This window comes from Diachasma alloeum, unplaced genomic scaffold, assembly GCF_001412515.2.
Source record: "Diachasma alloeum isolate Michigan unplaced genomic scaffold, Dall2.0 Dall_scaffold_00602, whole genome shotgun sequence".
Lineage (NCBI taxonomy): Eukaryota > Metazoa > Arthropoda > Insecta > Hymenoptera > Braconidae > Diachasma > Diachasma alloeum.
This window is the reverse complement of record NW_021680734.1, coordinates 249,557-321,645: the sequence shown is the minus strand read 5'-3', so window position 1 is coordinate 321,645 and position 72,089 is coordinate 249,557. Positions and strand designations below refer to the sequence as shown.

The window sequence follows — 72,089 nt, the reverse complement described above, 5'->3', positions numbered from 1 at the left end:
CGATGACTTCATGTAGAGGGAAGAATAGTTTTTGATATACATATTTATGTAGTTATTTTCAAACTTGGAGACAGCAATAAAGATGAATGTACCAGTTAACTACCATATATGTGTTAATCGATGCAGACCTAAATATTCCCGTGAAAATAGAGGATATAAATGGACAGACGTACATATCTCTACATGATAAATGAGGAATATTCTTATTTTTTTCCCTCAGTGAGCAGAGGTTTCGACCAATACAATTGGTCGAAGGAAATTCTCAAAAGTCATCATAAAAATTAAATCAACCGAGATAGCTATCGTATTCGTCATTTAACTGTGACGTAGTGGCATTACAACAAACATGGAAGCTATGATATCCTCGGAATTCGCATTTTCGAAAAAAGTAAATTTTTTGTAAATTTTCCGATAAATTAAAATAACGATTATTACTATTACCTGCATCATCGCCGAACTCGGTCAGGGGGACATCCAAACTAATTCTTTAAGCCACGATTCAATTATATCAGAACATTTTTTTTAGTTATCGTGGGATAACCAATTTTTGAAAGAAAATCGAAAACGAAAAAAATTAATTCATGAGTTGAATTTTAATTAATGGCGCTAGATAGGGGTCTCAATAATACGTTCATTTGAGAAGGAAAATAATTCAATTCCATGAATCTATTAAGGCACAATTGACGAAAAACTTAGTCACATACATACATATACATACACATATATATGCAGACACGGCCAAAAATTGCATTTTCGAAATTTTTGGATCATAATGGGTCGAAATAACATAAAAAAATCCAAACCTTAAATTTAAATACTACAATACTGCCACTCGAAAGCAAAAATGAATATAGAACTGTGCAGGACTATGCCAAGAATGATTCCCCGCGAAGGGGGTCGAGCGGTATGGCAACGCTGCCGCTTGGAAAGCATTGCGGCGAATCCCTGCGGAGGTGATCAAAGTCGTTAGTTCACATATGGTGACCAAACTAGGGTTAAATTTAAAAAGGATGCACGGTAGGTTGCTTTGGGTGCGTCTTAAAATGCCTTGAAAAGGGAACGTGGTGTTGTCATGCAAATATGGAGTTCGAAAAAATTGTGAATTTATGGAAGAAGACAAATTTTTCAGTACGAAAAATGAGATTGTCCTGGAATCCACTGACCTCAACCAGTGATTCGAGGGGTGTATAAAGAATAAACTTTTAGCCAAGGTGGATGAATTCCGAGAGAAGGATTCAAGATGGTCACTCCGGGAGGTTATAAACATGGATGTAAATATCAATAAATATAACCCATTACGAGGAGGTTCGAGTTTTGTTGAGCTTCCACGGTGGATTCAGCTGAAACACGCCGTGGTCAATGTTCAAAATAATGACGACTCTTTCTGCTTCTTATGGTCCATCATGGCAGCTCGTTGTAATGTTGAACATAAAAAACGACCAAATTCCTATCCACGATTCAGTACAGTCATTAAAAATTTCGGTATGTTCAATTATCCCATGGCTATAAAGCATATACCAAAATTTGAAAAACTGAATGAGCTATCAATAAATGTTTATATGATTGAATGTGATGAGGAAACCGGGAAAGAATGGATCGTTGCTTCATATGTGAGCTCGCGACCCCCAATAACACTGCAAGAAGCTGAAAGCACCATATATCTGTTAATGATCGGAAAAACTGATGATCAACAACCGACTGAAAAAATTTATCATTACACATGGATCTCTAACCCCTCCAGACTACTCAGTAGCCAATTATCAAAGACTCAACATCGTACATTTATATGTGACAGATGCTTGTGTTATTTCAAAGTAGAGGAATCCTATGCAAAACACAGATTAGACTGTATATCCATAAATAAGTGTCGCATGATATTCCCTTAAAATAATGATAAATATCTAACGTTAAAAAATTTTAAGCATCAGCTCCGAGTACCGTTTGTTGTATATACTCATAAGAACAGACGGAGGTCTGCTTCTATCCGCTAATTATTTTGGAAATGCGACTATTAAGACTTACAGATTCCTGCGTAAGAGCGAATTTCCTCATGGATCCTTACCTTTAAATGCTTAGCATATTCCCTGCGCCGTGTCATCTCTATCGATTCAAATTCTGATGATTTTGATTAAATGAAATGTCTTGTTTTTGTAAAATTAAAGGGATGGATGAGTCGTAATGATAAAGCAAATCCCCGTTAATGTATTTATTCAATAATTGATGAATTTAACTAACTGAACATTCGTTGACAGCGTACAAATTAAATTAAACGTCGTTATCGCCCCTGAGGGTTTTGTCTCAAAGAATTAAATGACCCGATTATTGTTTTAGGAGAGAGAGAGGGAGTTAGTATCGGAGCGAACGGACACGTATTTAACTATGAGAACTTTTACCGGATTAACTCCGCAAGAGGAGCGCGATTCGAATTAGAATGTAAGTTTTGACTATTTATCTTTTTGCTCACCCCTTCTTGTTTCCTTGATAAATATATCCTATATCATAATCCGATAAAAATTTTCATCTTCGATTCACCCTCTTTGGTATTTTTTCAATAAATTTTATCGAGCTGCAATAATAAAAAACGATTCTGTAGAAATTTTCATAGAATTGAAAAAAAAATCCCAATTTTAGCATTTTCCGGGGACATCGAAAAATCCATTTTTCTATTTTTTTGTTGATGATCTCTCTTTGCATTTTTTCTATTATATCTGATCAAAATTACATCATAGAAATGAAAAATATTAATATTCCTTTGTTATTTGAAAAAAAAAAGTTGAATTTTCCGAAAATATCAACAAATCGATTTTTTTAGTTTTTTGCTGATCATCTCTCTCTGTATTTTAATCATTCCCTTCCATTGCAATGAGATTACATAACCGAAAAGTATTGATGTCCCATGATTGTTTCGAAAAAAAAAACAATTTAAAATTTTCAGGAAAGCATTAAAAAATTCGATTTTTTATTTTCTTATTGATCCTTCATTTTCTTGATTCCGTGCTGTTAAAATCAGATCATAGGAACTAAAAATATTGGTTTCCCTTGATTATTTTTTAATGGAATGAAGGAATCTTCAAAATTTCCAAGAGATATATAAACGGTTCACTGTTTATATTGTCAATATATTGTCAATATGCTGAACGAAACTTTAACATGTTCCTTACGGAACAAATCGAATATGTGGAAAGTAATAAAGTGTTCGGTTTTCCACCGAATTGTTTTTCGCACACGCACACTCACGCACACTCGCTCCTCTCACATGCTTCCATGGCTTCTCAGGACTGACCTGCGCAACCGACTGAACTGACCAGTGGCCTCTCACCTCTGACACCTGAGGCGCCACTTCATGGACAGGTGTCCAGCGAACGCCCTCATTTAAATTGGGGCACGTTTGGACCCACGATTATCGACACCTGCCACCTTTCGACACCTGCGGTCTTTCAATCGGCCTCATTTGCATATCGGCCATCCGTACTGTGTACATTTCATTCTGCGAATTTTTCTATTGTTGCGCGAATTAGTTGCTCTGCGCCATTTAGTTCTTTGAACTGTGTTAATCATTTTGTGACCCGCGCTAATATTCTTGACCTTCTCAATTAATTAAATCTAACAAGTGTAAATATTTGACTTCGATAATTAAATTGACTTTTGTGACCAACGCCACGTGTAGTGATTTCTGGACCTTCTCACGCTCCCGGAAAATCCGTTTTTATCTCGCCCATCGCTTCCTAATTCCACTTANTGACTTCAAATTAAATTGACTTTTGTGACTAACGCCACGTGTAGTGATTTCTGGACCTTCTCACGCTCCCGGAAAATCCGTTTTTATCTCGCCCATCGCTTACTAATTCCACTTAAATCAGATTCGGCATCGAACATAAAGCAAAGTGAATTGTTCATCTGGGATGAAGTAACAATGGCTACGAAATACGCTTTCCAAGCAGTGAATTTGTTATTGAAAGACATGATGGGAAATGATAAAATTTTTGGCGGGAAAGTAATATTATTATCAGGTGATTTTAAACAAATATTACCCATTGTCAAACATGGGAATCGAATTGCGATTGTGGAAGAATGTATTAAAAAAAGTTTCTTATGGAAATATTTCAAAAAAATGACATTAAAAGTAAAGTTTCGATTGAAAATGTCAGATAGAAATTCTCAAAAATGGCTGTTAACAGTAGGTGAAGGGAAATTTGAGAATTATTTTGAAAAAGAAAATCATGTAGTTAGAGTCCCTGAAAAAAATTTATGTGAAAGTGATATAATCACAGAAATATATGGAGATCAAATCGAAAAAGGAGATTATAATGTAGAAAATTCTGCGTTCTTAACAACATTGAATCAAGATGTATTAGATTTGAATAATGAAATTGTACAAAAATTAGAGGGAAGAGAAACCATATTTTACAGTATAGATACAGATATGAGTGATAATGACAAAAACAAAAATGCTATTCTTGTAGAATATTGGAATTCAATTACCCCAAACGGCTTCCCACCGCATGAATTAATATTAAAAGAAGGTTGTCTTGTGATGCTATTGAGAAATTTACATGTTGATGATGGATTGTGTAACGGAACAAAAATGATTGTGACTGAAATTAGGCCCCATGTACTCATAGTCGAAACAATTTTAGAAGAACCAAAAAGGAGAAAAATGATATTACTGCCAAAAATAAAATTTATCACATTAGAGAATGACTTTCCATTCATAATGTATAGGAAACAATTTGCAATAAGACTAGCATATGCCATGACAATAAACAAATTACAGGGTTAAACTTTGGAAAGGGTAGGTATTTATCTTAAAAGTAATGTTTTCAATCATGGGCAATTATATGTAGCATTATCAAGGGTAAAAGGAAGCGAAAATTTGAAAATATACATGACTGAAGGAGGTCGAATAAAAAATGAAAATGATCAAGATTGTTATATGAAAAATGTAGTATACAAAGCAATTCTAGAATAATGATCATGTAAAATAAACTGATTGTAAAATATTTAAATATTCGAACGTATATTTATTTATCCAATAGCTTAACCGTTAAGAGAAGTATTGAAAAGTAAAAATGAGATTGAATAGAAACAAATCAATCTAATTTAAAGAAAAACAAAGAGAATAATAAAGAAAATAATAAATTAAAGTAATATAAAATAATTTAATCTAGAGAGGGGCCCGAAGCGCCCCCTCGCTAGTTATTAATTAATAATAATATAGTGAATGTGTAGCGTTCCGAGGTGGTTCAAGTACTCGTGTCCTTCGCGTGAGGATGTGAACTGTAATCCACGGTTCGTCCCAAACAACAATATATTAAGCCACTGTCTATTGCGTAATTAAAGATCTGTATCACCACCTTCACCATTCAACTAATGTTAAGAACAAGTTTGGAGTTGTTTCAATGAATCCAATTATTGACTGCTAGGGTATAGTATGCTCGAGCACCCGACTACGATGATGAGCGTAATTGTCGTGATTTTATAACAAGATTTTTTACTGTAAGAATCCCGTGCACAATATCCTCGGTTTACCGCACGGTTAAGCCCAAGATCAGGGGAAACGTACACGGCTTCGGTAATTGAAGGAAGTTATCAGAGGAGCCAGCTGTGATATATTTGACGGTTCAGCCGTGACTACAGGACAACGGGTGTATCCCGCTGGTCTGAACGTCGTCACCGGGGTGCTTAGATCAGCACCTAGAGCACACGTGCAAATCGGTGAGCAAAGTTAACGAGTGTGAGTATAAGAATTTGTTTATGCTTCAACTCTTCAACTTCACTCATCCGACCCCCAACGGCCAGCGTTAAAATATAACGAAGAGAATTTATTTCAAGTATTAGAATGAAAAATTGTTGGAATGATTTTATACGTAACATCCCCCCGTGAAGGCCTGAAATTACTAATTCTACGTTTTCACGCGTCGATGAGCTGGTTGTTGGCCTCAATACCGGCTCTCTCTCTCTCTCTCGAACTACACTTACAATAACTAAATGACCCCATGAATTCTCCGGAGAGTAGGATTTCTCCGAGGATTTTCATCACAAATATGGATGATATAGATTGACAAGGTGGATATTCATGTATTACATGATGATATTACATGATGAGCGTGACTGGTCGTGCGAGTCTGGTTGTTGGCTGTGGTACCTCTTCATGATGGCCTCTTCCTGGGAGATCTTCAGTGGTGGCCGCATGTCTCATCCCTTCTCGAATGACCCCGTCCTGGTACACAAGGTAAGCTTCTGGCAGTCAATTGCTTCTAGCTACTCTTTTCATGGTAACCATTTCAACTCCGTTGGCTTCCTTGGTTTTCTTCTTTGTCGCCTTGCAGATGCATTGCAGGATATTCCATAGATCCTTTCACCTCAGGAGGAAGTAGGCTATACCTCCCAAGCTCAACAGGCCTAGCCCTCCGAGGGATCCAAAGTTCAGGAGGCGATGGTGGTGTGCCTCCTGATGCATTCGTCCGATCTCTACCAATCGTCGTTGGGCTTCGTCTAATTGCAATTCGCCCCATCCATGGTCCTTCAAGTTCGGCAATGGATCTACGTGTATGCCTAGAAGCGAATTCTGGGATTGGGAATCCCTTTCCAATTCAGGTGCTAGGTCCAACAGCGTGAGATTCACGGGTGGTAGGTGAATTTCAACCTCCGACGTCTGAAAGATGCCTACGTGGGTTATGAGATCAGTAATTGTCTGCAGTTTGCAACCTGGTCCTAAGGAAACGACACCCGTTCCGGTGATGTTTACGGTACCCGCAAGGCGGTGTGAGCAGATGACCTCCCCTCGTTCCGGCTCATTGGTTGAAAATAGCCACTGAGCCCCGTTCTCTAGTAAGATCCATTCGGTGCCACGCGAGTTGGTGATTTGAACGTCGCACGTGCGTAATACTTCTGGGGATGGTTTCAGCAACAGCATTATTTAGCACATAGGTTTCAACAATGAGTTGCTGATTGGAAATCTGAGTATACAGACCAATCTGTTCCCGAGTGGGATACATCCCTCCATGTCCGTCTGGTCCAATAAGGCGAAGTGGTGACGATCTTCAGCGACGAGAAGGTATGGCTTTTCTGGTACTACGTGCGCTGAGACCGTTCTATTACCGATAACTTGGGATCTCTTGTAAGGACGTAGGTGATAAAGACCATACTCCTCGAGTCCCAACAGTGGTAGGGGAATAATCGCCAGTAGTTTTCCTCTAGCATGGGCCACTCGGATGGTGCTAACCTTAGATAATACTGCGTAATGAGTAGCTCCCGTTGGTATGGGGAACTCTAATTCTGGATGAACCGATTTGATGTTTTCGGATACATCGTGCAGTTGCTCGGGTATTATGAGCGCATGAGAGATTATCCCGTGTTTGGCTGCGTCTATAGCCTCGACTGCTCTTTTCGTGATCTCAAACATCTTTCTGATAGTCGACTCGGCTTCGAACCCTGCTAGGGACAGTTGCATGATGTACTCGATGATCTTGATATGATAATCTTCCCGGTTGAGTCTGCCCTGTAGTTCATTGGCGGCCAATTTTAGGGCCAGGATATTCACATTGGCCTGGTTCAGATAATTATTGATGTCTTCGATTTTCGACCGGATGATATGGGTCGAATTGTTGACGATGGATGTCACTTTCTTCTGGGATTGGTAAAGCCTGTCGATTTCCTTCCTAATATGTTGGTAGTCGTTATAGTCCATTAACGCAAATAGACTATGATGAAGGCTACCGATAATGGCCATTGGTGGTACTCTTCGGCCTCTCAAGGTGATTGGCTTCGTTGCCGATGCCGAAAAGAGGTCACTGAGATGTTGATTCAAGGAGATGACCTGTTGCTTCATCGTGTGGATCGAATTCACTCGAAATAACTTTTCACACTCACCTTTGGGTAGCGTAGCAGAGCACCGTGTCAGCATAGTTTCGTGTTGAGGGCTTGTGACTCTATCGATTTGCCGATGGATGGTTGTCAAATCAATACTTGTTACCAATTGCCATTTCTTTCTTACCAGACGTAGATCTTGCAGTTGTTCATAGTAAATACCCGGATTATTGGCGAAGTACTGGATACCATATGGAGTTTGATGTTCAGATCATAGACTTGGAGATGCCATGTCCTATGCCGTCGATGACCACAACCAGACCACGCTCAGCAGTCTAGCGACTCGTTGACAATGATTCGCCATATTTTTCCCTCCCCCTTTTTGGGAATACAACATAGGTCAATTTATGTGGGGTGAGCCTAGAAAGTCATCCTGGGTTTGATTGATAAGATCAGATTACTACGGTGAAGATGGTAAATTCAGTTTATAAGTATCTTAAATTTTATTAATATGCCAAGAATAAATCTCTTAGTCTGGCGCCAACCTTGCCTTCTTAGGGTGCCGCATAGAACGTTCACCCTCTGCATTCTCAAGTATAACCCTCAAGTATGGTGTAAATTACCATTCTCGGTTATCTCAACTATTTCATAGGAGGTTTTGTAATGGCTGTCAAATTTGTTCTTTCATGGTTCGACCTAGATATCCACGAACTGATCAACCTGGAAATCAACTGGATCTGCGTCTCGATCGTACAAAGCTTTCGACTTTTGCTTGGCTAAGTTTAGATTTTCCGCCGCTACGAGTTGAATCTTATCCAGACGCGTAACCAGATCCACGATATAGTCGTGATAAGTTTGTAGATTACGTTCGTCTGAGAAAGACGTCGGTACGCAGGCCTTCCGAACGAAGACTAGCTCGTACGGTGTGAAACCCGTTGCAGAATGGACGGAGGTATTATAAGAGATCATTGCAAATGGAAGCAATAGATCTCAATCCTCTATGTCTTCCATTATTGTGCGTACGTATTCGAGGAGAGTATGATGACTCCGTTCTAAAGACCCGTTCGTTTGCGACCTGTAACCCGAGGTCGTTATTTGACGCACTCGGAAGATCTCGTTTAACTGTGCGAACAGTTTGCTGGTGAAACTTGTTCCTCGGTCGGACAATAGAATTTTCGGGGCGCCGTAAACTGCGTATAAATTTTTGGCTATCGCTGTCGAAATAGTCTCCGTTCGTATGTCGGGTAGAGCTGCCGCTATACAGTATTTTGTCAGCGAGTCGCATCGTTAGCACCTGTACGTTACCGCACGGTGTCGGTTTCATCGGGCCTACGGTGTCGATTGCTACTCTCTTGAACGGTTCGAGTGGGGTCTTGGTGATTACCATCGGTTGTAGAGTTTTAATTTGCGTTAGCTTCTGATGTCGGCAGATCGGACAAAGTCGAATATATTCGGTGACTTCCTGGACTATTCCAGGCCAATAGAATCGCTCGCAGATTCGACTACAGGTTTTGACTACTCCATTATGCCCGCCTACTATACTGTCATGAGCTTCGCATATTATTTCCGGTCGTAATTCTTCCCTCGGATGTTCTATCTTTTCCTGACAAAGGGTGATTCGGATCGGAAATTCTTCAAATACTTCCTCGAGCATTGGTCGAATGTCGAACTTACCTATCTCGTCCCCAACGGTAGCTACTCGGAAAGATGATACACGATAGTGACGACACGCCTCTCGTAAACGAGTCAGGCCCAATAGGATATCCTTTAGGTACGGTTTTTGCGTGTGGTGTGACTTGACGATAATGGTGAATGTTCTATATTTCCAGGCGGGTATAACTAAAACGTCTCCAAACCTTGGGTTATACCGTTTAAGCTCACGTACGTCAATATCGTCTACGGCCTGCAGCAGTTTTGGTACAGCGCTGTTGATTTCGAAATCAGCAGGCAGACAATGTACCAAATTGTCTGGCTGGAAAGTGATTCCGTCATTGGTTTCTGTCAATGTCAATTCTTTCTCTGGGGACTCGTATGGTGGATCATATCGCCTTTCGTCTTTCATTTCCTCTTCGTAAAATTCTTCAGTATCTGGTGTTGGCTGTAGGCAAACTCCCCCCCTGTAGGAACAGTCGGTATATCCGATACCGGTGAGCGCGGGATGCCTCCCCCCGCCGGTGGTGGTTCTCCTCCTAATTCAGCCTCGTCAGTCACTGCAGATAACGAAAATCGTAACTTTTTGATTCTTGGGTTTTGTTTTTCTTGAGATGTTTCAGCTCTTATCCAAGGGCTCCACTTGGCTATTGGGTCCGTTCCTTGCTTTGGGGTTGGCATCAATGACACCCTGTTGCGTCGGACGGGGATAACAGAGTCGGGGGGTGGAAGTAACTGAGGTTGTCGACTTGGTGTAATAAATTCTTGTGTTTTCTCGGATATACTTTGCATTTGTGGGCATTGAGGTATATCGTGAACTGATTTTTCGCCCAATGTTTCAGATTCCCTTTGGGTCACATTGGGTGGGATTGTAGTGCCTAGTTTCCATTGTCCCATGAGATTCTCTTGGAGGCTCTGTTGCATTTTCAATACATCTAAAAGTTCTTCGATTCGTCGCCCCCTGGATCTGAAACTAGTTCGAATGGTAGGCTGATCGCCGGGTACCTCTTCTTCCTCTCCACCCGATGATGCTTCATCACTCTCATTACTTTCTTCTTCCTCTGTTTCGTCCCCGCGCCTTCCCACTAGTTGCTTTGATCGATTTTTATCGTCAAGTGTCTTAAAAGCCCTCTGCATTGTTTCGAAGAAGCAAGGCGAAGGTCTGAACGAACTCGATCTTGCCTCTGCCATTGGCTCCTCTGTAAATGTCGAGGGAATCGCTGGTGTTATCTCGTGAGTCAGTTTCAGGGGTGGTTCTTCAATTTCGGGGTCCTCCGAATCTCCGTCCTTCCTCGGGTTCTTACTAACCTCAATGATGGCTTCGTCTTGAGGTGTGCGTAAGACTTCAAATACGTCATCATCTGATTCATCATCTCCATCTACATTCTCTGGTGGAGGTGGTGTTGCAGGTCGGAAAGGTGGTGGTGAGGTAAGTCGTGGCCTTTCCTCGGGTTTCGACACTTCTTCGGTGTCTTACTCCTCCGACTTTTCGGGGGCTCCCTGGGGTGGTAAGTTTGGTATGGTTGGCTTTGTCTGCGCTAGTCGACGTTTTGTTAGTAGACCCGCGATGGAGCTGGTGTCTGCGAACTTATCCTCCTTCTGAGATGACGTAGTAGGTTTCAGTGCTCTAGTCTTTGTCGCCTGAGTCTTCGATGTTGCGGGCTGGGCTGCAGCTTCCTTTCTAGGCCTCCCCCTTCCGCGGGCTGATGATTCTATCGCCGTTGGATCAGAGACAGTCTGTGCTCGCGGGCGTAATCGCGTCGGTAGTGGGACTTCTTTGTACATCAAGGCGCAAAGTTTTGCTTCCGTGTCCGTAGGAGGCGGATCTGCGGAACTGTAAGCTAGGGCTTTGACAACCTGTTTAGATTTTCCAGTTCTGTGATGAACGACGAAGTTGTACTCTGTGAATTTCGTCCTCAGGTGTGCTCGCCGGATAGTGTAGTCCGTGCATTCTTGTAACCACATAGCAGCTGAACTCTCAGTGAAAAGCTCGAATTAGATACCATATAGATACCGCCTGAAATCATTCAGAGGGTGTGGCATTCTCATTCTTCAACTGTGTATCTGGTTTCAGCGCCGGTCAAAGTCCTTGACGCATAAGCTACACGGCCTTCTACGCCTGAATCGTCCAACTGTGTCAAGACAGCGCCGACTCCATAGGGCGATGAGTTCACCGTCCATCCAGCGTGCTGAATACTCTTGACCTCTTGAACTTGTCGAGGATCAAACGTATTCTAGGCAATGGATACTTGTCAGCTATTGTCTTCTTGTTCAGGGGTCTGTAGTCCACTACCATTCTCCAGCATTTTTCTCCCTCGGAGTCGGCCTTCTTTGGGACCATAAACGCGGGAAAGTTGAAGGGTGATTTCGATTCTCCGAGTTTTCTTGCCCCAATAATTTAGTCACGTGTGATTCCATTTCTCCTTTTAATTTCTTCCGAATGCGATACTGTTTTATGTAGATAGACTTCTCGCCTATTGTCCTTAGAGTGCACGTGATGCCTTTTATCTCTCCAGGTCGTTCGCTGGGCACAGTGATGATGTCATAGTACCTGACTAAACGCTCTCAAATATACTGCGTGCATACTTCCAAGCCCTTGGGAATCAGAGTGTCGAGTATCAACTGCTCTCTCGCCGATCCAATCAATTGTGGGAGTTCCTTCATCTCAATTTCGAAATCTGTTTCGCCAAATGGGTCCTTAAACAAATCGAGACCTTCTAATTCGGACATGGCCATACCCTCAGCCAGTGGTTGTAATTCTTGAGCTGGTATGATGATCGTAACGGAAACGTCATTTTCGTTACAGATGGTGGCCCAAAAGATTCTTTCTTCTCTAGGCTCAACTGCCAACTCTCTGAGGGTTACGCCCTTAGTCACCGCGGTAGTAGGCAGATACATTTTCCTAGTTATCGGTCTGTTGCCTGTACGGGTATTTGGAGTTCGGAATTTGGTGGTAATTCCATGGGTTCATTAGCGATCATTCTTCGATGGAATAGGATCGGCTCTGTAGCATTGGATAGAAGGAGTAAGGATTGCCGGTGTAGGTCAATCTCGGCTCTTGGTAGGACGTAAAAGTCATTCCCATTAACACCTGCACATGCCTCGTGACTTCCTTCGATGACGTTGAATTCAGTGGAATTCCCGTTGATATTTAATATCGCAGTTCCGATAACGGGCGTACTATCCATGGAAGCGCCCACTAACATACGTGGCGGGCAGGCGATGCACTCTACGTTTAGGTGAACCTTATAAACCATTGTCACGGATGCTCCAGAGTCTAATAAGAATAACCCAGAACCCCCCTGAAGTGCCGGGGATTCTAGACGGACTATGGGTGCCTCTCCTCCGGAACAAGCTACGGCTGATTGCATTCGTGATAGGAACCGTGGATGTTGCATTGTAAGTGGGATGGGGCGGCAAGGTGCTGCGTATAACGAGAGTGTGCACAGGTCATAAGAGACTGTACAGCCGTATTTGCATAAGAAATCTCTCCCTATAATGCCGCAGTGTCCACCGGTAGTGCGGGAGTTACGTGGAACGTGATGATAATTCCTCTCAGCTTACAGGTGAACGTCCCCAACGTCTCCGTTACTTTGTTCCCAACCCGCACAAAATAAATCTTTTCATTCGGGTTTAGTCTAGCTTCGGGGTGTAAAACATCCATGAAAATTAAGCCAGATTCTCCCCCGGTATCAATTAATAAGTAAGTTTGGTTATTGTGAAAGCCACGGTGTTGTAGGGTGATAACCGGACACATACCACTCGTATGCGGTGACACTACAGTGTCTACAAGCGGCGCAACATCTCCATTACCGATATAATCTGTTGTTCCGGGGCCCCGCTCGCTCCCATTGATGGTGAACTGCCTTCCCCGTTTAAAGATCTCCGACGATTGTTCTGATGCTCTGGAGTTCTGTCTCGCCGAGACCTTTGGCGATCTCTCAAATTCTCTCTCGAATCGGGCATTCTGTCTGAGTTTCGTGACTGTCTATCGTCGCATCGGGAACGTCTGTCGTAGCATTCGGTAGGTCGTGCTTGTCGTTTGTCAGAATTAGTAAATTCCCCCGTCTGTATCGCGGTTTGTCCTCTACCATTCGGGCAGTGAGGGCACTTAAACCGAGAATGTACGCAACCCTTATCGTTTCGCGATGACGTCACAGCGGAGTATCGGTCTACGTCACGATCGCCCTCGCGAGTGTATCTACCCCTCGCGTCTGAGCCTAATGGGCGTTGCGCTGGACCGTCGAAGAAATACCGTTCTCGGTCGCGGGAGTTATCTCTATTGTTAAACCGTACCGACTTATCTCTCGAAGGTCACCTGTATCGTTCGTCGTACGACCGTTCCCGACGGTCCGAGTCGCGATAGTCTCGAATTTCGTGAAGTACGTCGCGGTTGTACTCTCGTCAAGTGTCGTTCAATTCGATTCAAATTCTGATTATTTTGATTAAATGAAAAATCTTATTTTTGTAAAATTAAAAGGATGGATGAGTTGTAATGATAAATCAAATCCCCGTTAATGCATTAATTCAATAATTGATGAATTTAATTCAATAACTGATTGAACATTCGTTGACAGCGTACAAATTGAATTAAACATAAAATTAAAAGAGAGAGAGAGAGAGAGAGAGAGAGAGAGAGAGAGAGAGAGAGCGAGAGAGAGAGAGAGAGAGACAGAGAGAGAGAGAGAGAGAGAGAGAGAGAGCGAGAGAGAGAGAGAGAGAGACAGAGAGAGAGAGAGAGAGAGAGAGAGAGAGCGAGAGAGAGAGAGAGAGAGACAGAGAGAGAGAGAGAGAGAGAGAGAGAGAGCGAGAGAGAGAGAGAGAGAGACAGAGAGAGAGAGAGAGAGAGAGAGAGAGAGCGAGAGAGAGAGAGAGAGAGACAGAGAGAGAGAGAGAGAGAGAGAGAGAGAGCGAGAGAGAGAGAGAGAGAGACAGAGAGAGAGAGAGAGAGAGAGAGAGAGAGCGAGAGAGAGAGAGAGAGAGACAGAGAGAGAGAGAGAGAGAGAGAGAGAGAGCGAGAGAGAGAGAGAGAGAGACAGAGAGAGAGAGAGAGAGAGAGAGAGAGAGCGAGAGAGAGAGAGAGAGAGACAGAGAGAGAGAGAGAGAGAGAGAGAGAGAGCGAGAGAGAGAGAGAGAGAGACAGAGAGAGAGAGAGAGAGAGAGAGAGAGAGCGAGAGAGAGAGAGAGAGAGACAGAGAGAGAGAGAGAGAGAGAGAGAGAGAGCGAGAGAGAGAGAGAGAGAGACAGAGAGAGAGAGAGAGAGAGAGAGAGAGAGCGAGAGAGAGAGAGAGAGAGACAGAGAGAGAGAGAGAGAGAGAGAGAGAGAGCGAGAGAGAGAGAGAGAGAGACAGAGAGAGAGAGAGAGAGAGAGAGAGAGAGCGAGAGAGAGAGAGAGAGAGACAGAGAGAGAGAGAGAGAGAGAGAGAGAGAGCGAGAGAGAGAGAGAGAGAGACAGAGAGAGAGAGAGAGAGAGAGAGAGAGAGCGAGAGAGAGAGAGAGAGAGACAGAGAGAGAGAGAGAGAGAGAGAGAGAGAGCGAGAGAGAGAGAGAGAGAGACAGAGAGAGAGAGAGAGAGAGAGAGAGAGAGCGAGAGAGAGAGAGAGAGAGACAGAGAGAGAGAGAGAGAGAGAGAGAGAGAGCGAGAGAGAGAGAGAGAGAGACAGAGAGAGAGAGAGAGAGAGAGAGAGAGAGCGAGAGAGAGAGAGAGAGAGACAGAGAGAGAGAGAGAGAGAGAGAGAGAGAGCGAGAGAGAGAGAGAGAGAGACAGAGAGAGAGAGAGAGAGAGAGAGAGAGAGCGAGAGAGAGAGAGAGAGAGACAGAGAGAGAGAGAGAGAGAGAGAGAGAGAGCGAGAGAGAGAGAGAGAGAGACAGAGAGAGAGAGAGAGAGAGAGAGAGAGAGCGAGAGAGAGAGAGAGAGAGACAGAGAGAGAGAGAGAGAGAGAGAGAGAGAGCGAGAGAGAGAGAGAGAGAGACAGAGAGAGAGAGAGAGAGAGAGAGAGAGAGCGAGAGAGAGAGAGAGAGAGACAGAGAGAGAGAGAGAGAGAGAGAGAGAGAGCGAGAGAGAGAGAGAGAGAGACAGAGAGAGAGAGAGAGAGAGAGAGAGAGAGCGAGAGAGAGAGAGAGAGAGACAGAGAGAGAGAGAGAGAGAGAGAGAGAGAGCGAGAGAGAGAGAGAGAGAGACAGAGAGAGAGAGAGAGAGAGAGAGAGAGAGCGAGAGAGAGAGAGAGAGAGACAGAGAGAGAGAGAGAGAGAGAGAGAGAGAGCGAGAGAGAGAGAGAGAGAGACAGAGAGAGAGAGAGAGAGAGAGAGAGAGAGCGAGAGAGAGAGAGAGAGAGACAGAGAGAGAGAGAGAGAGAGAGAGAGAGAGCGAGAGAGAGAGAGAGAGAGACAGAGAGAGAGAGAGAGAGAGAGAGAGAGAGCGAGAGAGAGAGAGAGAGAGACAGAGAGAGAGAGAGAGAGAGAGAGAGAGAGCGAGAGAGAGAGAGAGAGAGACAGAGAGAGAGAGAGAGAGAGAGAGAGAGAGCGAGAGAGAGAGAGAGAGAGACAGAGAGAGAGAGAGAGAGAGAGAGAGAGAGCGAGAGAGAGAGAGAGAGAGACAGAGAGAGAGAGAGAGAGAGAGAGAGAGAGCGAGAGAGAGAGAGAGAGAGACAGAGAGAGAGAGAGAGAGAGAGAGAGAGAGCGAGAGAGAGAGAGAGAGAGACAGAGAGAGAGAGAGAGAGAGAGAGAGAGAGCGAGAGAGAGAGAGAGAGAGACAGAGAGAGAGAGAGAGAGAGAGAGAGAGAGCGAGAGAGAGAGAGAGAGAGACAGAGAGAGAGAGAGAGAGAGAGAGAGAGAGCGAGAGAGAGAGAGAGAGAGACAGAGAGAGAGAGAGAGAGAGAGAGAGAGAGCGAGAGAGAGAGAGAGAGAGACAGAGAGAGAGAGAGAGAGAGAGAGAGAGAGCGAGAGAGAGAGAGAGAGAGACAGAGAGAGAGAGAGAGAGAGAGAGAGAGAGCGAGAGAGAGAGAGAGAGAGACAGAGAGAGAGAGAGAGAGAGAGAGAGAGAGCGAGAGAGAGAGAGAGAGAGACAGAGAGAGAGAGAGAGAGAGAGAGAGAGAGCGAGAGAGAGAGAGAGAGAGACAGAGAGAGAGAGAGAGAGAGAGAGAGAGAGCGAGAGAGAGAGAGAGAGAGACAGAGAGAGAGAGAGAGAGAGAGAGAGAGAGCGAGAGAGAGAGAGAGAGAGACAGAGAGAGAGAGAGAGAGAGAGAGAGAGAGCGAGAGAGAGAGAGAGAGAGACAGAGAGAGAGAGAGAGAGAGAGAGAGAGAGCGCACTTATTTAACTGTGTTTATCGTGGGAGGGATTGTGTTCAGTGGTTTATCGAACAATTACGTAATTTAGCTGTAAATGTTGATACAGAACTGCGACGAAACGAACCAATGTATTTAACGGCTGATATGTGGAAAAACTATAAAGGACCAAAAATTGTCATATTTGCGGAGGCATTTTCACACAGAAATCAGTGAAACGCCGAGATCACTGCCATTTCACGGGGAAATATCGAGGCTCTGCGCATCCAGGCTGCCTTCTTTATTTCAATGCGTCGTGCACAATTCCAGTGGTTTTTCACAATTTATCAGGTTAGGACTCACACTTGTTTATCAAAGCTTTAACCAAACAATTTGAAGGCTCAGTAAAATTACTCCCCATCAACAAAGAAATATATATTTCATTCACAAAATCAGTACATTCGACAAAAGTCCATTTGCGATTTATTGACTCACTTCGGTTCATGGCGAGTAGTATCGATAAATTGGTATCATATTTATTTGATGATGAAGGAAAATACTGCTAATTATTACACCAACATAAACCAGTTCAAACTCGTCATATGTAAAGGAGTATTCCCATATGAATATATGGATTCCCGGGAAAAACTCGATGATGAAAAATTACCCGGAAAATAACATTTTTATTCTCAATTGAATGATGCTGATATATGTGATGAGGATTATGGATACGCTTGCAATATATAGAGGAATTTTGACATCAACACACTGGGCGAATATTCCGATTTATACCGGAAAACCGACGTATTATTATTTAGTGATATTTTTGCGAATTTTAGGGAGAGTTGTTTTCATGCATATAAATTGGACCCTCTTCATTATTACACCGCCCCTGGACTTCCTTTTGATGCCATGTTGAGAATGACGAAAATGGAACACGAATTATCGCAAGATCCAGAGATGCTGCTTTTTACCGGAAAGGGTATCCGGGGAGGATTGTATCAATCCTCAAATCAGCACGGCAAAGCGAATAATGAGTACATGGGGAATGAATATAGATCTGGAGAAGCTGTGTCATACCTCATGTACTTTGACGTAACTAATTTATATGAGGCTGCCATGAGCCATTATCTACCGCACGGGGGCTTCACCTGGATGCATGATTTGAGTTCACTCAACATTCAAAACATTCCTGAAAATTCAAGTGATGGCTACATCTCTGAAATACCCTAAAGAGTTGCACATGAGTCATCGGGACTTACCGTTATATCCAGAGCAAAACGAACATTGCACATTGTGCCCCCCGATGGCCAATCTAACCTACCAAAACTTCTTACAACTCTGAATTCAAAGAAAAATTATGCAATTCATCATGAAAATTTAAAACAATACTTGAGTCTCGGCTTGAGGTTGACACGCATGCATCGTGTTTTGAAGTTTAATCAAAGTTCTTGGTAAAAAAAATATATCGATCTCAACACAGAATACAGGAAAGATTCCCATAATGAGTTTGAGAAAAATTTCTACAAGCTCATGAATAATGCTGTGTTTGGGAAAACCATGTAGCATGTCCGGAAGCAAATGGATGTCAAGCTGGTTACCAAGTGAGAGGGCAGGTGGGGGGCTGAAGCTTGGATTTCAAAGCCCAATTTTCACAGTAGTGTTATCTTTGATAAGGATCTAGTCATCATTCAAATGAATCGAACAAGAGTCAAATTCAACAAACCCATCTACGTAGGTTTTAGTATTTTAGATATTTCAAAAACTTATATTTATGACTTCCATTATAATTATGTTAAAAATACTTTTAAAGAAGACGCAAAATTGTTATATACAGACACTGATAGTCTTATCTATCATTTCCAAAAACAAGAATATTTGTGATTTTATGAGAGAAGACTAGCACAGATTCGATACGTCAGATTATCCTGTAAATAATAAATATAATATACTCCCTAGGAATAAGAAGAAATTGGGTGTCATGATTGGGTGTTTGAGGTAAAAAATGTACTCGTTGAAAGTGTTTGGGGAAGAGGGGAAAACATCTCGAGCGAAGGAGGTAAAAAAATCAGCCCTCTAAACCATCACTTTCAATGATTACAAGAAATGTTTAGATGAACATACAAATGTTGTAAAACCTCAAACCACGATAAGATCCATGCAACACAATGTATATACAATTAATCAAATGAAATTAGCATTAAGCTGGCATGATGACAAACGTGTCCTCATGGCAGGTACAAGTGATACTTTACCCTATGGATTCAAAAAAATGTAAATATTGGGTTAAATAAATAAAACACATTTTTTTTTGTAAAAAAAAAGCCTTTTTATTCAAAAAATTCATACATCAGTTTGTCTCCATCTTATAATATTTATAGTAGAATCGGGCGTGGTCCAGGGAACAAGTGCTAATAATCCGAAGAATACCATCCCTATTCCTATTGACATTAAAGCAAATAGCAGAGTATAAGACTTATGCTCTTGTGCATGACTATCACATTCACGCAAAATGTCATCAAATTGAAGATAATTTTTGGAGAGAAAATGTAAATATTTTTGTTTATATACTACTGTTGTTACGTTAAGATTTCAACCGATGATTTCCTCCCCGGGTTGATTAACATTTTCTTCGAATCCCAGTATTGTCATAGTCAGTGTAGACGCTTGACATCTTTTTTTTAACTGAAGTATTTCAGCTCCTGAGATATCTATGGCATTGGTCCATTGACCATCACACCATCACTTCCTCCCTTTTCGGTAGCAAATATAACCAACCCTTTTGTATTTCTTTCCAATGAGAGTTGAAGGTTGAACTAACTTTAATGGGACAATTAACGAGGAGTGATGCTAATGAGTTGTCTTTTCCGAAAATCGGCGCATCACAAATTGGCTGAGTATTACTATCATAAAATGGGTACTTAGGTTCATAAATAAAATGGTAATTATCGATGATTTGGCTATACGCTGACCCTCGTTTATGACCGAATAATTGAAGCGCTGGGAGGGGTTACATTTTGAATAAGTGATAGACAGTTGCGGTGACCATTGAGACACTTAGAGTATCAAACAATTGACCCTTAAATCAGCCGATTTTCGTTTTTGTAATTTTGAATAATTTATTTGAATGTAATTCATCAGTGGAGATGGATAGAACCAGTGATGGGTCCCGATTCGTTGTCGAAAAATGATTTACAGCACTTTCAAGTTCTTCAAGAGTGAATAATTGAGGGTGAACGCCCTCCGCCTTCGCTAAATACACTACGTCGATGATGGTTTCCAGGGTATACAAATAATTGGCCAACTCCTGTTCCAAATTTTGAGTCCAAACTCTTATTTTATTCAGCATTCGTTGATAAGCAGTAGTATCAAAAGTTTCATTTTTCACCAGTTCCTCAATGAATCGAACCTCCCCCTCAACATCTCTAAGGCATGCGCTACTCTGATTCTCCAATTCCTTAATTGTATCATCGAAATGATGCAATCCTGATTGAATTATGTGTGTCAGTGACTTTTTACTAGTCTTATTTAATATTTCCTCATTGTCGACTTGAGTTTCATTCAATGTCTCCTTGATCATTCCCAAAGTCACACCCTTGCCTTGCTCTTCAGCATTGGAGTCATTCATGAAAAACAGGAATTGGTTCATATATTTTTCCACATTTTCATTTTTTCTCAGTAAATTTTCACTTTGAAGAACCGCTGCACATTGTTCAGCTTCAGCATAATATTTACACTTTTGATTCATATTTTTCAGTATTTTTCGATGAATCAGTTTTCGTTAATCGATGATTTTCTCAAGTCAATATGAGCGGCAAGCTGCCACTCACCTGTGGTGAAGCGTACATCACCTATGGATTCGTAGTGCAGCCCACTTCGGCTGGAAATCTCAGTATTGAGGTAATCTCCAGCTTGACACAGGGATGTCGCGAGGACTTGTAGCACGTCGATTTTCACAATCATGTTGTTGAGTTGATTGCGTCAACTAAACTGATAAGATTGAGGATAGGATAATTGTTTGAATAGTTTTTCCTCCTCCCCCTCTCCATTTTTTCTCTCATTCGTCTGCATTTATCCGGCTATTGTTGGTATTATCAATACCCAACCATTTAATGAATAGTCATTTCCAGATTTTTTCAATACTTTTTCCACAAGATACACGTCAGAGTGTTTTGTTTTCAGTAATTCCCCCTCTTAAAAACTTCCATTGATCAATTCATTTTCATAATCATTCAATTTATATGTAACTGGATTAGTATTATTAACTTCTCGAATAGTGAAGATTTCTGTGGTCCAATTGGATGCATAGCCTTTTTCAAAAACATGTTTCGCCATACCTATGCATACTTTATCACCCATTTGAAACTTCGGTTTCCTACTTTGACGCGAAAGTCAGCGTAAAGAAGACGTAATTTCTTGGCATTTTTTGTTGTCACATCGACAGGTTTCATACGAATAGTTCGATATTTTCTTTGATTATATTCACGTATGAGTTCAGGCAACATGTCAATCCACTTGTAATTTTCACGCACACTGTACTGTAGTCACATTTTACTCTTTAATGTTCGGTTGAATCGCTCACATATAGACGCCTTCAAGTTACTGAATGTAGAATATAAATTGATATTATATTTCTTCATTAATTCTTGAAATTCAGAATTGTAAAATTCCTTTCCACCATCAACGTGTAAATGTTTGGGCACACATCCCCGTTGAACAATGGAACTCATAGCTCTCGTGACATCCTGAGCATTTTTTCTCTTTATCGGCTCAGCCCACGCAAACTTCGAAAAATTGTCGATTATAGTGAGCAAAAATCTGTTTCCATTATTATTCTTTGCGTAAGCTGTCATATCCACCAAATCGGCTGGCCATGTTTCATCCAGATCACGAATGTTCACTCGTCGCCGAGGATAATTTCTCCGCGCTGGACGATCCAATTCTGTCACAATATCCAATTTATTCCGTGACATTTTTGGGGTCGCTCGGTATTTTTTCCACTATTTTCATTAACCTACCAATTCGTCTATTAATATCCGCAAACTTCCGTTTTATTTCAATTTGCAAGTCACTAATTTTCGTATTCAGGGCCTCCAATGTGACAGCATCATGTGGGTCTACTGGTGTCGCAACATTCTTCAACCTTTTATCAAGAAGAACATAATCGCCCTCAGCATTGAGTTTATATCCAATGCCTGGTGGACGTCGCTTGTAAGAGCCACTCTCAAGTTAAGTGACGACCGAACACATCAACACTCATTTCGCAAATGATAATAATTGGGAATATGTGCACTCCAATATATAGTTCCAGCCTCACGAAGATCCTCGATAATTGAAATAATTTCGTTATCGTGACTTGGATTTCCAGCCCCCTGCGAAGCCACGAGTAATCGAAGACGGTCCACCAGTTCATTCGGATCATCCCAATAGATATAATCCACTGTGATGAGAAGCCGGACCCTCATAAAGGCAGGTAGAAGCCTCTTGCCAGCGTAACTCGACCCGGCAAAGCGTGAAATGTATTTCTCATATTTTTCACTCTTCACGTCTGGAATACCTCCGCGTGGTTTATAATTTTTTTGATATCCATCAGTTGCAGGTATGATATCGTTATATGTCAACATCACTCGCACTAATCAAAGTATCATCTGGATTGTTCATGAAGAGGAGCTCTAGTAATCCTTCAGTGCAGGCGTATTTCATGGTTTTCACTTTAATAAAATCATCCTCGAATAATATCGGGGAGTCTCCAATCATAAAATTATGTGTAAGTTTGCGAACACCATAAGCCTTGTCCCATTTTGCTGTATTAACTTGCGCTAAATATTTCCCTGTAAGAGTGTATGCATCGAAAAATTTGCATCTTCCTCTGTGTCTGTTTCTTCATTCCATGAACTTTCATTGAGATTGCATGAATTATTAGTGCCTGGAACTATAGTATCATCATGGGAATTTCCTGAGAATGGGATCATTGTCTCATTCAAGGTGTGATTGAATAAAGAATCGTCAACAGTAGTTGCATAGCTATCTTCAGAGGTATCCCCACTCCACCAAAGATGTTTGGATGTTTTCGGGGTACTCTTGTGTCCGAGTCTTCGTCGATTTTTGTAGCCAATCCATCTCAATTGCTTTTTATTGTCGATTAACTCTAGCATTTCTCCACTCTCATTGGATTATTTCATATTCCGAGTATTCAATTCCTGAAGCGGTTTCACAATGGCCTTGAAAACTTCATTGATTGCTTCATCGACATTCCCTCTACCCAATTTCAATAGTTTATGTTTTCGTTGAATTGCTTTCCTTGCAACGGAAATTTGACGTAAAACCTCTTATTGTTTGGACATTTCATCGCTGCAAGGAAGCATGTTGACTCGTTGAGATCTAGCCCGCAACTGTTTATGATTTCCCCCTACAACCATTATTTATTTGAATGAAACAATCGCAATTTCTTCTATATCGACGCCCATCTATATCACTGTCTTTATCAATAACTAAAAACGAATAATTATCTTTCCAACATGCTGAACATAATTCTTTGAATTTCTCAAAGGACATATCTGCATTCACATGATCATTATAAATATGCCTCAAATTCATTTCATTCTGTTTGAATAATAGCAGGAAATTGACATTGTCATGCACTAAATGTTTTGGAATCCGAGCATACGATTGACACAAATAAAAACTGTCAATATTTTTATGTCTCCCCATACAAAAATATGCCTTAATATTATTTTGCTCCTCGCATTCCACATCATCGAATACGAATAGTGAATTCTTTCCGCGTTATCCACTGAAACAACCTCCCCATTATCTGAGAATGAATAATAGTTTAAATCACTCAGAGGTTTCAATAAATTTTGTAAAGATGGATATTTTGTTTGATCGAGTGATTTTGAATAAACATAAATATTTAAAAATCGTAAACCGTTAGGATGAATTATGAGACTTAGTAGGGCATTAGTTTTTCCACAATTTGATGGACCACAGAAAACCACGCGAATAGTATTTCGCAACAATGAGCCAAGGCGTTTCGGTTTATTGGCATCTTTTGCAGTAACTGAATCGAAATAAATGACGTGCAAGCCGCTGAGAGGTGTACTGAACTCCATCTCCACAATAACTGACAGGAAAATCTATAAATTGGGGGTTTTATAGCCAAATTGGTCATGTCCGTTTTGGACATGATTGTAAACAGATTACGCGCTAGCAAAAAGGGGAGAGGGTTATTGAACAAAATCATCAACCTCCCCGTTGAATTGCATCTACCAGGCTATCAGTATTGTGGGCCAGGCACAAAGTTGGCGAAACGATTAGCTCGAGGAGATCCTGGGATCAATCCTCTTGATTCTGCTTGCAAGGCACATGACATTGCATACTCGAAAAATCGTGAAAATATTGTAGCACGAAACGAAGCAGAAAAAGTGCTTGCACAACAAGCTTGGCGACGTGTCTCAGCCCCAGACGCTACTTTGGGAGAAAAAGCTGCCGCTTTATTCGTAACCAATGCTATGAAGGCTAAAACAAAATTAGGTATGGGTGTGACAATATCAGGTAGAGGTGTGAAAAAATCAGACAGGGCTGTAAAAAAATCAGGCAGAGGAGTCAAAAAATCAGCCAGGGGTATGAAAAAATCAGGTTTGAGGCTGAAAAAACGAATGATCAAGAAGAAGATGAGGGGGAAAAGAGTGACCATTACAACAATCATTAAAGGGGCTACAAAGTCAATCAAATGAAATAATGGCTCATCTGATGCTATTAAAATGACTTTCAACGGTGCTAGAGTAGCCGTGAAACAGGATGGAGGGAGAGGTAGAGTCAGTGATCCACGAGTGATTCCTGTCCCATCGAGAGTTGGAGGAATTTGACCTTTTCTCGTACCACTATTTCCCGGTTTAAATGCTACAGGGGCATTGGCTGGAGGAGCTGCTGGAATTGCTAAAGTTATCAATAGTGCCAAAGCAGCAAAACAATAACTTATGGAAAATAAGAGGCATAATGAAACTATGGAGGCTATTGCACTCGGCCGAGGCTTACATCTTAAACCTTATAAAAAGGGGGTGGGCTTGTACTTGAAGCCAAAAAACTTTTGACGATGCTACCACGCATGGCTCTAACTGATGGAAATCTCAAACAATCTGCAAAACTCATGAAAATTCCCCATTTTCCGGGTGTTTTCATGCGCAATGGATTACCAAAAAATAGAAAAAATGAATGGATGGATGGCTGATTTAAGAACGAATCAGCCATTATCAATTTGGATGATAAAGAGGGTCCTGGTACTCATTGGGTTGCAGATAAAAAAATAGGGAACGATGTCACCTATTTCGATAGTTTTGGGAACCTACAACCTCTCACAGAACTCTTCAATTACCTTGGAGTTGGTAGCATTAAATATAATCATGAGCGTTTTCAGAACTGGAATACATTCAACTGCGGACATTTATGTTTGGCGTTTCTCATTGGACGTTTATACAGGGTGTCCCCTCTGAAAAGATGCGGCTAAATATCGCTCAAGGGGGGCGGGTAACGAAAAAATGTTTAATAGAAAAATTGTAGAGTTTTGAGGGGGACATCCGATGTAGTCATTATTTTGAGCTTTCAAGCTCACGCTTGCAAGCTGCAAGCACAAAGCCCTTTTTTTCAAATGGCAACTGCATTTTTTAACCCAACGAAACTTGTTCATCTCAATGAATTTTTTTCAGAAACCTCGTCATTTATTTAATTTCGTCTCATTTTACTCGAAAAATGCCATAAAAAGAGTTTCCAGGTAATTTTTTCCATTGACAGTATCATTGAAGAAATATGGGCCTATCACTTGTCCATCAACCACATCGCACCACACGATTACTTTCCAGCGATATTGATGATCAATGTGTTGCGTCCAGTGAGGATTTTCCCTTGACCAATAATGACAATTATGTCGATTTAACGATCCACTACTCTGGAACGTTGCCTCGTCACTGAAGAGAACGTACTGAAAAAAATGTGGATCTTCATTCAGTCTCTGCAAGGCCCCGTCACAAAAATCAACACGGTTTTGCCTGTCTTGCGCAGATAATGCTTGAGTCAAAGTGATGTGATGCGGGTGGTAGCGGCCAGATCGCAAAATTCTTTGTGCTGTGCTCGGTGGTACTCCTAAATCCCGTTCAATTTCTCTCAAACTAACGTGAGGATTCATGTGAATCATAGCTAATATTGCAACAGCTCAGGGATCATCAGGATTAATACCTTGTTGTACTTGTTGTATTCGTCCTCGAAGGATTCTCCCTCTTCTACAACTCTTTTCGATCCTTCGGATAACTAAATCTGTAGGATAATGTAGTCGATTGCGGTACCGTTCTCGATATGTTCGAGCAGCGGCTCGATACACTACCCTACACTCTCCGAAAACAAGTAAAATATGGATGATTTCACTGGCTGAATACATCGTGATGTGTTCAATGAAATAACAAGTGATACTAACTTGATTTGGATTGAATTAACACCGATTAGAATAAAAGAATCCTCGAAGGAGTAGAGAAATTTTGTTTATTGTTTACATTTGATAATTCCGGTGTGTAAACAGATCAATGGAACAATTACACCAAGATGAGCCAAGGATGTTTGAATCTTGAATTCGACCACAGAACTCGTTTTTGTGGCATTTTTCGAGTAAAATGAGATGAAATTAAATGACTGATGAGGTTTCTGAAAACAACTCATCAAGATGACCAAGTTTCATTGGAGTAAAAACTGCGATTGCCATTTGAAAAAAAAGACTTTGTGTTTGCAATTTGCAAATGTGAGCTTGAAAGCTCAAAATAATGACAACATCGGATGTCCCCTTCGAAACCCTACAATTTTTATATCAAACATTTTTCTGTTACCCGCCTCCCGTGAGAGATATTTAGCCGCATTTTTTCAGATGGGACACCCTGTATAAGAATGAGCATTGATGGTTTTTCAGCAGTTGATGTTGAGAAATCATGAGCGATTCATTGACTTAGACAGTCTCAGGAGCATCATCAGTGTTGGAAGTGCAATTTTGTCCCCCAATTGAACTTTCCCCCGAGAAATATTATGTTCTCGGTCTAGTGGAATTTTTGGCCTTCAGTTCCATCCCGAACATTGATCCGAGCAATAATAAATTGTACATGGGAGATACAATTATCACTATTCCAACGGGGAGTTATGAAATCGATGAAATTGCAAAATTTATTGTAAAAAGTGTGGATAAAAGCGATATTACTATACATATCAAAAGTAATAATAATACTCTATGAAGTGAATTGATTTGTAATAAGAATTTGGACTTGAGGCCTGGAAATTCGATAGGTTGACTTCTCGGTTTCACCCCTAGAGTTTTGGAAGCCAATAAAACTCATGCATTTGATCAGCCTGTAACCATTCTTAAAGTGAATGCCTTGCGAGTCGAATGTAATATCACCATGGGAGCATACAACAATAGTGATAAAGTCCATACAATTGATGAATTTTTCCCAGTGGTACCTCCTGGATATAAAATCATAGAAGTGCCATCACAAGTTATTTATTTACCAGTGTCTGTGAAAACAATAAACGATTTGCAGCTCCGAATTATTGATGAAGACGGTGACTCAATGAATTTCAGGGGTGAAATAATCACCATCAGGCTGCATATTAAGAACATTTCATAATCGTGGGCATTGTATATAATCGCAAAATTGGATATTCCTATAATAACAACCAACCATGCCTCTCTTCAATCAGTTCACGTGCTGACTTCAAGGTGTTAACACCTCAGAACGTGAAGTTCCTCAAGGGTCTTGGCTTGATCGCGAAAAAAAGTGGAAAAACCTTTTGCCAGATAAAAATATTATTCATTTGTTGGATACCATAGAGGAAAGTCTGAATATTAAAATCCCTTCGGTGTTTGAAGAATCCATCACCCACTATGAGGCGCATGCGCATCAGCCAAATGTCTCAATAGGACTGGATAACAGCGACGAAATTCGCATCACCGTACAAAATTAAGACCTCTGTAATTTACCAAGCAAAAGTCATTAGCATATTACTGGTAAACTGCTGAAATCGGATAACACGAAAGCGACACTTACGAAATTTGTGAACAACGATATTTGTCATCTATTTCAGGAGATTCGCTATGAAATTAATGCTATTGAGATTGATAAAATCAAGAATGTGGATATCACTATTCTTATGAAAAATCTCGTTTCATTAACACCGCATCAAAGCGTCTGGATGGAAAATGCGAAGTGAAGACAAAAAAGTGTGGCTGAAACAAATTGCGGATCCTGTATTAGCGCCTCTAGTAGTCAATATTGAAGAATGTTATGACGATTGTCCCTCACTCACTCATTTTAAATTATTACCAACTCGCACTTGTCCTTTCCATAGTTATCCTGACGAGAATAAGGCGTGTGTTCAAAAAAATGTGCAACTACGCAAAAACTGGATAATGACAAAAAGAATAGTACATTCAGTTGAGCGATCCATCGATATTTATTATGAATTGAAGAAGTTGGCTTTAATAGATTATGAGGATATTGCGTATCTGCCACATTCATTCATAAGTTTCAACGCCGCATCCAGTGTCGATAAGGTTTGGGCCAAGTTCACTGATGCTATGAGAGCTGATTGCAAGATTGCAAGATTGAGACGTTGTTGGAAGTATTATGCAACGAACGGAGGAGATACTCTTGATGGACTACCCCCTATGATAAGAGATCGTGTGTAATGTAATAATTCTTAAGAAAAAAATTTAAAAAACATTTTTTTTTGTAATTAAGGTTTATTCGTATATTTTTTTTAAAACTACTACATTGTAATATTTTTTCAGTGAGAAATTTGTCATTAATAAAAAAAAATGCAAATGAAAATCTTGTTTATTCATTTGTTTCTTTATCCATCCTCAAAATAGTTTAGGCTTCCACTTTTTCCTCTGGAGCTGTTGGCCTCAAGAATTCACCGAGGATGAAGTCATTGTATGGACCACCCAAGTATTTCAGCTCCATTTTACGCTTTAACACGAGTGACTGCAAATTCTCCCACTCCTCCGGGCGGTTGTTGAAATAATTTGATGCTCTATCGGTTGCAAAGACAGCATGTTTCTCATCCAAATGAAAAAGTATGCTCTCCCCGAATTTTGCTCTCGGTTTTTAAACTGCAGTGATGCTGTATAACTTATTTGACTCCAATTCTGATATCTTCAGCAGAGGAAGACTCTCCCTCTTCGAGACACTGTTCAATTTATCGAAGTTCATGACGTTGGTTCTGTAATGTTGGTCTGTTGAAGATTCGAGCACAACACCGACGTCACTTTTCAACTGGATTATTTTTTTCAATTTTTCAATGTCTTTCAGTAGACGTTCCAATCTATTTTTAAACTCTTATTGCTGGCGTATGGACTCTCTCTTGAATACTTGTTGTTGACGTCGCATGGAGTAACTCTTCATGAGCAGAGGAAAAAGTTAACTGATACTATGCTCTCGAATTTGAGAGGTTATATAGTGAATTACCCCACTCTTCTAAAGCATTTTTTGAGGGTTTATGTGTATATGTTTCCTTGAAATTTTTTTTATTAGGAAGGGCGGGAGGGAGGGGGGGCATATCCGATTGTCTGTTTGCAACCATCTATTGTGGTCGGGATTTTTCTCAGAATTTTAAATTTAAAATTATATTCGTGAGTTTTTTTTCTGAACCCTCCACTGTAAACGCACATTTTTTTCAATGGAATTCCGGGAAAAATCACGTTAGAGCCTGTAGATTGCTTTTTGAATCTTTCTGCAATGAGTCAAAAGTGAAAGTTTTCATGTTCTCAATTTCTTTCTATGATGACTCATGTTTTCCCGAATGGAATTCCAGGAATCTCAAGAACAACCTTGAAAAATGATTAGTAGATCAGTTGAGAGATTTTTCATCTTGTCTTGGAATGGCATTAAAATTGGCATTTGCTGATTTATGACTTTAAGCCTCTGCTGCGATGATGCATGTTACTCCCGACTGGAATTCCAGGAATGTTGATAACAATCAATTGATTAGCCACCCCCTACCCACTCACAGGAGACCCTTGTGATCCTTTGCCTAGAGCGTTGAGCTGGAAAAACCGCGAATTAATTCTGCGAATTATTAATAAATTAATTAGTATACTACCTACCCGCGTAAGACTCATCGGACACCTCACCAACCGACCCTTTTCAGAGCGTTGAGCTCGAAAAATCACGAATCAAATTCACCAATTAAATTATTAATGAATTAACCACCCACCATCCATTCGTGGCACATACCTCAACAACAGACTCTTATGACCCTTGTCGAAAGGTTGCGTCCGAAAATCCGCGAATTTATGCCACTCTATTAATTGATCAACTGATTAATTACTTAATTAATTAGCCACCCACTTACGATAGATCCCTCACCAAGAGACTCTGACGAACCTTGCCAAAAAGGATGAGCGCGGAAATCCGCGAATTGACGTCGCGAATAAACTAATTAATGAACAAATTAATCGATTAATTAATTAGGAGACTCTCGCCAACTGACCCTCATGACCCTTCCCATAACGTTTGTCTGAGGAACCCGCGAATGAACCCCGCGAATTAGTTCCGCGAATTAATTAATTAATTGATCTCACGGGAGACCCTCGGACACCTCGCCAACTGACCCTCGTGACCCTTCCCAAATCGTTTGCCCAGAACTGGCCTTATACATCTACTTATTAGAGTAAAAGGAAAAATCAAATCTGTGTTCTATTTTTTTTTTCTCTCGCCGAAAATTCAAATGTCTTCTCGTCATATCTCTATCCGTACCTTGCAGATGAATATAGTTTGTGAGGTTATAGTTTATGTTTGGAATCTGACAGGAGTGCTATTTTTCGAAAGTTCTTCGAAAGTTCTTTCGAAAGTTCGGAATATCCCATCTGGGACTGGAAAACCACGTTAACTCGCCCATTTCCCCTAGACTGAGAAAACTAAACAAAAACTTATCGATGGGCGCCAGCCGTCCTTTTACTTCGGAAACGACAAACCGAATAAACGAACCTCAAACGAAAAACAAAACGAAGGAACCAGAAAATAACCATTAATCTAACACAACTTAAAACTAAGGAGTCCAGGGGAAGGTGATAGGTTGTCCTCGCTGCTCAGGGGGTTGGTTGTGGAGAGAGGGGTAAGTTCGGATGGAGCATGGGCCAACAGGTATTGCTAAAAAAATAACAAATAACGTAACTCGAAACACCGCAGTTAATGTTGTGTAATATACCGAGGTTATATTCCTGAAAAAAATAGGAAAACGATACACAATTGTCTCAAAAAATATATTCAAAATATATCCAAATAATTTAGCAAAGAAAAGGAAACACTAAATTAACTCAAAACCACTAATCTAAAAAAAATCATACCTACCCGTCAATATATTCGAAACGTGAAACGATCACCGAAAGATATCTAACACGAAATTCTGCTTGTCAAAAATTATATACAATAAACGCTCTGGGTCTTTGTCTGACTCACGCTTAATCCGACGTTCTACATGGTCTCTGGGTTGCATAAGGAATTCCCAGAATTTCTTACAATGCTCGTCGATAGTCAAATTGGAAAAAATCGAGTGATAACAGAAAATGTTCTTAATTTCGTGAGGAAAAAATTTCTGAATGGAGTTACAGTGAGATGCGAACAACACAAAAAAAATTCTGTAATTATTTCGAAAAAATTAGTAATATCTCAGAAAAAAAATACGTTTTTATAAAAAGTTCTATCAAGTAAGAATTTTTTTCGGCTGATCCGCAAAGAAAATCAATTCGTCTCTCAAAAGAATACAATTACCATAGAAAATCAAAGGAAAAATTAAATGGAAGGAACAAACTAAGTCAGAAAATCTCGGATAAATAATTAAAAGTCGGTGGAAATAATGAATCTGGTGTATTTTAGTTTCTTCTCAATTGTTAATTGGAAGTATGTTCTATCTTGTGAAAATGAGTTGAATTGAATTTTAAAGAACAATTTTCACAAATTATGAAGACAATTCTTTACTTATTTCGGAAAAATTAATGAAATCTCCCTAAAAAACAAAAACAAATGTTATTCTAAAAAAATTGCGCCAAGGAAAAGTTGCGTTTGGTTCTTACTTAAAAGTGAAATTTTTTTATAAATACAAACAAATAAAAAAAAAGCAAAGCCAGCAATATCGAATAAAGATCATAGGGTTATAGGGCACAATCAGATTTCTATGAGAAAAATAGTTCTAAACCGAATAAGGATTAGAAAAAAAGTCTCTATGAAATAAAAAATCAGCAGAAGCAGGACCAACTTGCTTGGCGCGGAGTTTTTCAACTCACTGTCTAGTATCAATGTCGTCCTCCATCTTTTGATTCGCGCCAAGGACGTTGGTCCTGCTTCTGCCGATTTTTCATTTCATAGAGATTTACTCTTCTCCGAGGAGATGTTTATACGACCTTTTGGCTGCAATTTACAAAGAATTCCGAAATTCCCGAAAGTCTCGAAAAGTGAGGCTCAGATGACTCAGAATCACCTGAAACTTGGAGATTTCATATTCGTTGGGAAAGTGTTCATACAACCTTTTGGCTCAAATTTTCAAAATTGAAAAAATTACGCGTTAAAAAATAAAAAAATTTGTCTTGTAAAATTGGGCTCAGATGAATCAGAATCATACAAAACGTGGAGATTTCATATTCCCTGGGAAAGTATTTAAACGACTTTTGGCCTGGATTTTCAAAAATTTTAAATTCCTTGTAAAACAAGGGGATAATCACATTTTCTGTATATGGGTGTAGTTTAAGTTGCTAACAAATGAGCAATATGCTCCCGAATAGATTCTCTATTTTTGAAATTCATTACTGTATTATTATTTTGAATAGTGACAACCATATAACTCTTTTATAATACCTATATTACTTTTTTATGAGCCCATAGAACTCCCATATGACCCCATCTTGCTCCATGTGACATCTATGTGGCCCCACATGACCCTGTATAAGCCCACGTGACTGCATATCACTCCATATAATTCCGTATGACCACCATATGACTCTTGTATGAGCTGATGCGATCCTTGTATGACCCCATAACACCATATGACTCCATATTACCTCCATATAACCCCATATGAGCACATATGACCCAATGTGACCCCATATACACTTCATCGAGAAAGCATCAAAACAATCTTTTTGAGCCATGATTTCATTGATATGACTGTTAATTTTTCCAGTTTATCACGAGAAAGAGGAAAAAAAATCTCACAAACTATATGCTGTTGCTCAACAGATAGATAGATCCGCATCATATTCTGAAAGAATCAAGAGGCTATCAATACAAATTTTTTAAACCATGATTCAGTTCATTCTGATAACAATTCTTGGACTGAGCGTCGAAAATTCGATTTTTGAAAAAATACAAATATTTCACCAACTCTATGAATAATTCAACTTTAATTGGTGTCGATGAATAGAGCCTATTAACGTATATATCCATGGAAAAATTCATGAAATTTCATCAAGCATAAAGAAAGTTGTGAATAAAAAATTGAAAAAAGTATACACACATGCATACATACAGACACCATCTACAAATCGCATATTTAGACTTTTTAGACCATATTACTTATGGTATGGCTATTTGTACATAACGGGGAAATAACGTGCTTTTAACGTGTCCCTTACGCACACGTAAAAGACACGTGGAAAAAATATATACGTTAAAGACACATGAAAGGCACGTTAAATCCATGTTGAAGGTACTTATTCTCTAAAAAATTCTCCAGAAGAGACGCTATTTAATAAAATTGATCGAGTTTTCCATGTGCCTTTTGTGTGTCATTAAACGATTTAAATTCTAATGTGATTATACCGTGTACTTAACGTGCTTTTTGTTTTCAACGACTTTAATTTCGACGTGACTTTAACGTGGACGGGCGGGACGAGGACTATTCATGTACACAACGTTGATAACAAGGTAAGTAATGAGTTATTTTGTGTGGATTTGACGTGTACCTTGGAGTGCCTCTAACGTACATTTAACGTGTACGTTAGAGGCATATGAACGATTTGTGTACCTAACGTTCACACTTTAGCGTGGATTTGAGGTGTACCTTGACGTGTCTTTAACGTGCAATTAACGTGTACCTTAAAGTTTCATTAACGTGCACGTAACATGTGCGATAGGGGTACCTAACGTTCACACTTCAGCGTGGAATTGAGGCCATCTTGAAGTGTCTGTAACGTGCACTTAACGTGTACCTTAAAGTTTCATCAGTAGACATACAGAGCCGATCCTGGATATTACTTCGGAATCGGGCCGTTAGATGGCGCGGTGGTCACGACGGGTCAGATGGGGAGTCTGACCATGTCTCTTGCAGCGGGTGGCGGATGGGGGGTGGAGGGGGGGGGGGTATCTCATGGTTACGTCATATGGCGGGTATCCAACACTTCTTGAAGCAGTGTCGACTGCAAAATAATCTCGCTGGACCGAGCAAAGGCTTTTGGGAAAAATGCTGTGGCTCGGGGGGGGGGAGGGGGGGGGGCGTTGACTCAACGAGAATGATGTCGCTGGACCGAGATGAGGCATGGGGTAAGACTGTGATCTCACGGCGGATATTCGATGGTTGCGTCTTACGGTGGGTGTCAAGGTCGCGCATTTAATCACGTACGCGTTGTCTAAACAAGAGCAGTCTGGTTGGGCCTCGTATGGTGCAACTAGTGTTTATAGGGAGATATTTAAAAGTTCGTCGATCTGATCAGCTGAGACTGGTGTATGATTGGAATAAAGTTAAAGTGGATGTCTCCGATTTAAATGCAAGAGGATTCATCCGACTTTGACGGTTATGAATATTTTTTCAAGAAGAATCTTTCGGTTACCGGTGTTTCCGAGAAATTATTTATTATTTTCACGAACTGAATTTCCGTTTGAATTGTGGTGCAGAGTTGAAGAGTGGGGGGTCGGAGGGTATAAGTAGTTCATTTCACAAGGGATCAGTTGAAATCATGGAGAAACTCTCGATAGACGATATCCACTTTCTGATCAGAACTGCCCCGTACTTGTTCGGGTTCGAGGAAGTTGTAGAGAAACATTTCGGGGATGATCCACCGGAGCGTGTTTGGTCCTTAATTGATGACATTCTTCTCTTGGAGAGAAATTACGTCGATTTGAGGAAGAGGAATGAAGAAGAAATTTCTGCTGATTCTTCACTGCCGATGTCTGCTGTTATTTCAAAGAAGCTGGAAGTTATTCTGAATTGCATTGAAGATTTAATTCAACGAGTGAGCGACGATTTTGTTGGAGACCGATGGGCTAGCTCCTGGTGCGAGCCATCAACCAGCAGCGGATTGAAGAGGAAGAGAGGACCAGATTTCACGGAGGACACTCCAGCTACACCAATGCTGGGCATCTTCAATGAATTAAAACTCGGAGTGAATATAATGTTCAATACTTTGAAAGCAAAATGTCCTAATAATAATAATACTGGTGATGATAAATAAAAAATCCATTCTCCAATAATTGTTGTTTATTTATGAAGATTACATTGATTCCTTAAAAAAAAAAATCTCATGAAAGATTACATTGATATGTTTGAAAAAATCTTGATTAAATTATATGAGTTTCTTCACATTGCCGCTGAGTAGACTATACTCGACAATTCGATCGTGTACAATCAAACAGTAGGCTGCTGTGTTGTTGGGGAAGATTTCTGATGACTCAAACTCCAGGCGAATATCAACCCGTCCAGATTTCAAGAACTCGTTCTGTTTGGAGCAATCGATGACGATGAGTGGTGCAGCTTCCAAGAATTTTTTTCTGTCGAATAGCGGCTCGGGCTCCTTGTGATAATAAGACGTTTGGAAGTTGGTGTACATGTCATAAAGTAGAGCTGATTGGTTNTTTGGAGCAATCGATGACGATGAGTGGTGCAGCTTCCAAGAATTTTTTTCTGTCGAATAGCGGCTCCGGCTCCTTGTGATAATAAGACATTTGGAAGTTCGTGCACATGTCATAAAGTAGAGTTGATTGGTTGTGTGCAATGTCTAGATTCAGATTTCCATAGGGATAGCTTTGTGAATTTAAGAATAATTTGATCTCTCGAATATTGCAATGATCAAATACACTGGCATTCTTTGTGGCTTCGTTCTTTCTGGCTGTTTGGAAACCGACAATGACATAGCATGGTTTCTCCAGTTGTGTAGAACACTTCACAACCCAGACATGTTTCGACGTTCTGGGTAATAAAGGATATTCATATAACTCCCAAGCTCGAAAACTAATTGGTATAAGATTGTCTTTTGAAATCTGATTAAGAAGTTGCACTTTTCGAGAGTCCGCAGGTTTAATATAGGGAATCATCCAGTCCATCTTCGTCATGGTAATTTTAAAAGTTTCAGCCCGCTGTCCTCCTTCAAGAGCTTGTTGAATGATGGCATTGAGGTCGTTGTGTGAACGTGTCAGAATCAACTCGTGCTTTGCGTTCACAATAATTCTCTGGTAATCTTCAGCAAATCCGAAAATCATGCTCAAAGGAATGGACACATCGAAGTACCCTTGATCATCGGTTATTTTTTTCCCTTGATCCATCATCCAGCCAGCATTTTCCATGAGATAACTCTGATTGGGACTTTGTGAAATATAGTTTTTCATAAGTGTTGTCAAGCCAACATTTTTGCATCTATCAATTTCCACAGCATTCAATTCATAACGTATCTCCTCGAATAGATGACAGATTGCATTGTTGACGAGCTCAGTGCGAGCAACAACCTCATTGTTGTCTTCTCTCGTCAATCGACCACAAATATGCAGTGAACTCTTGCTGGGTAACAGGCAGAGGTCTTGATGTTGCACAGCAATACGAATTTCATCATTGTTGCTGAAGGACGATGATGCAAACGGTTGATGTGCGTGCATTTCATAATGAGCAATGGACTCATCAAAGATGATTCGTTTTTGAATATTTAAGACTTCTTCCATGGTAGACGGCAGTAACAACAGGCGAGGACGAAACAGCAAAACTTCACTTTTTTACTCTTGCGTGAATTTTCAGACCCAGACTCCTCAGAAACTTGATATTCTGCGATGTCAGCTGCGCGCGAGCTACTCGACGACTGTCCACTTTCTGGCATGACTCTTCACTTTTATAACTGCTGCCAATTTTTCTCTCAAAGACGATGCCCATTTTTCCTCTCAATTAGCTTTTATATGAAGTCTCACTGTGATGACTTCTCCACGAAAGTTCACCTGACGATCGTCTTGGTCTAAAATTTTCAATTGCAGATGATCTATTGACTGCACGACGATTGGCAAGTAAATGACCTGCGCAGGATTCTCAATGATCTTATATCCGGCGGGGATGCTCGGGAAAAATTCATGAATTGTATGCACACGCCTGTCGTTAATGTAGGCTCCTGCAGTGAGATTGCACTCAACACGAAGTGAATTTACATGAAGGATATTTGGTGGTGTGGCTGCTCGATAGACTGTAGAATGTGCCAGAACCTCTCCGTGGAAACCAAGCAATTGACCGATAGAATTCGATGGCATGAAATTTAATGTTACATCTTTTGGTACCTCAATCACTGTTGTAAGTGTTTGATCATCAGCTTTCAAGCTGAAGGGAATTTTAAAGCTCAATAATTCTCTCTTTAAATACTTGTCGATATCACTGATTTCATAGCTTCCCGTTGGTATAGTCAGCTCTATTGCCAAATCCCCTTTTTGAAAATGGAATTTATTGCGCCCCTCATCAATATTGGGGATTGAATTGTATGTGAGGAGTTGTACGAGTCCTACACTGTAGGATTTTTGCTTTGATAATTCAATAGGTGGAAAATATCAGGCCTCCAGTACAGAGGACCTGCCAGACGAGGTCAAGGTGAATGAGTCACTCATCGCAGCTGCCACTGAACTGATGTGCGTCTTGATCTCATCAGCCCCTTTTATATCAATTCTCCAGTGAGAAATTTCAAACACAAATGTCCACATATAATGGTATTATAGTCTTGATAATTTTTCATGTTATATTTCACAATACTACCGCCACCGAAATAATGTATAAGGTCCTGAGGTGGACGTAAATTGCCATAGCTATCAAAGTAGATAACTTCATTATCCTTCTTCTTGTAGGCAACCCAATGAGTACCTGGGCCATCTTTATCATCAAGGTTAACTATGGCTGACTCATTCTTCCATGGTCCACTTTGAGGCATATTATTTGTCATGTAGACACCACGAAAATGCGGTATTCCCATGATGCCTGCATATTTCACCAGATCACTGTCGGTGAGCGCTCGGGGGGGTAGTTTTATTAGTTTTTTGGATTCAAGTGCAAGCCCAAACCCGATTTATAGGGTTTCAAGTACATTCCTTTGCCCAGAGCAATGGCTTCCATCGATCGGTTATGCCTTTTGCTCTCTTCAAGGTCTTTAGCAGCCTGCCTCGAAGCGCCAATTGCTCTGGCTATACCTGAAGCACCACCAGCTAAAGCACCAGTGGCACTAAGTCCTGCAAACAGTGGGATCAGGAATGCTGGTAAAATTCCACCAATTTTGGATGAAATGGGAAGAACTCTCGACGATGGTTTTATTTTTTTCCTTCCTCCTGCATGTTTTACTGCTTCACGTGTACCTTTCAATGCACTCTTGACCGGATCAACTCCAGAGTGCATGGAGCTTTTCGCAGCTTGCATAATATGACGCAACAACGTCTTCTTCTTACTACCACCACCGGACTTCTTTCGACAGCCTTTTCCAGTCTTCTTTTTCTTCTTCACATTCAGTTTACGATTAACACCCATGCCGATTTTTCTCTTCATATTCATGACGTTTGCAACATTCCAAGCCACTGCTTTTTCACCTAAACCAGCGTCCTTGACCAAAACTCGTTGCCAAGCTTTATCAGCAAGGACACTATCTGCTGCGTGTCTAGCTGTCAAGTTCTCTGGATTCTTTGAATAAGTTATATCGTGCTCTTTGCACGCTGCATCCAGGGGATTTATCCCCAAATCTCCACGTGCCAATCTCTTGGCTAGCTTTGTTCCGGGTCCACAGTACTGATAGCCAGGTACATGCAATTCAATGGGTAACTTGTTGATGAGTTTATTCACAAAACCTTCACCCTTGGAGGTTTTGGCACGTTTGTTCACCACCATGATCTCTCAAAGACTGACTGGAAATGAATAAATACACTGTATTTAAAGATTTTTCCATCAGTCGTCGTCATGGAGTTCAAGGAGCAAAGTTCCAAGCTGCCTGTCATTAATTTCGATAGAATTACGGATAAAAAGAAAGACAAGAAAAAGAATCGGCACGGCCCACTCTTACCAAATACTGTTCGTGCAATCATATGTGGACCTTCCAACTGTGGCAAAACCAATGCTCTGCTTGCACTTATTACCCACCCGAATGGCTTGAAATTTGAGAATGTTTACGTATACTCAAAATCTCTGAATCAACCGAAATATCAATTCTTGAAAGATTTATTGGAATCAGTACAAGTTATTGGCTATTTCCCTTTCAATGATCATGATGAAGTGGTCAAACCTGAAGAGACTAGACCCAACTCCATCATGATATTTGATGATGTAGCATGTGAAAAGCAAGATAATATTCGAGCATTTTTTTGCATGGGTCGACATCGAAATGTAGACAGTTTCTATCTTTGTCAAACTTACGCTCGAATCCCGAAACATTTGGTGCGGGATAATGCGAATTTGCTCATACTCTTTCGTCAAGATGAGATGAATTTAAAGCATATCTATCATGATCATGTTAATACTGATATGCTGTACACCCAGTTCAAGGAATTGTGCTCCGCGTGTTGGAACACGGACAAATATGGTTTCATTACTATTAATAAAGATTGTGAATTGCATGAGGGACGATATCGGAGAGGATTCGATTGCTATGTGTACATAAATAGTGATTGATTAGTGAAATTCGAGACAGTGTTAAATCGAACGTATAACGCTCAACATGCAGCGCCAGGACTTGCAACAAGAGTCAAGTGTGTTGCAGCACATTGCTGAAGCCAGTAAAGCCATTCGTCATAAATATAGAGCTATAAAGCTTGGTAAAGATACGGCTGAACGTGCTATTAATGAAGCTTTGAAGCCGGTAGTGACACCTCTTGAAAAATTGGTTAATCATGCAGAAGTTCAAAAGCAGAATAACTATAAGAGTCTGATGACAATCAAGAGAATGAAAAAAAGCAGAGCAGATGAGAAGTATGAAGTTCCATCAATTCAACATGGAGGACCATCATTTGTCGATGATAATTTCTCTCTGAAAAAAGACGTCTTCCCTACAACATCTGAGGAAGAAGTAGCTGATGAATCCTCTCCCCTAAACAGGTCTGACACTGGGAATCTCCTTCAATTTTATCTCAATAAGTTCGGTACAGCAAAGGAAAAAGAACTCGATAGACAATTTGGTGTTCGTCAAAGTGGTGAAAACTGGAAAATTGGGAATGCAATTGTTACTTTCCGTGGCGATACATTGATGATTGAGGAAAAATCATATGATTTAACTTCAGGTCTCCTGATGTTAATATTCAACAGAGATCCAGAGATGATGCATGTCACGTCAACAGATAGAGAAAATTATGGAGAAATTTTACGGAGTACACATGCACATCGACTGTATTATCATCCATCCAAACCTATCAAAGATAAAAACCCCACTGAAAAATTTACAAATATAATTTTACCACTAGTATCATCAACTTCAAAAAGTGGTGAAGCTCTAATACCAGACCTGATGGTGGCTCCAAAGACAACAGCCAGGAGAATGGATTATATTTACTGGGATAATCCGAATGAATTGGTGGATAGACTTCGTTTACTCATGGCATCCCAAGCTGCAGGCAATTTCAGTCATACAAATGAAATCCTCTCCGTTATTGAAAAATTACGAGAGGCTGAAATAATATATTAACATGTTCCCTCACGTAAATGCTCTCACTTGCATCATGAGTGTCGATGTGTTCGGACGCCTGTTATACAGCAGTAAGGCCTCCACTCTTAGCAGGAGAGGTCCACCAGGTGATGGATTTAAACGTACCCTCGATGGAAATTACAGTTTAGAAGGTAAAAGGTTATGTGCCATTGCTGATCCACTGGAGGAGTCTGATGCAATTTCATTGCGAATTTTACGAGAAAATTTGCAAAAAACTGTCGATCTGGTGAAACACAATTTGACGATAGATTTGAAAAAAAAATTGGAGAAGACGATTGGAGAGTTGGAGTCCACTATAAATACACGTTTTGAAAAAATAGAGAAATTGCTGTAAAACCGACGGCGTAAAATTGCAGACACACAGAAACAATTAAATGGAGTCCCAAAAACGAACAATAGCGGAGGAGCTGCATCGCCCAGCACGAAGAAATTATCCAAGAAGACGCGTTGAAATGCGTGGATTGGATGAAACGTGGCAGGCCGATCTCGTGGACATGGTGAAATATGCAAACTCGAACAAAAACTATCGATATCTCCTCACTGTAATTGATATTTTTTCCAAGTATGCGTGGGCCATTGCTATTAAATCAAAAAATGGTAAAGATGTCACAACTGCCATGAACAAAATTTTGCTGGACGGGCGAATTCCAAAGAAACTACATGTGGATCAAGGCAAAGAATTCTACAACAAGAATTTCCAGACTCTTATGAAAAAACATGACATCGACATGTATTCTACCTTCAGCAATCTCAAGGCGTCGATATGTGAGCGTTTCAATCGAACACTGAAAAATAAAATGTGGAAGCAATTTTCAATCCGTGGAACCTATAAATGGATTGATATTGTAGATGATTTAGTAATAGAATACAATGATACAAAACATCGCACCATCAAAATGAAGCCGAAGGATATCACCAGAAAAATGGAGAAATTATTGTTGAGAAACATTTATGGAAAATCAAGAGCGATTCGAAAGCTGAAAATTAAATTCAAAGTGGGTGATAAAGTGCGAATCAGCAAGTATAAAACTGTTTTCGAGAAAGGCTACACCCCAAACTGGACTACAGAAATATTTACAATCAAGAAAGTGCAGAACACCATACCCGTAACTTACAAGCTGATGGATCATAATGATGAATCAATCGAAGGAGGTTTTTATCAGGAGGAATTAGCGAGTGTCAAGTATCCAGATGTGTATCTGGTTGAGAAAGTGTTGAAGAGGAAGGGGGCGAAGGCATATGTGAAGTGGTTGGGATTTGATANGGAGGAAGGGAGCGAAGGCATATGTGAAGTGGTTGGGATTTGATAGTACTCATAATAGTTGGATCAATGTCAATGAAATGTAATTTCCAAAATAAAAATGAATAAATTTTTTTTTCAAAAATCATTATTATAATTTTTTATTCATGGTATCCATAAGGTACAGTATCTGTTGAATCGGGTAATAAGATTCTTTTATCATCATCGGAGCTCAGTGCCAATTTGTTTTGCCTTACAGTATAAACTTGATGCTTTTTACTCTGAATTAAATATTGAGGTTTGACAATGTTTGTTTTCTGAAAAAGACAGTTTTTATAATCTTCAAACGTAATTGTTTTCAGCATTGCATTTTTTACACCTTTTGCACGCTTCTTCTCCCGTACCTCACCCAACACCTTGAAAGTATACAATTTGGCACGCAGGCCGATAAAATCAGTTATAATCCGACCATTACATTCATCCTTCATTACACCCAACACTTTTTTATTGTGTCTTTTTATTCCATAAACATTATTCTCGGGATAGTCCGAAGTGTCGAATTTTGATGGACTGTCTTTGATGAACTCATAAATGTCTGGAACAGTGAAATAATATAAAAGACTATCTGTGTTTGTGTACATCAACTTCGACTTGTCACCAAACACTTTTTTCACATAATTGTAATGAAAATCGTAGATCCAGATTTTAGACAAATCCAAGATAGCAAATCCAATGTAGATGGGTTTATTAAAATTGATTTTTGCACGACTCATCTCAATTATTACCATATCATTATCGTCGAAAATGAGACTACTGTGAAAATTAGGCTGAGCAATACGAGCTCTTGCTCCATACCTCCCCTCCCATTTAATTACTAATTTGACATCTTTATGTTTCCTCACATTCTCCATGGTTTTCCCAAAGACTGTATTATTCATCAATTTGAAGAAATTCTTCTCAAAGTCATTCTTCGATTCTTTTCTTTTTTCAGTATTTAAATCAATGTAGGGCTTGAGCCATGTTCCCTGCTTAAACTTCAATATTCGGAGAATTTTTGTCAATTTCATACCAAGAGTCAGACATTGCTTTAAATTTCTGTAATGTATAACGTAAGATTTTTTAGCATATAGAGTAGTCATAAGCTTTTTATTCTTAGGATTTGGAGGGACAAAATGCTCGGGAAACAGTGATAAATCTCGATGTGCATCATGCAATTCTCTGGGATACTCCAAGTCTACTTCCAGAATATATCCATCTTGAGAGTCATCAGGAACATTGAAAACATTGAATCCTTCTGGATTTTCCCATTCGAAGCCGCCATAGGGTAGATGTTGACTCATAGCCGCACCGTACAGGTTGTTAACATCAAAGTACATGAGATACGACTCATCTTTATCTTTATCGTAATTTTCATCCATATATCGATTGTTGGCGTGAGCATAACGATTGGTGCATTGAGCGACACCTCCACGAATCCCTTTTTCAATGAATAAAAGCTTATCAACATCTGTTAAAAGCTCAATTTCCACTTTTGTGTATTTCAACATTGCATCGAATGCTAGTCCAGGCGCTGTGTAATAATGCAATGGATCTANTATTGAGCGCCACCTCCACGAATCCCTTTTTCAATGAATAAAAGCTTATCAACATCTGTTAAAAGCTCAATTTCCACTTTTGTGTATTTCAACATTGCATCGAATGCTAGTCCAGGCGCTGTGTAATAATGCAATGGATCTAGCTTATACACCGAAGAGCAGCTTTTTCTAAAATTTTCAAAAATGTCTGCTAGGAGTAGAACATCAGTTTTCAAATACAAATCTGAATATTCCCCAAGTNACCTCCACGAATCCCTTTTTCAATGAATAAAAGCTTATCAACATCTGTTAAAAGCTCAATTTCCACTTTTTTGTATTTCAACATTGCATCCAATGCTAGTCCAGGCGCTGCGTAATAATGTAATGGATCTAGCTTATATATCGAAGAGCAGCTTTTTCTAAAATTTTCAAAAATGTCTCCTAGGAGTAGAACATCAGTTTTCAAATACAAATCTGAATATTCTCCAAGTGTTGAGATGTCAAACTTCTCCCAAACTTGACACGCATGTTCATAGTCCTCTTGTGATATCTCCCGATTATTCAATGATGAATAAAAAGATTCTTTAGGTGGTAATTTTTCATCATCCAATTTCTCCCAACTATCTACGTATTCATATGGAAATACACCCTTCCGCAATAAAAGATGAAATTCAACCTCGGTATTGCAATGCGCTCGGGTGATTGTCTTGTCCGTATCAGTCAAGTATGATGCCAATTTTTCAAGACTACTAGCCATGAATCTGAACGAATCAATGAATCTCAAGCTAACTTTCGTTTGTGGTAAATATTTTCGGAATGATATATACTTTTCTTTAGTTAGTGGCAGCAATTCTACGGAACTTTCAAAATGTTTCACTAAATCAACAATCAAAAAATGTGCATCATAACCCGAGAGATTATGAAAAACCACTGGTATTTCATGGGGATTTTTATAATTAATATTGCATCCTGCATGTGCAGCTCCACGATACCTGCCAGTAAAGTGACAATGATCTCGATGTTTAATATCTGTAGAAATGAACGGTTTCTCACAAATATGACACTCTTGGGATGCTTCAAAATCTTGCGATTGTTTGCTAGTGAGTCTCTCCATTGGCACAACAGTCTTTAAAATGTCATCAACCATCACTCCGATTTTTTTCAACTCATTCATAAACCAGATGATGCAGTCAGAGCCACGTTTGATGTTAAAGCGCGATAGAGTTGTATTAAACGAACATTGTAAGTAGAAAGCGATACTGTATGGCACATGTTTTTGACACAAGTTATCATCATCGTTCTCATTAGTTTCTAAAATGCATTCCAGGTCAGCATAAATGGCAAATGGTACAGGCTCTTTGAACTTATCATTTTTGAAATTTAGAATTTTGTTTTCCTCCACCGGTAAGACCATTTTACACTTACTTATTGAAAAACAGTCCTGTTTGTGTTCATCATAACGTTTTTTCTCACGAAAATGACACAGACACCGATCACATAGGTATATAAAATGCCCACTACTCGAAATTTGTGCACTCACAAGTTTTGAAAGATTGCTAATCCACGCATAGTGATAAACTGGCTGTGCATTAGCTGGAACATGTACATTCGAACAAAAAAGTAGTAAATGAATTGTAGGTATGTGAGACTCCACTTTGCTGAGGTAAAAAGGCACTATTTCTTTTTGATGATTGCTTTCATTTTCAATACCGTAAATATTGATGGATATGTTATTTTTCTTCTCAAATATATGAACATCACTCAAAGCGATGGGGAAGTTGATACCCTTATAATCAAGAGTCTTTTGACTTTGAGGTATAGTTGCGATGGTATAATGAGGATATGATGAAGTAAGACATCTGTTATTCTTTGCTGGATAGAGAGCAGCGATAACTGACCACAAGAAGCAAAATTCATCGGCATTTTTTATATTCACAACAGCTTTTTTCAGTTGTATATGATACGGCAGTGTAGCAAATGTCGATAAGCCAGCACTGAGAGGAGCATATCGATTCATATTAATCATCAAATGTAGAATTTCAATTAGTTCCCATCCTGAATCACATTCTTGGAAATCCTCAATTTTTGTAAGCAATGGTTCCGTGACATTCTCATCAAACCATTCACCGAGATCTGTGGTCGGCAAAATAATTACATTTTTCGTATTGAAATATTTAATTTCACTATTGATGACTTCTTCCTTTTTTATTTGAAATTTACACGCTAGTATACTGTTGACTTTAATATTTCCATTGCTCTCACGAACATTCTCCAAACGGGCAATTGACACTTCTTCTGCATCGTCAAGAAACCTCTTAGGATCCTTATTTTGAAGATTGATTATAATGCCAGAACGTATTCGGCCTCGAAAGGCCAGTGGACCATCCTTCCAGCGAACTCGACGAGTGAGTGATTCTTCTCCGCTACCAGATGACACCTGCATGCGACCTCCTTGATGCAGTCTGTCTCTGAACCTTTCTTCATAACGCTGGATGCAAGCGATGATTGATAAAACTTGGTTCTTCTTCCCCACCGATGGATTTCCCCTGTTCAGGGCGCTCGTGTAAAGTTGAATATAACGAATGCATTTATTAATCCATCGCTCTATGTCGTGATAGAGCACTGTTTGATAAGCATTCTCTAGGACTTTTAGTATTCGCGGAGGAGGCTCGGTATCGCGGCCCATCTTGAAAAAATACACTAACAAACTCAGTGTGAATGTAACTGAATTTATAGCAATAATCATATGTGTACAATCCCCCCCCCCACCAAGCAAATTTCAAGAATTATTTGACCGTTGCAATTTTGCGAGTGATTTTTCCGTTGAGATGTTTCATCATGACGAAGAAGTAAATTTCGAGGAATGATTGAGCCGTTTACATTCTCGGAATAATTTGTCCGTTGAAAAAATACGTTGGATTGTTTCATCATATCATCCCCTTGATTCATCAAATTCCCAAGAATTATTTGGCCGTTGAGACTGATGCAATGGTTTGAAACTGTTAAAAAGTACGTTGGATTATGCAATTTTTCTTAGAAATTTTATACCGTTAAAATGATCAGGAATAATTGCAACTCTCCCCTCCACTCATGTAAGCCTATAAGTACTGATCATCAACCCCTTGAAGAGACAGTCTAAAGTCTGCAACGGTGCCGATACAATCCTTGAGCCTATATCGAACGAAGTGCAAAGTAAACAAAAATGGAGGCTGATCAACCACTGGATTTGGATCTGGACGGAATTAACTGTATCGCTTTGGGGAATTTCTTGCCTACCAAACGTCGAGCAGACCTGACGCTGAACGAGGAATACCTAGTGACGGATTTGAAGATCATCTCTACCAGGCAGTTTGGAGACAAGGTAGCTGTTGTGCTGAACGATGAGTTCATCGTATATTTACCTGCGCGGTTGTCTGACACCTTCCTGGAGAACTTGCCGAAACTGGAAGCCTATCGCCTGACTGCCGCTGCTAAACGTTTGAAAATAAAATTTTTGGAGGGGAGATATAATCCTTGCGTCTTGAGTGAGCTGAAAGTATAAATCTATTCCTACAACTACGTTTATAAAAAAAGAAATGTATTGAATAACCTGAAAAGATGTAGGGAAGAAATAAATTTGAAAACTGAGCTTTAATTTTTGTTCAGTGTTATATTTTATTTTTTTTAATGAATAAAAAATGAACCTTAATACATAAATCTTTAAAAGCTATAATAATAATTTTTGAAAATATAAGTTAACAGCATCTGAAACAGATGAAACGTATATAAATATTAATTTTTCTTGAATGCAATTTAAGAAAATGGTAGAAAGAAGATGATGTTTACTCACTTTATTCGATGCAACGACCTTGTACGCCCAAAATGAGCCATGCGGCGATGGTGAGGCACCGCGCATGTGGCAGTATCTCCCTCGCCTCTTCCTCACGATCGACGAGACGGAGGAAGTTCAAAAATCCTCTCATCTCCTGATGAACAGAAGCTTGCTGTAAACACACAAGAAATATAGAAATGATTTACATGAAAATTATTATTATTTATAGAAATGAATAAATGAACAACTAAATTGATCATTTGTTGTTGTACCTTCGCCACACACAGAAAATCTCCCAGGTATGCCAGGAAACTGACAACCTGGTGCATTGGCACCGCCAAATGTCCCACCAAAGGGTAATAGTGTGGGATATAATCCCAACACTTCTCCTTCTGCTCCAGCCACCAATCCTCCATGGCTGCGTCCTCTTCCTCCCACTCCTGCCTCTGCTCAGGGTCTGGGAATGGATAATTCTCCATGTTTTTTTTTTCCACTGTAATAAACATACACTTGTTAATAATCACACGAAATCGCTTTTGAATGCACTAGAATCACTTTTTTCACTCAAAATTTGAAATACTTACATTGATTTCAAACTTGTCAAACACTTTTCAACTATCTCGTGGATGGTTTGAGATGTACTGAAGCAGAGCAATAAGACTGCGTATCCACTTAACAAACACTTCACTCCCCTTCTCGGTTGGGCGCCTGGCGGCTGGCATTCAAAGCGTCAATGTTTATGTTTTGGAGGAATGGAGGATTGTGAAGACGGTTGAGACTAATAATTGAAATATATTTACATGAACTATTTTTCTTTTTATTCAATACATGGATAATTTCAAAATAATAATAATGAAAAAAAAGAGTAAAATTTTAGAAAAAACTTGTAATGCACGTAATATCATGATTTTGTTTGGTATTATAGAAGGAAAATCTTCATTGAAGCGTAAGCAATAAGAATCCATCCTGATCATCCTGTCAGATAAGCGTAAGCAGACAAAACGGGGAATTATTCCTCTCGAAATCCAATACTGGTTTACAACTGAAACAAATGAAATAAAAGATATGGATGAGTATTTAATTCTTAATTTATACATTTCTTATCATGGAGTTTATTTAATACTTACAATTGGATGAATTTCGAAGTTTGCGGGCAATCGTTCAGGTCGTTTGTGGGCTCTCATTGGCTTGAAAAATACATTGCCGTGAGAACAGAAGATCAATTTAGCTCGTACACCTCCAAGCGTGAGGAAAGTACCACCAATTTTGAAGTGTTTGTTGACAACAGCTCTCAGTTTTTTCTTCATGACTCTCTCAGACAATTGACTCCTCCATTCCTCTGGCACGAAAACACGCAGTTGCTCATCATCATCGTCATCGTTCGAGTCATCTGATGGTCATGCTGGACTGTATGATGCTGACTCATCACTTCTGGTATCTGATACCAACACCTCCAATGAATCTACATCCATAGGTTGATGTTTTTCTGAGATGCTCACCGATGTCTCGGGCACCGTAAAATTGTCTTCAGCTGGCTTTGGACTCTCTGATGACTCATCAATGATCAGAATATCCTCCTCCGGACTCTTCGGTGAGTCGGGAATATTTAAAATACCCTTCTCTGCTGGTTCGGGACTCTCCGGTGAGTCGGGAATATTCAAAATCCCCTTCTCTGCTGGTTCGGGACTCTCCGGTGAGTCGGGAATATTCAAAATACCCTTCTCTGCTGGTGCGGGGCTCTCTGGTGAATCGAGAATATTCAAAATACTCTTCTCTGCTGGCTCGGGGCTCTCTGGTGAGTCGGGAATGCTGATAACATCCTCCTCTGCTGGCTCAGGACTCTCTGATGAGTCGGGAATGCTGATAATATCCTCCTCTGCTGGCTCTAGTGAGTCGGGAATATTGTCAACGTTCTCCTCGACAGAGTTAATATTGTCAGATGGCATGTCAATAACCACAGGTTTTTCGATTGATACATCAGTTGTTGAGTCTGGAACAATTGTCGATTGTGATGTTTCCAAAATCAATGGAGTAGAACTTCCAGATGAAACATTCACAGGTAAGTCCCCATCTGATGTCTCCTTCTGGTCCGATGCCTCCCCATCTGATGTCTCTACTTCGGAGGTGCCCTCAGGATCTCCGGCCTCAGATGAAGTTGCAGAAAAATCCACCACACCAGGCACAAACTCCTCATCAGTTAAACTATCGTACTCATTTTCTGAATTGGAAGTGTGCACTGATCCCATCAGGCATCTCTCAATGGCACGTCTCTTTTCATTTTTTCAGAACTCCTCACGTTATCCACAAAATTACGAATTGAAATTATCTCCAAAGTCAAAACTTGCTCAGTTGGAGATCCACCAACACTAGACATAGCAGTAGAACTCTTCACACTTGCCTCATTGAATCTAAAATGTCCTGAACTGTGCGAGTATGGGGTTTATAAAACTGATTGACGGGGTCTTCATAACGAAAACTTCATCTTCGGGTTGACTCCCACCATCTGATTATTCATACTTTTTTAATCGNAAATTATCTCCAAAGTCAAAACTTGCTCAGTTGGAGATCCACCAACACTAGACATAGCAGTAGAACTCTTCACACTTGACTCACTGAATCTAAAATGTCCTGCACTGTGCGAGCATGGGGTTTATAAAACTGACTGACGGGGTCTTCATAACGAAAGCGTCATCTTCGGGTTGACTCCCCCCATCTGATTATTCATACTTTTTTAATCGAGGGGTAGGGAGACTTCGGATAAAAACCGAAGAACATACTAGCCTACCGAGGGAGACGTTGGTATTACCCCTCCTCTCAAACGCCATTTTGTTCAACGGTTATTGCATCATGCCACGAAATATAAACCAGACTTTGAAGAAACGTCATCATCGTATCGTAACGGTTATTGGATTAATATTATGAATATGTGACCATTTGATCTTACCGAACCTTCAGACAAATTTTTTCTTCCGAAGACTCCAACGGAAAAATAATTCGCGAAATTTCACAGACTCTTGTTGATGCGAGGGCATTTAATGAAAACCGTTACTGTACTAACACCAATGAAATTGTCCAGCTATGTTTGACATCTCTCCCTGGAATTTCGAGAGCAGATCATGTAATTTGTCCAGACAATAACAAAATTATTGAAGTAACATTTCCAAAACAGTATGCAGACACCAAGTCCACTACCTCTCATGCTAAAAACCAGGGAGGGGCGGTGATGATGAAACAAGAAGACTGAGCAAAGTTCTCAGTTACTTTTACAATTGAATCATAGCAACATGTCGGTGGTTATTGATATCGAGGGTTTCAAAGATTTTGGCAACCAGTTTGTCTTGAAAGAATTTGCAGTATCAGCATTGGAGCTTCATGATGATGAAAAATTTCTTCATGAGTCAGTTTTGGTGGATCCACTCACAAATGGGAGGATTTATTGCTTAAATATCGGGAAATGAATCAGTGGTTGTCCCGTCATTATCATGGGCTACATTGGGATACTCCTGGAGAAATTGAGTATGATAGAGTGAGTGAGTTTATCAATGCTATGGTGAAGGATGTTAAACACATCTACGTTCAAGGTCTGGAGACGAAGCTCTTTAATCAAGATTTTTTCAAACATATCAATGTAATCTTTCATGAGATTTTTTTTAAAGGAATCAATGTAATCTTCATAAATAAACAACAATTATTGGAGAATGGATTTTTTATTTATCATCACCAGTATTATTATTATTAGGACATTTTGCTTTCAAAGTATTGAACATTATATTCACTCCGAGTTTTAATTCATTGAGGATGCCCAGCATTGGTGTAGCTGGAGTGTCCTCCGTGAGATCTGGTCCTCTCTTCCTCTTCAATCCGCTGCTGGTTGATGGCTCGCACCAGGAGCTAGCCCATCGGTCTCCAACAAAATCGTCGCTCACTCGTTGAATTAAATCTTCAATGCAATTCAGAATAACTTCCAGCTTCTTTGAAATAACAGCAGACATCGGCAGTGAAGAATCAGCAGAAATTTCTTCTTCATTCCTCTTCCTCAAATCGACGTAATTTCTCTCCAAGAGAAGAATGTCATCAATTAAGAATCAAACACGCTCCGGTGGATCATTCCCGAAATGTTTCTCTACAACTTCCTCGAACCCGAACAAGTACGGGGCAGTTCTGATCAGAAAGTGGATATCGTCTATCGAGAGTTTCTCCATGATTTCAACTGATGCATCCCTTGTGAAATGAACTACTTATACCCTCCGACCCCCCACTCTTCAACTCTGCACCACAATTCAAACGGAAATTCAGTTCGTGAAAATAATAAATAATTTCTCGGAAACACCGGTAACCGAAAGATTCTTCTTGGAAAAATATTCATAACCGTCAAAGTCGGATGAATCCTCTTGCATTTGAATCGGAGACATCCACTTTAACTGTATTCCAATCATACACCACTCTCAGCTGATCAGATCGACGAACTTTTAAATATCTCCCTATAAACACCAGTTGCACCATACGAGGCCCAACCAGACTGCTCTTGTTTAGACAACGCGTACGTGATTAAATGCGCGANGCCTTTGCTCGGTCCAGCGAGATTATTTTGCAGTCGACACTGCTTCAAGAAGTGTTGGATATCCGCCATATGACGTAACCATGAGATATCCCCCCCCTCCACCCCCCCATCCGCCACCCGCTGCAAGAGACATGATCAGACTCCCCATCTGACCCGTCGTGACCACCGCGCCATCTAACGGCCCGATTCCGAAGTAATATCCAGGATCGGCTCTGTATGTCTACTTTCATCAACGTGCATGTAACATGTGGGATAGGATTATATAGACGATTTGGGTACCTAATGTTCATACTTTAGCGTGCACTTAATGTGTACCTTGAACTGTTTGTAACGTGCACTTGATGTGTACCTTAAAATTCCACTAACGTGCGCGTAACGTGTGCGTTAGATGCATATGGACGATTTGGGTACTTAACGTTCACACTTTAACGTGGATTTGAGGTGTACCTTGGAGTGCTTCCAACGTGTACTTAACATGTACCTTAAAGTTTCACCAACGTGCACGTAACTTGTGCGTTAGAGGCATATGGACTATTTGCGTACCCAACGGTTACACTTTAGAGTGGATTTGACGGGTACCAGCAAGTGTCTTTAACGTGCACTTAACGTGTACCTTAAAGTTTCACTAACGTACACGATCCAGTACTGACAGCTAGTCACTGATGACTCATTATTTCGTTATTTGCATTTTCTGCATTTGTCAAAGTAACAGCGAGTCCTCATACTTCAAGAACATCCATCATTCTTTTTTCAATCAATAATCAATTCAATGAAACTTGATTAATCACCAATTGAATATGATCTTTGATTGAATGTCACTTCTGTCAATGACTTCCAGCACTGCTTCCACTCTCAGGGGGCCTCTTCAGGTGAAATTGTGAAGTGCAGAATAAGACCCTAAGAAGGCTACCCGCAGTAAAGATTCACTTGGAGGCTGTCCTCGGAATTGCATATTCAACACTCTTCTTCAATTATTCAAGACAATAAGTACTCAAGAAATATTGCCAAACATCAACTGATCTTTGTAACTGATTGTTGATGAAACGGGGGTTATGCATGAAGTCATGTTGTGATCATTACGATACCCTCCCTCGTCTGGTCTCCAAGACCATTTGACCCTTCCTGATCACTCCACTCATCCCTCCTGTTAGACCGTTCCTCATTTGATCCTGATTGCTCAATTGCTCAACTTTCTCGCCACAGACGAATAGAGAATATTCAGTTATATCATCAAATAACTTCAAATGCTCGATTGATATTAATATACGTGACAGGTGGATTGAACTACTGAAATCTGAAAAGGTGTTCAAGAATTCTCGAGTGTGTAGTTCTCATTTTCGAACTGACGATTTTCTCCTTCCAGGTAACTTTTCTTCCGGATTTGTGAATGTTCTAACACTGTACCTGTCTTCCCCAACGTGTCTGAAAGTTTTTACCTCAAATTTTCAGAGCTCACTATTAAGTGTGGAATCCAACATTCCCGATTAAAGAAGCATTCGATGCCCCCGAACAAGAGAATCGAAGTGTTTCGGAAGACTCCTACAGATCACCCTTTCAAAGAGGCAGTACATCTCTCAGTGCAAGATTATGAATCTCCTGTTACCCGTGGGAGTTCGTCAAAATTCAAGGTGAAAATTCATATTTCCTATGTTCATAAAAATAGAGTCAGTAATGAGGGGGTATTACCAAATGAGTGCTCTGGGCGAGGAGGCATTGTCTTCCTTTATCATTTCACTCCTGAATTCGCCAGCTGTTCGATGCCGGGTCTGAGATCTGTGAAATTTATGAGCGATAGGCGAGATAAAAAAGGATTCTAACGGGAGCGGGAGAAGGTCCACAAATCACCACACGTGCACGTTGGTCAACTCAGTCACTTTAATTGTCAAAAAATAATAGTCAATAGTTACACTGGTGATTTGAGTAATCGAGATGATCAAGAGATTAGCGCGGGTCACCATAGTCAATAACGCAGTTTAAAGAATATAACGACGCTGAGTAATTAGTTCGTAGAGCTTGAGACAATCAAAAGTATTCGCGGAAAGCAATGTACACTGTACGATGGCCGATATGCAAATGAGGCCGATTAACGGACCGCAAGGTGGCAGTCGTCGATCATCGAGGGTCCAAACGTGCCCCAATTTAAATGGGGGCGTTCACTGAACATTCCACCTGTTCATCAAGTGGCGCCTCAGGTATCAGAGGTGAGAGGCCCCTGGTCAGTTAAGTCAGTTGCGCAGGTCAGTCGTGAAAAGCCATGCAAGCATGCGAGAGGAGCGAGTGTGCGTGAGCGAGCGTGTGTGTGAGGAAAAGCAATTCGGTGGAAAACCGAACACCAGCAAATAGAGATGTGAATACGGTTTTATATCTGATGAGCTCGTATTCATTTATGAGTGAGCATAGGAATAGCTTTTTCGGCTATTTAATCGAATTTTGGTTTTCTCCAAATTGTCCCTATGTTTTTTTTATCCTGTTGAGAAAAATTTACAGAGGCACAGATGTAGTCAAACGCGACTTGAACATGTTTTTCAATGTACTTTATGATGCTCTCTGTGGCGACACGAAATGTCGTAAAGTGGCATCCTCGGAAAGACCATTGGAACTACCACTTGCTGACAATGGAAACACGAACAACGATGAAGTACACAATGAGGAATTGGAAGGAACGCTCTCTAGTTATCTCTCCATGAGGAATGTTGAACCTCAAGTTGTTGATGCCACTATACGAGCATCGTCCGAAGAAGCACGTGTTGATGCGAGTGTGCAAGTACCACCTGAGAGAACGTATGTTGATGCCGTGACTCAGGTGAATTTTGGGCATCTTTATCTTCTGTTTCGCTCCAGAATACAGACGGATGCTGAGTTGTTAATTCTTTGTGGTATTAGAAATCATCGAATTCTAGACAAATTGGTAGAAAGAATTTCAATTATTTACCCTGAAAAAAGCACGTAAACTTCACGAGAACGGGTCAGACTAACAACAATGAAATTGGAAAAAGATCTGACTTTCTCTGTCCTGACAATAATATTTCAATGTGTGGCCGAGCCAACTTGTCGGGTCATCTCTGTAGAGTTCTACAGAGAATTCGTTGGGTATCCAACGAAGAAATTCAGAGGAATAGGTTCCACTTTTTCAAGGGTTTTGAAAACGTGTGGTAGATTGTACTGAATTCAAAATCCACCAAACACCAAAATGCCTTGCATATTGTCTAAGGATTTATAGTCTTAGGGATAAGACGAAATTCGTTGCTGAATTCATGACAGCAGTCACCTCAGGAGGACTTTTAATATGTTCGAGTGGAGAGTACGGAGGCCGGTCTACTGAAAGCACAATATTCAAGGCTAGTAATATTATTAGTCATTTACGGCCGGGTGATGGTGTAATAGCGGATAAAGGATTTCGAATAGAACATTTATATGACAAATATGGAATTCAACTTTATACATCAAAATACCTCGAAAAAAAAAACCATTTCCAACGGAAGAGGCTGTATCGAAACATCTACTCTCTTCTGCATGCGTCCACGCAGAACCTATAAATCAAAGTATTGAAGTTTTTGCTGTATTAAGGAATGTAATACCCTGGAATCTTGCTAGATATGTGAATGACATTGTATTTGTGTGTGCAGGTTTAGTAACTCTGGGGACCTCACTTTTCTCTGACAAACAAATTTGTAACCCAAGTGTTTATTTGAATGACGTGAATAAATTGATGGAAACTCAGATTTGATTGAGTCCATCATCGTTATGGAAAGAGAACTCTCGTCTAAAAATTCATTAGCCCACTCTAGGTGAATTCTTCAGACAATTGGAGAACAACTTGAAACCCAGACGAGCTCGAAAGAAGAATGACAAGACAATCGCCGAGAAAAATAAACAGGATGTCGCAGATGATGGAGATGACCCAAAGGCACCAGTCTCCAAAACATTGAACATTCAGGAGACGAATCTGAAGGATAAAGAGGGAGTTTACACTTTCAGTTTGGATTCTCATGATTCTACCTAACATTTAGCTTGGCACCAGCCAAGGGAACTAAACAGATAATTCACGGTACAAATTCAGGAAAAGTTATTGAGAAAATTGCTGGGAGTGAACCTGCGGCTAAAGCTGTTGGAGGAGATGTTGAAAATGATCCGGGGAGTGAGGAAATAAATGCTGATGATCTTGGAGTCACTGGAGATGATGCTCAAGCAGTTACAACGATTTCTAGAGCTCAAAATGAAGAGAAAATCATTGAAAAGACTTATGGAGCTGGACCTGATGCTACGATTGATGAGAATCATGGGAGGATGGTTCTGGGCTTCAGAGAGAAACATCTAGACCTGCAAAATCCATCAACAATGAGCAAATAGTACACGAGACCACGAAAGCATTCAGGAAGCTCTACTATCTCTATGTCCATCATCCTCCTGGGAAAATTCTAGAATACGAGACATTCTCGACGACTTCGAGTGGACCACTCAGGTATCCCCTCTTCTACGCCTAGACTCTCAGAGATCCCCTTATTCACCCCGAGATCGCCAGAAACTCCTCTCTAGTCTAAAAAATGTGGAAAAATTAATGGAAATCCAGGATTGATTCAGCGTGTCCTTTATAATTTTTTATTTATGTACAATAAAATAATTTCTTTGTTTTCACACAATGAAATAATCTCTTCTTTGGAACATACCAGCCTAACATTACTAGCAACACACCTCACAGATATTTCTTCTTGTTCTTCTTCGTGCAAACATTCGTATGAGTATTCTCCTTGCAGATAACATGCAGCATTTTTGTGAAATACATTTCTTTCAATTCAGAAAATGGAGCATCGACAAAAGACTCATTGTATTTGACTGTTGCATGTCGTCGACTTGATCGGAATATATTGCGAAATCGGATCCCTCCAGGTTGAACAATGCAAGCCCAAATTGAACGTGAGCATTAGGATGGCTCATATGTAAAAAAAATTGAATTTCATAATTTTCGTGTTTGATAAAGATAACCAATGACATGGAAAGTACATGTGAATTTTTTTTTCAATTTTTGAATCATTTTTCAAGGTTGCGCCGTGTAGTTTTATTTCTTATGGACTTTTACACGCATAGTAGAGATCGAATGTGTCAATAATTTTTTAAAGACTCAATTATTACATCCCTCGGTGTTTCCCCTCCGTGAACCGTTCAGAGGGAGGTTTAAGAACAGAATTAATTTATGTCTCAACAGAAAACTTATTACTTATCAAAATGAAAATCCTCATTTCTACTCAATTCAGTGATTTTTAGACGCCTCTAGCACGCTGGGTATCTGGCCGTTTTTCATCCCGTTTCGGTTGATGGATTATGGAACTATCTGACAATAATTCAAAGGAAAAAATTTTCTTCTCCACCAATTGAATTTTGAAAAAAATGCGAAAGATAATTCCTAAATTTCCAGTAAAGACAGGTGTCCGGCTCAGGCGGTGCTTTTACAACGGTCGTAAACACAGAAATTGAGCCTAGGCAAACAATTTGACCTGCCGAACTAACCTGCGCTGGGAGGGAACTGAACTCGCATCGTAGAGCTACTTTAAAATTTAGCTGAAATTTTCTGTATAGTTTTCATGTTTTCGGATGATGCATTCATGAAAAAATGATAAGAAAAGAGGAAAACCTTCTATGATAACTGTAGTGCGTCAGTAATACGCTTCAGGCGGCAGAAGGGAGCAAGGAAAATCCACGATAATGTCAGGGAGTGGTGGAAGAGGGGATTCCATTCATTAGGCCTGAAAAATTGTTCTTCAATATCTCATGTATCAAATTTTCAATAACTTCTTTTTCTTTGATTTTTTGTATTTTTTACTCTTTGATTATTTTTGATATATTGAGAATTTTATATTTCCCATATATTTGAAAGAAGTGTCAACTACATTTGTAACAAAAAAGCCATTAGACAAATCTAACTTAATCCGAAGGACTCCTGGGAGCGTTTATTCAACTCAGAAGGTTAATTATGCTTATTTCCTTCAACTCTATTTTATATCATTATTTTTCGAAATATTTTAATTAATTTCATACATTCTTCAGATTGAAAAAATATATTTTGCCCATGAGGACTATCCAATTCTCAATATATCGAGAATAATTAAAGACTAAAGAATACAAAAAAAAAAACAATTACCTAGGTGACACACCCGAACCCTCACTCGGAGCCATACTTCCTACCTGACACGGGCGTATCATTGAGGATATTCAACTTCTACCCAAGTTTTATGACCTCTACTGCTAGTAGGTCAAAAATGTTAGTCAAACTTTAAAAATACGGCGCAACCATCAAAATGCAGTTTAAAAATATGAAAAAATTCAAAGGGGTATTTTATCAACTGAAGAATCATTTTTTGAGGCGAAATCGGAAATATTCAGGAATACCCGTAAAATGGGCCACCCTAGTGAGCATAGTATGATAGTACGAATGTTTTTTCTTCAACTGAAGGTAAATCATAAAGACATTTAATCTCTACCAGAACATAAGACTCTTGAGCTTGCATCACAATGCAATCAGCAGAATAACCGAGCCAAGGATTACGTTCAGAGATGATTAGGCCACAACAGTGTACATGACAATCTTTCAGCTTTGTGTACAATTCTCTTGCTCTCTATTCCATCTTCAATCCATGGTATACTTATTCGAAAATTCACGTGGCCAAAAGTATGTTTTCATTAGCCCACTCATTTTTGGAATTCGTATAAAGGGGTTAGCATCTACTACCAGTAATACGAAACTGTCGATCTTTCTTCCAAAGCACTTGATTAAAGCAAGTTCGTTCAGCAGCATTAAGTGCATCAGTTGTGCAAATGTTGGTACGGAATTCAGTCATGCAAAATTCTCTTACTTAAACCAAGACTTGTGTCAGTGCAATCATAGCGGGGGATTTATGAGCCTTTCCTAGGATCACTCTGGGTTGAACACAGAGTATTGAAGAAGTATTTAATGAAAAGCTGAACACAGAGTATTGTCGGTGGGCAGAGCGACAGGTTCAGGTACATGGTATATGACAGGTTCTACTGGGGTACGAGACTTATGCCCAGCAGAGTCCCGAGGTGTTGAGATCATTCCTAATGAGCAATAGAATATGGTATTAGCAAGAAGAACATGAAAATAAATGTAATCATTGGGGAAAAGATACGTACTAAATGCAGTGTAGCAGCACAGAGACTATGTGTTTACAAGTATGCCCTAACCCTGCTTTATAGGTGCACACCATGTCGGAGATCGATGCAGAATTTCTTGTAGAATGGAGATTAATAGTACCAGTGATCTCATGTGGTTTTTCACTGATACCACTGGTTTTTAAGCACAAAGCAAAAAGCTGGATAGCCAGAAAAGTTTTTGTTGACGCACCGCACAAGACCAAATTTCCCGAATTGCGAATGTTTTGGCATTCTTGGATGTTTCTGGAGCTTATTGTACTCCCACAGAAATCAAAAATCTCCTCGTACTTTAATGTCAACATCATAATCCGTGATTATCGCGAAAATACACATGGGAGAAATAAAAGAGTCGGAGAAAGTGCGGTGCCGAGCTCCAATTCGAAGTGCGTAAACCGTCAGGCTTCCATATTGCTTGGCGAGGACAGCGCCGCCATCGGTAATCAGCGAGCCCAGTATGAGAAAATTCAAAACTTAATCAACGTCTCCATTGTAACTGCTGTGAATATCAGTCATCCAGTAACCGTTCATTACATTATCAAGTGCGATATAATGTGCAAATCCCATACGTCAATATATTTATGTATTATTCATGTATTATTTATGTATTATTTCCATTACCAGTTTCCAATGAGTTTTGATTTCAGAGGGAAGACTTTCTCCTGCTGAGAAAAGTTAACAACATGAGATTTTTTTCTACAAAAAGACATCGACAGGACACGTTTTACAGCGTAAAAAATGAGCTATTAATGAGCTTCAAATTATCCATCCTTCAAAATGTAATTCTGTTAATTTATTATCAATTTTTACAGCCAATTTGCAAAAAATCTAGCATAAACACCGTAAAAAAAAACAAAAATTGCATTGGCCGGTACATTTTTGTGAGCATGAAAAATGAGATTCTAATGAACTTTGAACCTTTCACTCTTGAAGAATAAATTTTGTTCATTTTCTAGTCATTTTCCTGCTAATTGCGTAGGACGAAGTACGCACACGTTCCTATAATTCGAAAAATAGCATTAATAAAAAAATCAACCAAAGGATATAAAAGCTCTTAATGAGCTACAAATTATCCACTCTTCAAAAGGTAAATCTTCTAATTTTTTCAATTATTTTCTAGACAATGTGCGCACAAGGTGCCATAAATAGCTTCAAAAAAAAACTGCATTAGCCGATTTATTTTTGTGAGCATGAAAAATTGGCTCCTAATGAACTCTAAATTATTCAATGTTGAACCTAGATTTTGTCTCATTTTTGAAGTATTCTCCTGCTGATAAAAGTTGACAACATAAGATTTTTTTNCGCGGACTCGAAGAGCGTGGATAAAGACTTCTGTGGATATTCATCAGCTTGCAGGTATGTCTGTCCAGCTGCTTCAGTTCANTAGTCATTTTCCTGCTAATTGCGTAGGACGAAGTACGCACACGTTCCTATAATTCGAAAAATAGCATTAATAAAAAAATCAACCAAAGGATATAAAAGCTCTTAATGAGCTACAAATTATCCACTCTTCAAAAGGTAAATCTTCTAATTTTTTCAATTATTTTCTAGACAATGTGCGCACAAGGTGCCATAAATAGCTTCAAAAAAAAACTGCATTAGCCGATTTATTTTTGTGAGCATGAAAAATTGGCTCCTAATGAACTCTAAATTATTCAATGTTGAACCTAGATTTTGTCTCATTTTTGAAGTATTCTCCTGCTGATAAAAGTTGACAACATAAGATTTTTTTCTAAAAAAAGACATCGACAATAAACGTTTTATCAGCGCAGAAAATGAGCTCTTAGTGAGCTTCAAATTATCCATCCTTCAAAATGTAATTTTGTTAATTTATTATCCATTTTTACAGCCCATGTGCAAAAACTCTAGCATAAACACCTTTTTTTTTAAAAAAAAACCTGCATTAGCCGATTTATTTTTGTGAGCATGAAAAATTAGTTCCTGATGAGCTTTAAATTATTCAATGTTGGAACTAGATTTTTTTTCAACTTTTTAAGTACTCTCCTGCTGAAAAAAGTTGACAACATAAATTTTTTTTCTAAAAAAAGACATCGACAGCAAACGTTTTATCAGTCTACAAAATGAGCTCTGAATGAGCTTCAAATTATTATTATTATTATTATTATTATTATTATTATTATTANCGAACATGTTCGACGCGGCGACTTTATTCTTCCCGGACAGTTCGGATTTCCAAACTTTCCGCAGCCGCCGCCTATACTCTCCGCAAAGAGTCTCCTTGACTGCCTCAGCGTCCACTACGGAACGCTGATTGAAGCCAAGATATCGATATGACTCTTCGGCGCCANAGGTGAGCTCTACTGCAGTCCAGAATCGTGCTGTCTAAGTAGAGGGAGGGATCCAAGAATGATCGCCTTCCGCATTTGGCCAGCCAAAATGAAGGCTTGATGCCTATATGCAGGGATGGTGTTCAGCGCAAATATGAATGACACTTACATTCCCCCAAGAGAGCCAATTATCAGGACAAGCAACTTTACTTTAAATCCCCGATTTATTTGACGTAGCTCAAACAGGAGTGGCTAGTATTTGAGCCGCTTCTCCTCTTCNACGGCATCAGTGAGATGCAGGACAGAAGAGGACTCAGGGTGTCACCCTAGAAAACTTCTCTCCTGAATTGCACCAACCCTGAAGTCAGCTTCCCCTCACCAGATGTTNTACTCAATGACATAGATGAATTTGTCATCAAAATCGAAGAGGACGATGTCAGATTTCGTCGAAACGACTGGCCTGACAGTCGCGAACGAGAAGTTCCAGTAAATCTTACACCTCTCGTTTACGACAACGAACTCAATATCTCCTGGAGCATACGGCAGCAGTGGTGTTCTGTCTATCCCATAAGAGTGCCGCAGATGGAAATACAGCACTCCCAAAGCCGCATTATGTCGATGGATATANGAGATCTTTAATGCATCTCACTATGTTGTGTTCGACCGCAAGGCATTCGAGCAAAATAAAAATGAGCTCATGGCTCGTGCTATCAAATGCCTTGTGATAGTCGACCCAGGCCACCCACAGATTGCTATGGTACTGCAACGAATCGCGCAATACGCAGCGATCGAGCAGTAAACCCTCCTTGCAACCTGACAGTCTCCTCTTTGCTCCTCGTTGTTCGTGAATCTGCTGCCACACTGGCTGTATATTATGGAGGATACGCTCATTCAAGATACCGGTGAAGAGCTTATATAGTGTATTCAGACAAGTCATCGGCCGATAATTCACCGGGTCAGTCAAGTCTCCCTTCTTCGTGATCAGCACAGTCCTCCCCTCCACCAACCACTCAGGAACAGACTCACCGCTGTCGAGGAACGCCGTGAATATCCGAGCCAGATGGACATGCACAGAGGTAAACCTCTTGCACCAAAATGCGTTAATACCGCCGGGACCCGGAGCGGCGTGGTTCTTCATACCTTGCAAAGCAGATCGAACCTCGGCTTGAGTGACTCGCGAAAATTCCACGTGCTGCCAACGATGTTTCTGACAAAACATGCGAAATTCTCGAAGGGCTGGAGTCTCCCCCATGAGATTAGAGACCTTGACCATACAGAACTCCCCAGAACTCTTCAACTCGCTCAACTGAAGGTATCTTATCCGGCACAGGCGTGGGCGGCTCGAACCAGCGACTGGGATCAGAATGGAAGACAGAATTGTCTACCACCCGACGNTAAATACACTGCGACAACGTCAAGCCGAAGCTTGAGTTGTCGTTCTCCTGAGGCGAAAAACTTCAGGTCATCCATGTAAAATACATGGCTAACCTGGTGCCTCCTATCGCCAGGTCTTCCAGCTTGATATCCCCCAACACAACGCAGCGCAACAGAGAACGGCATCAGTGAGATGCAGGACAGAAGAGGACTCAGGGTGTCACCCTAGAAAACTTCTCTCCTGAATTGCACCAACCCTGAAGTCAGCTTCCCCTCACCAGATGTTATAGTGAAGCGCGTCCTCCAGAGAGGCGCGAGATCTTTAATGCATCTCACTATGTTGTGTTCGACCGCAAGGCATTCGAGCAAAATAAAAATGAGCTCATGGCTCGTGCTATCAAATGCCTTGTGATAGTCGACCCAGGCCACCCACAGATTGCTATGGTACTGCAACGAATCGCGCAATACGCAGCGATCGAGCAGTAAACCCTCCTTGCAACCTGACAGTCTCCTCTTTGCTCCTCGTTGTTCGTGAATCTGCTGCCACACTGGCTGTATATTATGGAGGATACGCTCATTCAAGATACCGGTGAAGAGCTTATATAGTGTATTCAGACAAGTCATCGGCCGATAATTCACCGGGTCAGTCAAGTCTCCCTTCTTCGTGATCAGCACAGTCCTCCCCTCCACCAACCACTCAGGAACAGACTCACCGCTGTCGAGGAACGCCGTGAATATCCGAGCCAGATGGACATGCACAGAGGTAAACCTCTTGCACCAAAATGCGTTAATACCGCCGGGACCCGGAGCGGCGTGGTTCTTCATACCTTGCAAAGCAGATCGAACCTCGGCTTGAGTGACTCGCGAAAATTCCACGTGCTGCCAACGATGTTTCTGACAAAACATGCGAAATTCTCGAAGGGCTGGAGTCTCCCCCATGAGATTAGAGACCTTGACCATACAGAACTCCCCAGAACTCTTCAACTCGCTCAACTGAAGGCATCTTATCCGGCACAGGCGTGGGCGGCTCGAACCAGCGACTGGGATCAGAATGGAAGACAGAATTGTCTACCACCCGACGCAACCGCTGTTCCAGAGACCGTTTCATGGTCCCCAGAACGCGCACCCTCTCAACAAACTTCTCCTTAGTCAAGAGGAGGAATGCGTTATTCAGTATGTGATGATGGTAGCGCAAATTTGCGGATATTTTACGAATGCGCGCCGTAAAAGGCTTACCATCGATGATGAAGTCAATCACACACTGAATGCGCGATCCCTGCTTCCTAGCCTCATCGACTTTACCTTGGAGCTGTGCAATGCGCCTTCGCGTTTTCACCTCAAATGACGCTTTACTTGGGTTCTGAGGCTTCAAACGAAGAGCCGCATCATACACAGCCCAGTTCAGATCGAGCAAGTTGATATCCGGAGGAAGGACTGCGGCCAGACCCGCACTCTCATACAGAGGCTCCTCATGGCTCTGTTGGGTCGGTTGCTCTGACTGTATATCCTCACTCCTCTGAGATACCATAAGAGGAGGAGGTTCCATCAGCCCCCGTGGAACGACACGCAAATCATATCCCTGTCGGCGCAAGCGACTGGCTTGATCTCTCAAATGCTGAATTGTGAAGAGCGAAAACTCAGGGTGCATTGCGCACCACAAGCTTCGCATTCTTGCCATGTAGCCCACTTGCGTCGGCACACTGTCCTGCCAACATTGCATGAGGTCCTCCTTGAGTTCCTCCGTCCACCTAATCCTTTGGACAACCGGGTTGTTACCATTGGATCCAGATCGCTCACCCCTCCCAACTGATCCGCGGTCCCCATCCGAGAGGGACCGATTGTGTATTATTTTTATTTATTCATTCACTGCACTGTAATACATGGTATTATTTTTGCAGGGGGGTCCCCGATTGCATAGTGTGAGTAGTATAATTAAACTCGAATAAAAATACTAGCATTCCAACAATAGTTCAGAAACAGTGATATTAATAGTACCAACTTAAATAAAAGAAAACGAGAACAACGTAAAAAAACGAGAAAATAGGTAAAAACACAGTTCAGCAGGAGAGCAAAAGTGCATTGGGTGCCATGAAAATGTTCAGCTCAATTAGAATTTCAGTTAAATTGCATTTCAATGTATAAAACAGGACTAGGCAGCAGAAATGAAAATGGAAAGTCTCCAGGTTGAACAATCGTAAGGTTCAGCATTGGGATTTGGTCGATGGGAGAGACTTCCATTTATCTAGGGTTTATCAGTCACTGATTTCCAGGGATCTCACCTGAAAACATTTCTTTAAATAATAATATAGAATTTTTGTTTGTCTGTAACTATTTGAGTTGAGGAACGCCGAGATGCTGGATATAGAAATAGCTTCAGGTTTGTGGAGGTAGTTTGGGAGGAAGTAGAGTCTCAGTGGGTGATAATAAGGGCAAGTGAAGAAGATATGTGAGAGATTTTCAGGGCTATAGGTAAGGCAGAGGGTGCAGATCTGGGTAGGATCCAACTGGTAGTTAATTTTGTTGATTGTTTTCCTTCTAGTGAATATTATGGCGGTTCTCAGCTCTATCTTAACTCTCAGGAATTCCATAGGGCATCTCTCGGGGTGCGTGTCTAGAAAGTCATCCAACGGATGCCTGTATAATATCAACAGGAGCGAGGTAGATGAGAGATGGCGCTGGTAATTGTTGTACTTGTCTCTAGCAATGACCTGGGTCATAATTTCGGGAATCCTGATTTTCCACCATCCTAGGGTCAGGTTTTTCCACAGATCGGCTGAGTCTACGCCAGCTAGGAAGGACTTCAATTGGGCAATCCAGTTATACTTGGCAAAACCAGGGGAATCAGCACCTGGTGAAGAAGCCAAGGTTGCTAATCTGAGTAGACAGACCCTGGGTAGGCGGTGACAGTCCATTTCCAGGATTTTGAGGATCCACAGGAGGGCTTGTTCGATAACTTCACAGGATATTGATGGAATCCCAGTTTCTAAGCGGATGACGTAGCCAGGAGAATTTTTGGGGAGGTTGAAGAGACGTTTGAAGAAACTCAGTCTAGATGATTCTAGGGTAGATAGCTCTCGAAACACCTAAGGTGCTGAGGTATAGAGGAGAGTGAAGGTGACCACGCTGGAGTACAATCTCATCATACCAGTCCAAGAATCCGCCTCAACTCTAGAAAGCAGTCTGAGCGCAGAGGAGGATGCAACTTTGGTCCTAGCAGCAGCTGCGGCAGCATGTCCTGTGGCAGTAGAAGGAAATTTTACACCGAGGTAGATATACTCTGGGACAATCTCCACCGGGTTACCGTTTAATTTGAAGTGATGATTTGCTCCTGGGAGGTGGCCTCCTCTTCGAAATATCATGACCTTAGTCTTGCTAATATTCACCGTTAGAGCATTTAGTTCACAATAGTCTTCCAGAGTTTTAATCTTTCTTTTCAAGTCGATGGCGCTATAGGCAAGGATGATCAAATCATCAGCATATAGAAGGAGGATGACGTCTCTTCTGCCATCAATGTCGACACTTCTTACTCCCTTCATGCAGAAAAAAGACTCGATATCTGAGAGTTATAGGTTAAATAGAAGAGGACTCAGCTTTTCTCCTTGAAGGATGCCTTCACTAACGTCATAACGGTCCGCTGTTCCTTCAATGTTTTTTATTTGGATGGTGGTGAGGTCGTACAGGTTTTTGATGATCCTCAGGTCTTTGGAAATCACTCCTAATTTTAGTAGCTTGATCCAGAGTAGACCATGGGGGACAGAGTCGAAAGCTCTTCTAAAATCCACAAATAACGAGTGCACTTTTCCTCCTGGTATTCTGAGTTTATTCTAGAGAGTAGATTGCAGTATGAAGATGTTGTACATTGCTCCACATTTCTGGCGAAAACCGGCCTGCTCCTCGGGAATGATTTTGAGATCTTCAGCCCATGAATAAATTCTTCCATTTTGGATAGAAGTAAATAACTTTTTAATGTTATTTATGAGAGCAATTCCCCTGTAATTAAGAGGGTCTCCCCGATCTCCCTTCTTATAAATCATACATAGGTTTATGGGAGTCCAACTTTCCGGTATTTGTCCTAATTCAAAGACTTTGTTGAACAATTTGTAGACTCTCCAGTCTGTTGGAAGCTGTTTGAAGAAGTTATTTGGCAAGGCATCATCGCCTGGTGCTTTATCATTTTTCGCCACTTTGAGACACTTATCAACCTCTGCTTGAGTAAAGTCATCATCGGTCAGTGGGTTAACAATGTTGCCGAGATCGATAGATGAAATAGACCTAACGTTTGCAAACTTGTCAGTCACTGTTGCTTTGTGGGCGCTTTTTTTTGGCAGATGAGTTTTTATATGAGCTGCTGTTCTCTGACAGCTGCGCAGCCTTCTCACAGTCGGAAACAGGGGAGTACAATCTCTTAGAAGATCTCTCCACTTCCCTTTTTAACACACGGCACTCCTCGTCAAACCAGCCAGGTCTGGGGAATGAGTCCTTGGTCTTAGAGGTGCATTTGGGGGATCTGGTCATCGCTAGCTCGAAGGCAGTCTCATTCAGACTGGCTGAAAGGTTATTGTTAGCCGAGCCTATGCTATTGCAAGATATGTCCATGGATAGTCTAGGCGAATAGGCCATGCGCTTGGAGAATTATTGGGCAGACTACTGCTTCCAGACTGGTACCGGGTTCAAGTTGGTGGTGAGATCAGGGTTACGCTGGGAAGAAAGGAGATCATTCATTATGACCGTCTAGGTCTTGTAACAGGTCGAGTCAGTCACCGCTGGCCTAGATGAGATCGACGGTATTACTAGTGCGGGTGCTGGTGAATTTCGCAGGAGTGTCTGAAGGCAGCCTTCCATTCAGGAATATAAAATTGTTCTCTAATATAAAAGACAAGCAACTCGCCCCTGGCATCCGTCTGTTGGACTAAGTATTTCCGGGAATTGAGGAGGTTGGTTCCAGTTGTAACTTCGAGAGGGAGGTCATCACTATAGTTCGCAATGGAGACGTTGAAATCACCGCCGAGTATGAAAAAATCATTGTCGTACTCACGGTTTTCCTTCAGATTATTAATGGTCAATTGGAGCAACTCGAACACTTAAACCAGCTGCTGGGCTGAAGTAAAGAGAGCCGATTATAGCGCTCCAAGATTTTGCTTTCACTAGGAAAATCGTTCACCAGGGTGAAACGTCGATAGTCTCAGGCTGCACGGCTGGGTCAATAAGAAAGAGCAAGCCTCCACTGCCTCTATCTCTGGCTCTGTCCCTAATAGCGGGAGCCCAGATGCTAGAGTGGTTCTTAAGATTTGAAGGAATTAAGCAAGGAGCAGGGTTTAGAAGCTTTGTTTCTGAAATGCATAATATTTGTAAATTGCTGTTGAATTGATTATGAGTGACGCTGACCATACCTTGGGTGTTTCAAAATTGTATCGTGGTTATTGCTGAAGTAACTGTTTTTACTGATTTTATTAATTTTTTTAGTATTGGCGAGTGCTTGTGGCTGACGATTTTGGGACTAGTTTGTTAGCAGCTGAATCCCACGACCACCACGTATCATTAATTCGGATTTTTCCGTAACCTACTTTAACAGACTTTCCCAGAGATCTCTCCTGTTTTGCTGTCTGCTTAATTTTATTGTACACATCACGTTCCCTGGGTGTGAGATCTGTATCAATGTAGATTGGCTGACCCTGAATGGTGCCTAGCTTGTATTTTTCCTTCATTACCTTATGACGAGCCTCAAGAACGTTTAGATTTGCTTTAATCATTTTCCTACGAGTGACACCCACTTCTTTTGCCTTATCAACGATGTTCACGAGTTCGAAATTCATCGCAAGGAACTTGTTCGCCACCTCCAGGGGGGAGAGAGAATCATTGTTTAAACCTTTCATTATCAGATTTTTCGCTCTATTGGACCTTTCTATTGTCTCCATCTGTCCTTTTAATTTGTTCATTTCTTTCACTAGGGTGCACCCAGCACCAAGGGGGGCACTGGCCTCAAGCATCTCAGTTCTCTCCATCACACGTTGAGGAACAGGTTGATTATGCAGTTCAGACAGCTTCTTCTCTAGATCAGTAATTTTTCCAGAAGGGATCTGGATGTGTTCATTCGCATGGACATCTCTGGATTCAGGAAGATTGATCTTCTGAGCTGTTCTCCTGGGCATCATGGGGCTGGAGGAAATTAGTCTGGGGGGCTGTCTCTTCCACGCCCCATGTGCAGGAAATCTAAACTGGGTTTCACCAAAAAATTGGAGCAAAAAGCAAAAGATTAAGTGGCTCCAAGCTAATACACCACGGTCACGCACTACTTGTGACGTAAAGTTTAATCAAATCTTCAGGACATTTAATCAAATAATGCAGAAATGACGGGAGCTATAACGAAGCACGTCCAGTACCGTCACAACCCAAGACGGAACCCCCAATGAACTTCAAATTATCCACCCTTCAAAATGCAATTTTGTTAATTTATTATGCATTTTTACAGCCAATCTGCAAAAAATGTAGCATAAACACCTGTTTAAAAAAAAACTGCATTGGCCGATTTATTTTTGTGAGCATGAAAAATTAGCTCCTAATGTGCTCTAAATTATTCAATGTTGGCGCTATATTTTTTTAAATTTTTGAAGTATTCTCCTGCTGAGAAAAATTAACAACATAAGATTTATTTCTAAAAAAAGACATCGATAGCAAACGTTTTATCAGCGTAGAAAATGAGCTCTGAATGAGCTCCAAATTATTCCTGATTGAAACACTTTTTTTTTTCATTTTCTAGCCCTTTTGCTGCTAACATACGCGAAAGCTTATATCAACATGTATTTTAGTTTTCTGTCTGACCCTTATAATCATATTTTATGCTTTCACCTTTGAGCCCTTTCAGCAGCTCAACTCTCTATGAGCGTTCCAATCATATAATTATTATGGCTATATCTAGCTTTCGGCCCTCATGACCTTAGGGTCATTCTGACCGCGTCCACCATCCCAAACTACCCATTATCAACTATACTCCCTACACTTTTTACGAGAATTTTGATACGTACTTCCGGAAAGAAATGAAAAAAAATTGTTTTTCAATTGAAAAAAATTATTTTTTCAAAATTATTTACAGTATAAAAAATTTAAAAATAATGGAAAGTGAGCTTCTAATGAGTTTGAAATTCTACATTATCTCAAATAGGATTAGATTAATTTCCACTCTTTATTTCAGTTGACTTGCGGGGGAGTTAGCTTGACGCCTTTTTTTAAAAAAATGCGTTGGCAGGAAATTTTCCGTCAGCATAGAAAGAAATCTCTTAAAGAGCTTTAAATTATCAAAGGTTGAAAAAAAAATTTGTTCCATTTTTGGGCCATTTTTCTGCTAACTTGCGAAAAAGTTAGAACAAACAGGTTTCTTTTCAAAAATGACATTAGCAGGAAAATTGTTTCAGGCGTAGAAAATTAGCTTCTAATGAGCTGTAAATAATCCCATAGTCAAAACTTAATTTCGCCGATTTTCACTGCCAACTTAATATACGTATGTCTTGAAGAATTAAAGAATAGAATTATTGCTTGAATATGAATTTCCATTTCACAGGAAAGCCTCCAAAGAAATTTCTGCTGCAGAGAATCCCTCCGGATTATATTCTGTACTCTATAATTCCACTCGGAGAGGGCTGCTGAGAGTAAAAGCATTGTTGGAATATTTTTCCTATGGCGCGATATTTTTGACTCATTGAAAAATGTGACAGTCAATCAAAGGTCATATACAATTGTTGATTAATCAAGTTGCATACAATTGATCATTGATTAAGAAAAGTATGATCATTGTTCTGGAAGTATTAGGTCTGGCTGTTATTCCAGCAAACGCGGAAAATGCAGATAATGACATAGTGAGCCATCATTGACTACCTGTTACCACTAGATCGAATTGTCACTATAACTCTATAATATCTCACCATTGATAGTTTTAATTACATGCTGAAGAAATCTATGGGATGGGTGTGACGATAATTACTCCGCATGGTTTTTCATGTATGACCCGCATTGCGGGGGTGATGTATGCTGTAAACGGCTTCTGAAGGACAGTGTGATGAAGGAAGAAACTCTTCAGCACTAATCAACAGTCAAATGTGAAATCTTATAGGAAGACATTGCAACGAGGGGCTATTCACATCCGAATTGGGTGAGACACCCGAGTGGACATTCTGTTCAGGTCTCGATCAGAAACTGATCAAGTCCGATCCGAAATTCTGATCAGGCATTTGACGCCTCCACCTTATGTTTTGCCACTAGGGCGGTGACTACAAAATGTAATCGATTACACGTGATTATGGCCCTGATTACGCAAATCTATTATTAGAGTGATTACCACTGTCAAAAATGATGATTACTTGATTCCGAAATGATGACATGATTTCAGTGATTGCAGTCAGTGATTACCAAATATTTGTAATCATTGAAATCACAAAAACATCATCTTTAATCTTAATAAATTTGTAAGTTAGAAAATTATTTATTCATCAACTAATCAATTTGTTCACTTCTTCTACGACTTGAAAAATAGAACTTCTCCGGTAACTATTTTCGCAATTTTATTATTTTATCTCGTGAAATACAGTCCAGTTTCCATACGAGATACTTTAATCCGTGCCGAGTGATACACTCACTGTCTGATTTGAATGTTTTTCTTCCTGTATTTTCCGTATAAGATACTCTACGAAGAGGCTGGGATTGAGTGTGAATGGCGGGTCGAACATGAGGCACTAGTGAAGTGATGACGAGTAAAATGTGAAGTACGGATCAAACGGGGGTGACGTGTGGAGTAGTGTTGAGGATCAAACGTGAAGCATGAGAGGAATGATCAGACGGGTCTAAAAGGGGAGACATATGGAACGATCACGAGGGTTTAACGAGGGGGACGAGTAGATAACGGGAACCAAATGGGTGGTATGAGTGGAGTGATCGCAAGGGTCAAACGAGGAGACGAGTGGAATGATTATGAGGGTCAAACAAGAGAAACAGGTGGAGTGATCACAACTGTCAGACGGGACAGACGAGTAGAGTGGAGTCATGCGGAGGTCATACCTCGTGAAGGGTCAACTATCACAATGGTCTTACTCCGCGAGGGTCTGTTACAACGCATGACCCTTGCAAGAAATGATCCTGATGATGCTTGACCCTAGAGAGGCACGACCCTCGCGATATATGACCCTTGTGAAACCTGACTCCACTCACCTCCTCCTTTGACTCTTGTCATCTATCTACTCATATCTCCCATTTGATCCTAGTTATCAATTCACTCGTCTCTTCCGTTTGACTTTTGTGAATCCGCTTGAACATCGACACCTCCGTTTTATCCTCGTAATCATTCCACTCGTACCTCTCATTTGACCCTTTTTCATTATTCCACTCGTCATACGCATTTTACCCTTGCGATTACTCCACCCGTACTTCTCATTTGAC

At 40.4% G+C, this 72,089-nt stretch overlaps 2 protein-coding genes and 1 pseudogene across 2 annotated transcripts; 1 reads left to right on the top strand and 2 right to left on the bottom strand.

The window, feature by feature from the left end:
• Positions 1 to 35,573: 35,573 nt before the first annotated feature.
• LOC107043562 lies at positions 35,574 to 36,674 on the bottom strand. The gene has a single exon (XM_015265108.1). It carries the CDS (start codon positions 36,672 to 36,674, stop codon positions 35,574 to 35,576), a length of 1,101 nt encoding a protein of 366 aa, XP_015120594.1.
• A 10,624-nt stretch (positions 36,675 to 47,298) lies between these two features.
• LOC107043561 lies at positions 47,299 to 47,758 on the bottom strand. The gene is made up of 2 exons (XM_015265106.1): positions 47,552 to 47,758; positions 47,299 to 47,451 (listed from the first exon to the last, which is right to left on the bottom strand). The coding sequence occupies exons 1-2, from the start codon at positions 47,756 to 47,758 to the stop codon at positions 47,299 to 47,301; spliced, it is 360 nt and encodes a 119-aa protein (XP_015120592.1).
• Positions 47,759 to 54,358: 6,600 nt separating this feature from the next.
• Positions 54,359 to 56,190, top strand: LOC107043560 (annotated as a pseudogene).
• The last annotated feature ends 15,899 nt before the right edge of the window (positions 56,191 to 72,089 follow it).

Excerpts from the sequence above, each read along its gene's own strand:
- LOC107043561 (XM_015265106.1), bottom strand. The coding sequence starts at position 47,758 with ATGGAGAATTATCCATTCCCAGACCCTGAGCAGAGGCAGGAGTGGGAG. Across the intron at positions 47,452-47,551 it reads ATTTTCTGTGTGTGGCGAAG|CAAGCTTCTGTTCATCAGGA; the intron begins GTACAACAACAA and ends GTGTGTTTACAG.